General features: G+C 46.8%; 4 protein-coding genes and 1 non-coding gene across 7 annotated transcripts; 3 read left to right on the top strand and 2 right to left on the bottom strand.

The window, feature by feature from the left end:
* Positions 1 to 233: 233 nt before the first annotated feature.
* On the top strand, positions 234 to 5,298 carry Fam83c (family with sequence similarity 83 member C). The gene is made up of 4 exons (XM_027945136.2): positions 234 to 740; positions 2,883 to 3,050; positions 3,242 to 3,366; positions 3,864 to 5,298. The coding sequence occupies exons 1-4, from the start codon at positions 234 to 236 to the stop codon at positions 5,296 to 5,298; spliced, it is 2,235 nt and encodes a 744-aa protein (XP_027800937.2).
* Positions 5,299 to 7,746: 2,448 nt separating this feature from the next.
* On the top strand, positions 7,747 to 14,339 carry Eif6 (eukaryotic translation initiation factor 6). Of its 3 annotated transcripts, none has more exons than XM_027945234.2 (7): positions 7,747 to 7,852; positions 8,044 to 8,166; positions 8,263 to 8,348; positions 10,020 to 10,195; positions 10,709 to 10,885; positions 11,089 to 11,270; positions 14,062 to 14,339. In XM_027945234.2, exons 2-7 carry the CDS (start codon positions 8,060 to 8,062, stop codon positions 14,069 to 14,071), a joined length of 738 nt encoding a protein of 245 aa, XP_027801035.1. In that variant the 5' UTR covers positions 7,747 to 7,852; positions 8,044 to 8,059; the 3' UTR covers positions 14,072 to 14,339. The 3 variants fall into 3 exon arrangements, with proteins under 3 accessions (XP_027801035.1, XP_027801036.1, XP_027801034.1); XM_027945235.2 differs by having other exon boundaries at positions 7,769 to 7,875; XM_027945233.3 differs by having other exon boundaries at positions 7,772 to 7,881.
* A 540-nt stretch (positions 14,340 to 14,879) lies between these two features.
* Mmp24os (MMP24 opposite strand) lies at positions 14,880 to 16,366 on the top strand. Its single transcript, XM_027945275.2, has 2 exons — positions 14,880 to 14,950; positions 15,044 to 16,366. Exon 2 carries the CDS (start codon positions 15,049 to 15,051, stop codon positions 15,208 to 15,210), a length of 162 nt encoding a protein of 53 aa, XP_027801076.1. The 5' UTR covers positions 14,880 to 14,950; positions 15,044 to 15,048; the 3' UTR covers positions 15,211 to 16,366.
* A 1,717-nt stretch (positions 16,367 to 18,083) lies between these two features.
* Positions 18,084 to 56,603, bottom strand: Mmp24 (matrix metallopeptidase 24). The gene is made up of 9 exons (XM_027945274.2): positions 56,394 to 56,603; positions 38,020 to 38,168; positions 33,679 to 33,795; positions 31,818 to 32,122; positions 25,191 to 25,352; positions 22,946 to 23,160; positions 20,982 to 21,120; positions 20,521 to 20,787; positions 18,084 to 18,421 (listed from the first exon to the last, which is right to left on the bottom strand). Exons 1-9 carry the CDS (start codon positions 56,601 to 56,603, stop codon positions 18,084 to 18,086), a joined length of 1,902 nt encoding a protein of 633 aa, XP_027801075.2.
* On the bottom strand, positions 24,240 to 24,312 carry Trnaa-ugc (transfer RNA alanine (anticodon UGC)). Its single transcript has one exon. It is a non-coding gene; the product is annotated as a tRNA-Ala (tRNA).
* Positions 56,604 to 60,948: the final 4,345 nt, after the last annotated feature.

Here is a 60,948-nt window from a genome sequence, read left to right as displayed (position 1 = left end):
AGGCGAGTCCCAACAGTAGGCAGACAGGTGGGGCTGACCTGACAGGTTCCAGAGGCCAGGGGCAACAGGGCGGAGCGTGGCTCTGACTTAGTATGGAAACGGGCTGGGGGGCCCCCACCACACACACGGCAGGCAGGCAGGAGGTGGTTCTGCCAGTATCTTCTTCCTGCTGCAGCCAACCTAGGTGCAGACCATGGAGCCTGGTGCTGGGTGAGGCAACCAGCTGGATAGGCATGTTGGGAGGCCTAGGGCCTGGAGGGACCCAGGACATGGCGGGATACCTGCGGGGCCGGGTGGAGGAGCTGAAGCGGCCGTGGTGGCGGGAGAGCTCACCCTTGGTGCTGCAGCACAGTGAAGCAGCCCGGCTGGCAGCTGACGCTCTCCTGGAGCAGGGTGAGGCGGCCTACCTACGGGTCATCTCTGAGGAGCGGGAACTACCTTTCCTGAGCACCCTGGACATGGACTACATGACAAGCCATGTGCGTGGGAGCCCTGAGGTCAGCGAGGCTCAGGGTCCTGAGGCCTCAGGACCTGACCGCCTCAGCATGCTTTCTGAAGTCACTTCTGGCACCTACTTCCCCATGGCTTCTGACGTAGACCCCCCAGACCTGGACCTGGGTTGGCCTGAGGTTCCACAGGCCACAGGCTTCAGCCCCACCCAGGCCGTGGTCCACTTCCAGAGGGACAAGGCCAAGAACATCAAGGATTTGCTTCGTTTCCTCTTCAGCCAGGCCCGCACGGTAAGGAACACATCTCTTCATTCATTTCACAAATGTGGAAACTGAGGCCCAAGGAGGGAAGGGACCAGTACAAGCCCATACAGCAACTAAGGAGAGGACTGGGACTAGATCTCCTGACTTCTATTAGATCCCAATGTACCAGAAGGTGGGCATGTGTTTTATTTCCTTTGATAGCCCTTTGGCACTCAAGAACTTTATGGATAAGCATAGAACAGGGCATGGGCCTCTGGGACTCTCACCCACCCTGAAAATACAGGAGGTTGTACATATTGCAGGGCGGGGCCCTTATGGCATTTTTCTTGGGAGAGAGTCCAGGGCCTTCACCAGATTCTCAGAAAGTTTAATGATCCCCAAACTAAAAGCCCAACCTCAAAGAACATCTGAGACACTCCCTTGACTAACAGAGAAAGAGACTAAGGCCAGGGAAAAGCTGGGACTTGCCCAGGGACTTGTCAGGTTAAGGGAAAGAGAAGGGGTCTCTGACTCAGGCCCTTATCCCCGGCTACCTCTCACCCTCCTGTGCTCTTTCCAGCTGGGCCTGAAGCAAGGGAGGGGGCACTGCGTGAGGGCCTAAGCATGCACTAGAGGGCTGGGCATTTAGCTCCTCATCAAGGAGGAACAAGAAGTGGAGGCCTCTGGGCTCAGAGGAAAGACAATGGGAGAGCAGGTAGAGGTGATCATGCCTGGTAAGTCTCCAGCCACACAGCAGCATAGCTTTACTCCGCAGACCTGGCCTCTACTCAGGAGACAGGAGAATGGACACAATGACCCCTGGAAGGATTTGAGGTGGGGATAGACTCCCGCTGCAGAGATCAAAAGCCAGGATGCCAGGATCCTCCGGTATCTCCACAGCCCAACTGGCAAGCCTGTCTGTGCCCCAGGCAGGGGAGGGCCAGGCCTGATTGGCATCAGGAATGGGGTTATTAGTGAGGTTGTTGTCATCACTATCCCCCTTTGATCTTTCCTGCCTGTCCTTGTTCCCTACTTCTGGCCAGGTCTGTGATGTAGACTAGGGCAACCCCAGTGCTTTTCCTATTCACCCCCATTTATACCCTTCCACCCTGGGCTAGAAGCCAGGTTCCTGCACTGGGCTGTCACTGTCTCCCAGAGTGACCTTGGGAAGTACTTCCTTTTCCCAAGGCCTAACGTCCTCATTTGTTAAGAAGGCAGCAGGAAAGGCACATTTATTGAGCTTCTGTTGTGTGTCCATCATTTTCATATGTAATTTCCCATAACTCAGAATGCAGCTATCATTATCTCCCTTTAGCAGCTGAGGCTTTTGGAGGTGAAGTGATTCACCCAAGGCCCTATCTATCTCTAGGAAGTGGCAGAGTCCAGGTTTTTATCCAGTTCTTCTGGCTCCAGATTCATAATACTGGGATCTTGACTTCCTGCCTCTCAGCCAGCCTTGTACCTACTGTCTCTCAGCCCTGCCCAGAAAAGGAAAATCTCACAGTAAATACATGCAAAGGGAAGAAGGCATGGGAGACTTGGGAGTACCAGAGAGGTTTCAGGGCTTCTCGAGGTAGCCCTTTATATGGGAGAGGGGCACAAGCCCCAGCCCTCAACTAGGCAGAAACTCCATTCTACTTGGCATGAGTGGGCGTAAGGGAAACTGTGAGTATAAGGTGTTACATAAGACATATGTAGCTTCACAGAGAAACTGAGGCAGGTTTAGCAAAGGGCTTTGAGGAGCCCAGCAACTGGCTTATAGCTTTTAAGAGGGGAGCCTTAGCCTTCCAGCCCCTGAGCCAGAGACAGGGCTGGAGTTAGTAGGAAGAGTATGAGGAACTAGGCTGGGAATCAGGATTTGGGATCTGTTTCTGATTCCTGCCCTCTCTGGGCCTCAACACGGAGTGGGACTTTGGATTATTATAGTTGATCCACAAGCACCTTTGAGTATCTGATGAGAGATAAACACAAAGACCTTCCTACAACCAAGGTTCAAGACAGTCAATCTCCCTGTTGCCAAGTTAAAAACTCCACGTTAGGGATTGCTGAAAGCCCTTCCTATTCAGATATTCTCACAGGCTCTGGTGGCCTCTGAGTTTCCATACCATTATTCCTTCTTGGAACAGGGCTGGACTGGATAGGATGCAGGCAGTGCTCTGGGCAAGGCTGAGCTTCCCTTTCTTCTCCTAGGTGATAGCTGTGGTGATGGACATATTCACTGACATGGAGCTTCTGTGTGACCTCATGGAGGTTTCCAGCCGGCGTGGTGTCCCTGTTTACCTGCTCCTGGCCCAGGAGCACCTGAGGCACTTCCTGGAGATGTGCTATAAAATGGACCTCAATGGGGGGCACCTGCCGGTCAGTGTAAGCCAAGGATTGCAGTCAGGGGAGGCAGTGGGGAGTCAGGAGGATAGAAGATCTAGTGGGTGGTCAATGAACACGAGGGGAATCAATGGAAGTGGGGAACTGGGTTACCATAGCTGTTACCTTGGGACATAGATATGGCTTGAGTCCCACTCTCTTAAGGTCACCCTCTACCCTTGGTCCAGAAAATGCGTGTGCGGAGCACGTGTGGGGACACATACTGCAGCAAGGCAGGCCGCCGCTTCACAGGACAGGCCCTGGAGAAATTTGTCATTATCGACTGTGAGCAGGTGGTGGTGGGCAGCTACAGGTGAGCAAGTCAAGTGGGGAGGGGCCTGAAGCTTCGCCGTGCTGGAGAGGGCACCTCAGATGACCACTTTGAACTTCCCTCCATCCATGCATACACCCATCAATCCCTTCAGACTCATACTGAGCACCTGCTGTGTGGGAGGACTCAGGCCTGTGTGGGAGAGGCAGCCATGGAGGAGTCTCCCCTAAGGGAAGGATTACTTTAATGCCCTTGTAATAGAAAACAACTACTGCACAAGGGAGAGATTTCAAGGAAAACTTCACCTGATCCATTTTATATATGGGGAAGTTGAGGCCCTGGGGTGGACAGCCATGTGCCCAAGTCTTCCAGCCAGGGCTGAGATGAGCACAAATCTGGAGTCACAGCTCTGCCCCTTCACTATGAGCCCTCATGAGGATGGAGTCTTGGTCCCTTGCAAGGCATGCTCCCCTGATTATGACTCCTGCCAAGTCCTGGGCCCTGTACTTTGACAACTGACTTTGACCCTCTGTCCCCAGCTTTACCTGGCTCTGCAGCCAGGCCCATACCAGCATGGTGCTGCAGCTGAGGGGCCGCATTGTAGAAGACTTTGATCGGGAGTTCCGCTGTCTGTACGCTGAGTCACGGCCTGTGGAGGGCTTCTGTGGTGGTGAGGATCCACTGTCTCCCCGGGCACCACGTCCTCCCCCAGTGACCTTGGCCTTTGGGCCTGGTATCCCAAGCCCCACCTGCTCCTCACCCACCAGCACCAGTCTCAGCAGTATCAAGCACTCACCTCTCATGGGCCGTTCTTCCTACCTTGCTCTACCGGGAGGTGGTGGCTGCAGTGACACAGGCATGGGGTCTTCCTCCCCAAGTCTTGCCCACCACGAAGCCAATGGCCAACCTTCTCTGCATCGCCAGCTGTCAGACCCTAACCATGGCTGCCTTCCAGGGTCCTACAGGGTCAACCTGGGCAAGCTAGGGGCGGCCCCATGGTCCCAGTCTTCCCCTGCACTCAACCACAGTAGCAATGGTCCCTTGACCCCAACAGTGGGGTCACCCCTGCTCCCCTGCCCCCGCCCCCTCCTACACTTCCCCCGAGGGGTCCGAGCTCTGTCCCGGCTCCCAGAGAATGGGCCCCCAGGATGCCTAGAACCCAACCCTCCACGAGGTCGCTGGGTACCTGGGATAGCCCTGGAGACAGTGGAGGAGAAGAAGCCATCACTGAGTCAGAGCCATGGCCAGCTGGACCTCCTTGTCCCCTTCCCTAAAGCCCGAGAAGCAGGAGGCCCTGACTCTGGGGTTACACCAAACTCAGCCTCCCTTCGGCCAGGAGAACAGGCCCCAGAGGATAGGAGGTTGTCCCTCAGTCAGAGCTATAGCCAGTTGGATCTCCTGCCCCAGACCCAGAGTCCTGAGGGGGCTCCTGATTCGAGCTCCCTCAGACCTAGTGCCCCAGAGGATAGGAAGCTATCCCTAAACCATAGCTGTGGTCAACTGGACCTCCTGGTACAGTACCCCAAGGCCCAGGACTCCAGAGTGCCCCCTGAAACCAATTCCTTGGCCAGGCCTGGCAAACAGGGTCTAGATGAGCGACGGCAGACCCTGGGCCACAGTCAGCTGGACCTTATCACCAAGTTTGGCCCATTCCGAAGTGAGGGGCCTGGGCCCAATGTCCTCCCAGGACCAAGCTCTTCTTGTGTGGCTGGAGTGGGCTCTAGGGATGAGAAGCGGCTGACTCTGGGCCACAGCAATCTGGACCTTATCACCAAATATCATCAACTGCAGGGTGCCAGGCAGGGACCTGAGCCTGGCCTCCCTGGGGGCCCAGTAGGTGGCCATCATAATAGTAGTAGTAATGACCTGTTTGGGGAAGAGAAACGGCTAACACTGGGCCACAGCAAATTGGATCTCATCACTAAGTATAACAAGTCCAAGTTCAAGCTGCTTCGCAGTCGCTTTGAATCCTAGTCCTGCTCCCGGCAGGGACAGATCCTTCTTCTATCCTCTGAGCCTTGACTTGCTCAGATCCCAAACCCTGGGGTGGAAGAGCAAAGCCACAGCTTATGGGGAGGGTAGGCCTGGGTCAGAAACTCCCAGGGTTCAAGATTCTTGTGTGTACTTGTATGTGAAAGCGCATGCTCGTGCACACTTGTGCATGCACACACAAAACACAAACACACACACACACACACACACATACATATACACAGGGTTGCCTACTATATGCTAGAGTCCTGGGCATGTTATATCAGTGATTCTTCTTATCCTTCCACCTCACAACATCCTACAAGATGGACCTCTTGTTGTTAAATAGTTATTAATAGGTATTATTCCCCGTTTTTACAAATGTGGGAGCAGAGGGCCAGATTTTGGAAGATTTATTTGTGGTCAGGTCCAAGTAAATGGCAGAATATGGCCCTCTGCCAGATCTTATCCTCTCGGTCTAAAGCTTCTGTTTTCTTCTCAGACATGACATTCAATTCACATGTCTCCATGCGCACAAAATATAAACACTAAGAGTTGCCTCAAATGTCCATATAAGGGCTGGGGATGTGGCTCAAGCGGTAGTGCGCTCACCTGGCATGCGCGGGGCGCTGGGTTTGATCCTCAGCACCATATAAAAATAAAGATGTTGTGCCCACCGAAAACTAAAATATAAATATTAAAAAATTCTCTCTCTCTCTCTTTAAAAAAAATGTCCATATAATAGACTCAGCACACTGACTGGATACACACCCATAAGTTGCACACCCATAGATGCATAAAGTAAGTACACATAGGTCCATGTGATAAACCCACTCAGAACTTTAGAGATACTCAATAAATGTCATCTGGCTAAATGAATGGCTACACAAAAATATACACATTCAGCGCACACTGTAGAACTCCTCAAGATCCAAAACTATAAATATGCACACAACCCAAAACACAGACACACACACACACCCCAACTTGTATCTGCTTGCACCTAAGCTATATTCCCAGCCCTGCGCTGGGCATGGCATAGGGCTAACAGATAAATCAGACTCAGACCCTAGGGGATAAGAATTACTTGCAGAAGCCACTGGAGAACAAGACAGGGATGAACTGAACAAAAGATTAATTAGCAACAGAGAGCAAAAGGACATAGAGTCAGAGAAGTTTCTTGGAGCAGGTAGCCTTTAAGCCAGTCCTTGAAGTATGGGGAGGTTTGGGACAGAAAAGAGGAATTCTTGGTAGAGCGAGCCAAGTGAAGAGAGGCCCAAGAGAGGACTGAGTGAGTGGGTCTGAGGTGAAATGGAGAGGACAAATAGAGCATGTGGATACCCAGACACATACACATGCCATCTTGCTGAGTGTCTCTTGAAGTACTGATTGACAGTTTGTAGGCCTTTTTCCTGAGCTCACTACTTTCCTGGGACAGTGTATATGATACAAATCAATAAAGACAGATATGGCTAGACCCAGCAGCAGCCTGGTGTATGTATCCTGAGGAATGTCAAGCTATAGAATTGCAGGTTGGGGATGGGAAAGGGCACCATTCAGGAGGATTATGGGGTTGGCTCTGGAGGAAACCAGATGGACCTGTGAAGGCTTGAGGTGAGGGGTTCCAAGCCCCTTCTGCCTGCAGTGTAACTTTCTAAGAAATTCTGAGGCTTTTCTAGATTCTACAATATGTAAGCCAAGTTCATTTTGTCTATGAGAATAGGGCCCTTATCTGACCACTATCCCAGGAACAGGTGGTGCTGAGAGTGAGGGACAGGGGACCTGTGAGAGACACTTTGCTGAAGTCAGCCCCCACATGAATTGCCCACCCTGGACCTCTTCCCCTCTGACCTCTGCCTAAGACCCAGCTTCTTCCATCCTCCTCTCCAATACCTCCTTCAGCCTGTTTTCTTTGCTTCTCTGGCCACGCCTCCTTCTCCAGACTATATGGGTCTCGATTTTCCCCACTGGATACCCTCTCCCGGGTGACTTCATCTACTCCAGGCTTCAGCCCCAAACCTCATTCATCAGTCTTTCACTCTCGCCTAAGCTCCGAATCTGGATTTTCGTCCGTCTGGCCGAGGTAGATTCACCACCTTTCTCAAACCTGCCCTTCCTCCTTCGGCTTCATTTCAGCAAATACCTCCATCATCAACCTATCTTCTAGGGTTGGGGATGTAGCTCAGTAATAAAGCTCTTGCCCAGCACGTGCCAGGAGCTGGGTTCAATTCTTAGTACTGCATACAAACAAAAAAATCGGGGCATCTCTGGCTCCTCCTGTCCTTCAAGCCACACAAGCGACCTGCAGCAGGTTTTGATCGACGGTACTTCCCATAAAGCTTCAGAATGAACCAACGAGTAGGCGTGCTGGGGGCGGAGCCGCGGTCAGGTTGGGTCTTTTGCAACCATAGAGCCCGCCCAGAGGGTGGAGCTAGAGTGGCCGCATGCGTGGCGGGGGAGCGCGTGGCTCTCCCGGAAATCTGCCCGAGCCGAGGCGGAAACGGAGAGAAGGAGTTGTCGTGTGAAGGAGTTTTCTTGTGGAGGTTGCCGTCGCTTGGTGAGCTGGTGTGAAGGACAGCCGTAAGGGTCAGATCCGGGCCCCGAGTCGGGAGAAGTTGGGGCTGGAGACCCTGGCGTGACCCACTGGGCGGGACCCGAGGTTGAGAGGGGGCCGGGAGGGGGCGGGGTCGCGGCTGGGAGTGCCGGAGGCCGGGAGATCTGCCGGCCCTGAACTCTCCGATTATGTAGCCCCCAGGCCTCCCTCATGGCGGTCCGAGCGTCCTTCGAAAACAACTGTGAGATCGGTTGCTTTGCCAAACTTACCAACACATACTGCCTGGTGGCCATCGGAGGATCAGAGAACTTCTACAGGTGTGGCGGGAGCCCGGGGCCGATGGCGGCGGCAAGGGGGGGATACCGGGAGTTCCAGGCCCCCGGCCCGTGACCACCAAGTCCATGTCCCTACAGTGTGTTCGAGGGCGAGCTCGCCGATACCATCCCCGTGGTGCACGCGTCCATCGCCGGCTGCCGCATCATCGGGCGCATGTGTGTGGGTAAGGCAGGTGGAGGACGCCGAGGGAGAGAGTAGAGCCTCCAAACACGATTAATCACTAATCATATCCCTCAGGAGGACCTGGAATGACCTAGGAATTTTCAGGCTTCGTTCATTATCTGCATATACTATGTAATCTCCCAGGCTGAGTGGGACCTAGTCTGAGTGTCACCAGATCAAGGACAACCTGTGGCAAAGCCTTATCAAGAATAGTCATATAACAAATAGCAGTAAGTGCTTTCACTCATGTTCACACTCCATCTTCACAACGACACTGGGAAGTAGCAGTTACTGTCCTATTTGATGATGAAACTGAGGCTCAGAGAACCTGTTACTCACCAAGTTCCACACCTAGGGTGGAGGAGGATTTGAATCTCATCTTTTCTCCACCAATTACTATGGGAACGTTGTTTTCTCTTTCTGAGCATCCATTTCTGCCTCTGTAAAATGACTGGATCATCCTGTTCAGCTACATTTAAATCTTTATTTTCCTTTACCACATCTCTGAATGGGATTCCTTAATCTCTCAGCACTGTTGATGACTCTGTCCATCAGTCCTTTTTTTTTTTAAAGCAGGCTCTGTATCCCATTACTACCACCTCTTATGTTTTAGTTCTGCACATGTGGGTCATACAGTAGTCTATTCCTTGTATTTCTTTTCTTGTATTTTAATTTTTTAAAAATCTAAGTGCTTTCTGATTCAGTTAAAATACTCTGACCTCAAAATAATAAAACACTGATTTTTAATTATGGCAGTAGAACTTGAAGCAAATTTTGACATAACGAGAGAATTTAGCCCAGTCTTTGGTATTTTAATGAGAGTAACTTATTAAACTTTAGAATTTTGAAGTTTAGAGTTGTGGCCTTTCAGGGATAGGGAGAGGTTTAGCCATAGTTGTCACAGTGTAATTATATTTTATTAATTCTTCTTGTCCTATAATTACTTTTAGGATGTATTCCTCCATGTATTCTAATGACAGTGGTTATTTGATCAGTTTTTGGCTTGATCTATTAGGAATAGTGTTGTATGTAAATATTAACATGTACATATTTGTATTGGGTATATATTACCTAAGAGTAGAATGGCAGGGTTACAGGCTATGATTATTCAGCTTAGTAGGTGATGCCAGATAAATTTATGAAGCGGTTAACCAGTATATACTCCTGTCAGAGGATGTGAGTATTTGAGTTGAAATTCCACACATATTTGACAACTCTTGGTACTGATGGTGTTTTACATTTTTTAGCTATTCTGATAGGTGTGTAGTGTTAGCTGAATTTTTCTCCCCCTGATGCTTCAGATCAAACCCAGAGGCACACTCATGCTAGGTGAGAGCTCCACCACTGAATTACATCTCTGGGCCAGCAAAATGAACAACTCATGCCCATGGCCTTTCCTACTAGTCCTGCTTCCCCTACTAGATGATGATGATGAAGTGGGCAGGGTTTGTTGGGATAGATTTCTGGGCCATCTTGGGACTGCCCAGGGGACCATGGATCCCCTTGAGTGACATATAGATTATTGGGTTGGAGGGCTGGAGTCTGAGACTCCAATCATCCTTGGAAAGCTAATCAGACTGGGCTTGGTTGTATCCCGAGCCCTCAGGGTACAAGAAACATCTCCTATATTCATGGTTCATCTTTGCCCTACCCTTCATTTGGGGTCTTCCAGGGAACAGGCATGGGCTCCTGGTGCCCAACAACACTACTGATCAGGAGCTGCAACACATTCGCAACTGCCTCCCAGACTCAGTGCAGATCCGTCGGGTAGAGGAGCGGCTCTCAGCCCTGGGCAATGTTACTACCTGCAATGACTATGTAGCCTTGGTCCACCCAGACCTGGATAGGGTAAGTCAGCCCAGCTTGGCCCAAGAATCACAGAACCAGCCTTCTCTGGTTAGGCACTGTTCTTGTCCCACAGGTTAGAGGTATCATAAATGATATCTCTTTATATCTGGGCTCTCAAATTTTAGGCATTCAGGAATAGTGACACAGCTCATACATGGTGTGCTCAATGTCAGAAGCTTTGGAAGGCATTAATCCTTCAGGATCACAAAGATTGGCCCATTGATTTATCCTGAATCAAGATAAATGATTGACAGTTGAAATTGAGTGTGGTTTAGAGGAAAAAAGGTGATATGGAGACTGGCCTTTAGCAGTTCAGGGCATGCATGGGTATTAAGTGCTCGGCAGCTGGCCTAGACTCTGCTGTAAGCTCTACTTTCTCTTTTCTCTGAGTGAGGCTTCCAAAGCAGAGAAATGAGGGAGTCAAAGCTGAACCCAGAATAGTTCTGGCTTGGAGAACCCCTGGTTCTTGAGCCTTAAGTTCTGGGCCCTAATCACAGTACCTTTGGCTAATAGGAAACAGAAGAAATCTTGGCTGATGTGCTCAAGGTGGAAGTCTTCAGACAGACAGTGGCTGACCAAGTGCTAGTAGGAAGCTACTGTGTCTTTAGCAATCAGGGAGGGCTGGTGCATCCCAAGACTTCAATTGAAGACCAGGATGAGCTGTCTTCTCTTCTTCAGGTCCCCCTTGTGGTAAGGAATCCTGCTCTCTGACCTCTGTCTCCTGCTGAGGCAGATCCCTCCCAGTGTTTGGGAACCTGAATCATTACCTGCACTAGTTTGGAATTGGGACTGTGGTCTAGGGGAGTGTGGTTTGGGGGGGATTGTCCTCAATAGGGAAGGGAGAGGCTTTGACTGTTGGTACCATGACTCAAACCAAGCCCATCCCACGGCAGGCAGGCACCGTGAACCGCGGCAGTGAGGTGATAGCTGCTGGGATGGTGGTGAACGACTGGTGTGCCTTCTGTGGCCTGGATACAACCAGCACAGAGCTGTCGGTAGTGGAGAGTGTTTTCAAACTGAATGAAGCCCAGCCTAGCACCATCGCCACCAGCATGCGGGATTCCCTCATTGACAGGTATTTGGAGCCAGGGGAGGAGCATACTTTTTGCCTTTTGAGGGAAGGGGAAAAAAGATGCCAGTTAGAGTGGGAGCCCTATTGTGTTTGTACTAGTAGGTTCTCCTCAAATGAGACTGTGTCTACGTGCTGCTGTATAGTCACAGAATATGGAATACAGCCAGTAAACATTTCTTGAGCATCCACTAATCCTCATCTTTGAAGACTGAGCTCTGTAGGCAGACCTGTGGTCCTTCTTATTTGCTTACTGACCATGTTTTTTTGTTTGTTTGTTTTGTTTTTTGTTGTTGTTTTTGGTACCAGGGATTGAACTCAGAGGCACTTAACCACTGGTATTTAATTCTTAGAGACAGGGTCTCTCTGAGTTGCTTAGGACTTCCCTAAATTGCTGAGGCTGGCTTTGAACTTACGATCCTTCTGTTTCAACCTCCCAAGCCACTGGGATTACAGAGGTGTGCCACTGCACCCAGCTCACGATTGTGTTTTGTTTGCAGTTTGTATTTGCCCATGTGTCAGCATCTTAGCCAGTAGCCCAGGACCTGAAGTAGAAAAGAGCTTTTGGCTAGGGAAGGTGGGAAAGCTACTCTTAATTACTGAAGAGACCCCAGATACCTGATACCTGAGGCACTGGTTGGAGCTGCTTAGTGCATCAAAATTCCAATCTGGACTTCTGTGGGTTAAAAAACAAAGCAAAACTGGAAGCCCTAACTCTGGAGATAGAAAACTTAATTAAATTGTTTGTGGTCTCTATTTAGGATAGAAACACCAAAAGAGAGCAAATGTCAAATAACTGAACAACTATTTTCCATGGGTAAAACTTCCCTTCATTCTTCTTCCTTAATTGGTTTGCCTGGTGTTCGTTGATCCCTAAGGAACAGACTCCATAGGGGATAGCCAGGCAATTGAGTTCTACATTCTGCCTGGAGGGGCTTACAATATAGCAGGGGCGGGGGGGGGGGGGGGAAGATACAGTGACCACAGATAACTTTTTTCTCCTGTCTTCAGAGGAGAAATAAAAAATACTGTAATTGTCCTCAGAAGTTGACTTGGGTATCTCTGATGAGAAGCCTTTCATATGGCAGTTTCATAAAGGACAGGTTATTTATTCTGGTTTCAAGGAATGAGTAGGTATTTGTGCAGGGACGAGTGAGGAAAACCCTCAGACACAGAGATGAGAAATTATGGAGAGAGAATATGAAGGAGAGAGTGTTCTCAGAGAACTTTGAACACCCATATGACCACATCAGGAAATTTTGTCAGCCTGCAGTTTTGAGCTTTTGTGTGCTGAAATAGGGCCTTGTTTTGGTCTGTTTTTTTTAGTTGGACACATACCTTTATTTTATTTATTTATTTTTATGTGGTGCTGAGGATCGAACCCAGGGCCTCACAGGTGCTAGGAGAGCACTCTACCACTGAGCCACAACCCCAGCCCTTTGGTCTGTTTTTTAAAAAGCTACCCTTGGGTAATTTTGATGGGATCACTTTGGGAACCATATTAATTTTGCTGTTAGTACAGGTGAACAACTGAAAGTTTGTTTTGTTTTGTTTTTCTCTGTGGTGCTGAGGATCAAACCCAGGACCCTCTTGTGTGCTAGGCAAACATTCTGCCACTGAGATATAGTGTGCAGCAACTTTTTATATGCCAGACAATAGTGATGTGATAATGAGTAAAATAGACCCCCTGTCCTTTTGGAACATAGAATCTTGTAAGGAAGGCAGTACTTATACAATTAATCATTTATTTGAAGAACAAAAATGCTTTTAGCAACCCGAGAACAGAAAAGGAATTTCTATAACATGATAATTGATACCTACCAAAAATAATACAGCAAATGTTGCATTTAACAGTAAAACTTTAGAAGCTGCCATTAAAGTCATGCAGAATTGCTACACTAGTCAGTGTTTTTCTGGTAGTTCTTGCCTATGCAGTTAGATAATGTAAAGAAAATGGGTATTGGAGCCCGGTGCAGTGGTGCACGTCTGTAATCCCAGTGGCTCAGGAGGCTGAGACAGGTGGATCATGAGTTCAAAGCCATCTCAGCAACTTAGTGAAGCACTAAGCAACACAATGAGACTCTGTCTAAATAAAATACAAAATAGGGCTGGGGATGTGGCTTAGTGGTGGGATGCCCTGACTTTGATCCCCAGTAACACCCCCCTCCCCCCAAAAAAATGGGTATTGGAGAGCAAGGTAGATCACTCACTTGTCTTTGGTTTTGGGACACATTTTGTTTGAGGCACCCATTAGACCTCATGATGAAGATGCCAGGTAGGCAATTAGAAATACATACTTAAGTTTTAAAATCCTATAATGATTATCACTTTCAGTAAGAATGTTTTCACCCCAATCCTTACAGAGCAGAACTATTTTCCAGCCTAGTATTTGTGACGTTTTGTATTTACTTAGTGCTAATAAGGCAGAATTCTGGAAAAGGAGGCCAAAAGTTCTGGTCCCAGCCCTACCACTGGGGACTTGTGATCTGGCATATATTTTCCTCTAAACTGAGCCCCCTTGCTTCCTTCTCTAATATTCTGAGACTGCTTTATGATCAATAGCTGAATAAATTGTTGAGCAAATTGGCCCACTTGAGTTGGGAAAGAGTTACTTTTAGTCTTTAAGCACTGAGAATTCTAAACTAGATTGTGACATGGGATGCAGTTGGAACTTGGATGGACCAGGTCGTTCTCTGAAAGTGGCTCTTCAAGACTGAGCTCAAACAAAAGTCCAGGAGTGGTGGTGAGGTGTGCCCTGTGAAAAGTCTATTGATAGTGTTCCTTCTTCTCTTTACAGCCTCACCTGAGTCATCCTCCATGCTGTTCCATGGGCTTCGGCCTCTGGACTTTGGCTCCCTCTCACACCTCACCTAGTCTGTACTGGATGCTGGCACGGTGTGGCAGGGAGCTCACCGGAACTGAGTGGATGGGCACCCAGCTCCCTCACTTGTGCCATCTCCTGAATCTGTTGTTACTCTAAAAACCTGCAATGTCATGCTGATTGTTAATGCTGGTTGGCTCCTGGATGAGGGTTCTGCTGTCCTGGGCCACCCCATTAAAGAGCAGCTGCCTCTGGCCCTTGTTGTGTGTGTATTTTTTGGGGATGGAACCCAGGACTTGGTGCATGCTAGGCAAGCATTATTCACTGAGCCCCTTGCCTTCTGGCCATTGCGAATGTGCTGTTGGGAGGACCTCTGCCTGAGTGGCCCTCTCCCAGTTGTTCTAGGGTCCTGTGAAGGTTGGGTGGGATGGACATACACAGCCCTATCCGTTGTCATCAGGATGGAAGACTATCCCAGAGCAAAAGAAGCACTCTTCACTCTAGTTCTTGTATTTTTCACCCAACTTATGCCTCTTGTCTTCTCTGGCCTTCAGAGGGTATGAATCTGTTCTACCTCTCCCAGGCCAGTGTGGGGACCCTCTGAAGGGTCTCGGGCACCCAGCCATAGGGCATTCTTGCCCTCTGACCTGAAATACTTGGAGGTGACCCCTCAGGTACTTGGAGCTTAAGTGGTATAGGCAGCGGTCTCGGTTCCCAGGCTGCGGGGCGGGGCCTCAGGGTGCTGGGGCGGGATTGGCTGGGCGTGACCACGGGGTCCCGCCCCCGGGTGCAAATCTCTCATTTCCGCTCTGGCGGCTGGCGGGAGAGTGAGGTCAGAGTGACTTCAGTCGCAGCTCCTCCCAAGGTCTGTGAGGGACCCGGCTCCCCGAGGTGAGGGCGGGGCGGGCCGCGGGGGTGGGGCTGCTGACCCAGCACCTGGGGGTTTCTTGTCCTGTAGAGATCATGGGCACTCAACTGAGCGGCGGCCAGGGCGGCCCGGAGCCGGCGCAGCCCCAGCCCGCGGCCCCAGAGGGCCCGGAGCGGCCGCAGCCGCAGCCCGAGCCCAGCCCGTGGGGGCCGCTGGATGACGTGCGCTTCCTCATCGCCTGCACCTCCTGGTACTGACGGCAGCCTCCGTCCTCAGCCCTGTTCGGCCTGGCTCTCAACGCCCGGGGCCTCCTACACCCCGGCGCCAGGAGCCAGCAAGGAATCCAGAAAGGTCCCGCGGGGCTGGAGGAAATCTCCGCACGATCGCCTCGAGGGCACCCCCTCTCCCTAACCCCGAACTTTTCGCCTCCAGCCTGCACCCAAACCCAGCTCAGACCTCCGTGCTCACCCCTGTCCTCTCTCCAGCATCCTGGGGCAGGCTTCCCTGAACCAGAACCAGAACTGGGCCGGGCCTAGTAAGAACCTGAGGCTTTTGACCTTCCGGCGTGTCTGTCCGTCCCATATTACTAGAACTGAACTTGTGCCTTGTGCCTTCATTTCATTCATAGCGATCCTCCCCATCCTCCTATGGGTTGCTCCCCAGCCTGAGATGGGCCAGCTGCACTACACCGCGAAGCACCCTGTTCTCTCCCAAGCTTCTTAAGGCCACTCAGACCCTGATGTTTATTCCCACACCCCAGGAAAATGACACACTCTGTATTTCTGTTTTATTTATAAATGATTTAAAAAACATTATACAAAGGCTGATCAGTTTAAAATGTGACCGACACTGAAATGCTGTGATATTCCCCCAGGCTGAGGAGAAGCTGGGCTCTGGGGCCATCAGCACTTTGCCCCTCTGTCTGACTGCCCTGTCCTGGGGTGATGGACACACAGATGACCACAGGCAGGAGAATCCCAGATTGGAAGCCTCTAGGCTGAGCCCTCTCTGGGCCTGGCTTCACATCCCTCACTTCTGCAGCCTGGGCTGCCTGCCTCCATCCCCTGCTCTTTGACAGCTGGCCTTGTTCCAGGAGCCAGCAAGGAGCCTGGGGGGTGGGCACGGCTAGAGCTTTCAATAAGCGAGAGCACCAACCTGAGGAGTGGAGAGGGATTGGGGTGGGAGATGGGCAGGAAGAGATGGACAAAGGAGACACTTATCTCAGACCCTAAAGGGGTCCACAGATGGGGAACACAAGACCCAGCCAGCTCATAGGATGACTTGGTCAAGTAACAGCCTCTCTGTGCTTCATCTGAGGGCATGATGAGGGTTACCCTTGGCCTCCCAGGGCCTACACGAGTTTCATGTGAGTGGACAGGTGTGAGCTAATAAAGTGCTTTGCAAAGTATAAAACACTGTACAAACCTATGAATCACTAATATCTCTGCAGTTGTTCCCCGCCTGCCCCAGGGAGCCTGCCCTTGGCCAAAATGAGAAAAAACAGGATGATGATGACTGGGGACACAGTGGACCCACAAAAGTGCCTCTGGGACAAGAGATTTTACTCAAGACACTTCCCAGGGCAGCAGGAGTCCCTGTCAGTGCTACAGGATAAGCCGAACCAAAGCCCAGAGGTCACAGGGTGGGGGCAAGGCCCATGCAGGCTCAGAGGACAGGAGTGGCATCTTGGACCCTGCCAGCACCCTGAAGACTGCCTAACACCTCTTTTTGGCTTTGGCAGAGAGCCACTGCACCCATTGGTCTTGCCTAGGGTTCCTCAGTGACAAGCAGGGCTGCTTCTGCCAGATTGTAGCAAGGCTAGCAGAGCCTGGAAACTCCTGCCAGACATGAAGGGTAGGTCTAAGAAGGTCAGAAAGGGAGGCCCCTAGGCTTGGGGCTGCTACCATTTGGGGGTGCCCTTTTCCTAAGAGCAATGCAGAAGATGGGCCCAGTGAGCTGGGTTTCCAGGGCCAAGTTCAAGGCCTAAATACCGCTTCTGGACTGACAGTTTGAGTTGCCTTAATATAGCTGGGGGTATGGGCACTGAGTGCTTCAGAAGGCTGCCTGGGGCCCCTTACTCCAAGGCCATGACAGCAGTGACCCTGAAGTCATCTCTGCCTCACCTGACTTGTCAGGCTGAGCCTCTAGGCCACAAGCAACAGGATGGAGCAGGACTAGGGACAGAGTTAATAGAAGGGGGAGTAGAGGACATCACAAACTCAAATCTGCCTCTGGAAATGTGGTCAGCTCCTGCCCCAACTCTTGAGCCTCATGAGCAGGGCCACAGCTAGTGTTGGGATGCTAGAGTGGCCTTAACAGCACCTTGGTCCTTATCACCTGGGGGAGGGCCACCAAGCTGGCTTCATCACCAAAACAGTCACTTCTAATTCACCTAAAGCCTCAAGCAGCCTTTGCAAAATGGGACTTTAAATAATAGTGACAGGACATTTAAATATTCACGATGTGACATCTGGGTCCTTGTCAGACCCAGCTGGGCCACAGCCCTGCCTGCAGCATGTGACCCTAAACCTAGGTCTCCAAGGAGACCTGACAAACAGAGCAGGTTTCCTGAGGGATCTGCTGTTTGCCAGCAGGGGAAACCCAGTCTTGTGGCCCACTGTGTTGGCAGCAGGGGTCCTATAGCCTTCAAGGACAGTGGGCTGGGTGTAGGGGGACATCTGACCAGCAGGTGTTGGCAGAAGAGGACTGGGATTAGTGGCATCTCCCAGACAGGGGATGAGAGCTAGTGCTGGCTTCCCATGGAGGGTACCGGGTCCCAGCCAGGACGAGCTGTGGTGCCTCATGGACACCACAGGATGCAGTGGCCACAGGGATTCTTCTGGCATGGTCCCTGCTCCTGACAGGGCCTGGCCTATTCCCTTGAGTAAAGAGTAGTTTACCGAGGACAGAAGGCTGGCAGCGGGGTGCCAGACACCTATCCTGGGGCATAACCCCCATCACTCCCCTCCCCCATGCTCAGCCTAGGCCAATGCACTCACCACTTCAGCTGTACGACCCTGGCCTAGGGCCCTGCTGGCCCCTGTGGGCAGTGGCCAGAACTGCCCCTCAGACCCTGGTGAGGAAGGGCCTGGCTGGCCAGACTGAGTGGATAGAGAGGGCTCTGGGCTGCTCACACCCACTCCTGGACTGGCCGCTTATAGTAAGTGACAGGCTGAGGGCCTGCCTTGTTCTTGAACTGGAAGATGGTGTAGACCAGCACCAGGATGCAGAGGGACAGGATGCAGGGGATGACCACGGCCACAGCATTCACAGAGCCTGGCATATCATTGATGGTCACCATGATGTCCACATCATCCTGAGGCAGCCGCCGCTCCTTACGCCGCTCCACCTCCTTCTGGTTACAGCCCATCCAGTCACGCAGAATGTTGCGTGGGTAGCCTGGCTCCACACTCAGTTTCTGGTTGTCAAACTTCCAGTAGTCCCGGCCCTTGTAGAAGTAGGTGTAATCTGTAGAAATAGGGCCCAGCATCACTACTCCCGGACACTTCCCAGTACCTGCTCTGGGGCAATGTGAGGACACAGGATACTGTGGCAGTGTTCAGAGGGGAGCTCTGAGGGAGGGGTGGCATGTTAGGCGGAAGGAGCAGAATCATGGAGCTGATGGGATGCAGTGTTTGGTGGGTTGTAGAATAAACAACACATCTGCAGAGAGGGGCACCCAGGACCTGGAACAGCCCTCCTGTAAGCTCAAAGTTATTGAGAAACAACTGAAGGGCTTCAAGTAGAACTGGGATGGGGATCAATAACCCAGAGAAGACCATTCTAAGCCTGGGAACACAGCTCTTTCATACTCCCCACGAGGGTCAGATCAAGCCCTCAATTTAAGGCTTTGATAGTACTGTCTCCAGAGCTCTAGGGCCTCAGGCCAGCTCCTGCCTGAGCCATGGGAGATGGAGCAAGATTTCTTCTGATGACAAGAGACAATTAAGGGACTTCCACAATTAAGGGACTTCTCTTTTCTTTTCTTTCTTTTTTTTTTACTTAGCATTTTTCATTTTTCAAAAGATGTGCAAAAAAAAAAAGTGCCGTCTTTGGACCCTTGTAGGGGAAAGGCTGAAAGGAAAGGAGGAGGGCAGGCTGGGAGCTCTGCTAATCACTCCCTAGGCAGCCATCAGCAGCAACCACCCTACTAGCCCAACAACTCCACAGACAGCAAAGCAACTGACTCAGACTCTCCTCATTGGCTGGCTCCCCACCCTGGCTCAGACTGTCATTGGTCAAAGTCCTTGATGTCACCTGTCTCTGAGACTCCCCTGAAAGGAGACCACATTTGTAAAGCGCCCAGTACATAAGACAGCCAGCAAATAGCAGCTCTGCCCCTGTGGCCATTGGCTTTCTAAGCTGTGATGTGTCCTTAGAAAGCCCTAATGGTCCCTAATATGCTGTCCTCTGCCTGGTTACTCTCTCACAGCATTTATTTCTCTTCTAGCTTTTGTTGCCACCTCATTTGTTTTCTGCCACTAGACTAGGAGCTAGGCAAGTGATGTTCACTGCTCTATCGCCAGCCCCTCCCACACACCTGGCTTTCTACTGTGGAGGGAATGAATGAATTCTGTCATTCTGAATAAACGGAAACACACCAAGATGATGATGATGATAGCAGCTAAATTTGTATAGTATACGCCATGTGGTGGGTATTCTGCTAATGCTTTGTGTGATGTTTTTAATCATCACAAAGCTATTACATAAGCGTAAGTGCCATTATTATCCCCATTTTGAGGATGAGGAGACAGAGAAAACTTAAATGATTTGCCCAAACATACAAAGTAAAGGGGGTGGTATATGAACCTACTCAACCTGGCTTAAGTCTATGTTTGTGTTTGTGTGTGTGTGTGTGTGTGTGTGTGTGTTGTTGTTTGTTTGTTTCTTATACTGGGGTCTGAACTCAGGGCCACATTTTCACTGAGCTACATTCCAAACCTGGTCTTGAACTTGTGATCCTCCTGCCTCAGCCTCCAGAGTTGTTGGGATTACAGACTTGTGCCACTGTACCCAGCTAGTCTGTGCTTTTGACCAGATCATCAGATAATTATGGATGCCCACTCTGCACCTGGCAAAACTTGACCTGTCCGAGAAGCTTTTAGATTGATGGAGAGACAGGTTGTGAGCACCTGATGACAGCCATGGTGGCTGGTTGCCAGCCTGACCTCTGGGAAAAGCTTAGGAAATGTCTCATAGACTGAAAAAGTACTCCCCTTTCTAGCTTCCTGCCCTCAATCCCTGTGAAAAAGTTCCTTTGAACCACCCCTATATATCAGCTTTTCAGATCTGACCATCAGAGGAGCCCTGTAGAAACTTGAGTACCACTGAGGAGTGCTGTCTGAAGAAAGCCTCCCAGCTGTGAATCATCCTGCAGGTGGGAACGTGGCTCTGGTACCTGGTAAGCAGGCGAATGCACTATGAGTTAGACAGGGCGATTGTCTGCTACCAGACAATCAAACCTGGGCATTTATCAAACCTGGGGATCCTAAGAATATGTTCAGGGCCCCCAGGAGAACCACATAAAATCAGCCCCCCATCCCTGTGTGGCCCTGGCCCTTACGTACACCCTTCCTTGCTGATGAAGGCCCCTTGGGGAGCTTGAGGGATGCCCTTCCACACGGTGATGGGCTTGGGATAGCCAGGGTCTGTGGCCCGCCGCTCCTCGCTGTAGCGCCAGTACCGCTCGCCTTTGAAAAAGTAGGTCTTGCCCACAGGTTCCCACCGCAGAGCCGTGTCAATGCCTTCACGAGGCAGGCAGCTGCCCAGCTCTCCCAGGCTGTGGGGGTACCCAGGTTCCACTGTCACCTCCTTAAACACCCAGTATTTGTCGCCTGTGGGCAAGAGATCAGGATTAGTCTTCCCTAGCTACTTGGTGGCAGAGGTTGTAGCTAGTGCCACTTGCTTATCTTCTGCCCATAGAGCCAGAGTGTCAATTCCTTTGGTTCCTTGGCCCCAGCAGAGCTTGGGGGCAAGAAGCCAGAAGTGCAGGAAATTGTCCCAGGTCCTGTAGCATAGGTTACATTACCTTTGAAGAACACAAATCTCCCATCAGCTCTTTCGTAGGCTGCATCTATGCGGGCAGGTAGGCCCTTCCAGAACTGCTCGATCTGCATGGGGTAGCCCTCCTGTACCCGGTTATTGCGCAGGCGCCAAAACCAGCGGTCCTGGGGAAACAGAGGAGTAAGGCCCTGCCTCTGAACCAATGATCTCAGCTCTGGGACTCAGGTCCAACAACCCCACATTATCTTTTGGGCCAAGCCTCACAACCCTCCATGCAGTCTGTCATCTTCTGCTTCCAACTCTCAGAAGAAAACAGGATGCTCATGTAACTCTTCACTTAAACCTCCTGATGGTTCTTGCTGCTCCAGGGACCATGAGACAGACAGCAGACAGGCCCGGTCTTCGTGAGGAAGTTTGGAAAAGCTGGAAAGGAAGTGCTGGGGCCTGTAGTGACCACAGGAGGGCATTGGAGAGTCACTGACAACACCCAGGCCAGGCCTCAGGCTGGTGGGAAACCCAACACTGGTAAATGGGGGGTGTTTAAATCTGAATTTGACCTTGAATATTTTGAGAGGATTAAAATTAAAAAAAAAAAAGAAAAAACAAGTAAAGAAGGAATATAATTCATAGAAGATGGTACAAAAGCCAGTATTTTTAAAGGTATTTTACAAAGCACTTCCAGGTACAGTTTTCAAACTTTATTTTGACCTCCACAACTCTAAGTCAATCTGAGATATAAAAACAGTCTTAAAGAAGGTCAAGTGACATGGAGCCATTCAGTGAGAGGTAGATCACGAGCTGACCCACATTGCCCCATTCTTGCTTAGTGCTTGAAGCTTTCTGGGTAGAACTCCAGAAAGTGTGGAGAAGTATTCTATCCAGATTTCCATGGGTGGCTGGAAGTACTACCAGCAGGTAGTTTTCAACTACCAGTCCCTTTGGAGTTGGTCTCGGCTTCAGAGAGCATCCCCGAGGTCATACCCTTTCTCTCCAAATGACTGAATGAGGCAGAGGGTATAAAGTTCTGACGGCATTGGATCCAACATGGGATGACTCCAGTGGGCCATTCTGGCTCCAGAGCTCCCTGTGGGAGTGGTCAAGTCTGCAACAGGCTAATGCTGCTGCTCAACTTGCTGCTTTGTCCTGTCCTGCTTCCTGTTCTTCCTGCCCACAGATGTTGATCCTGGAGTTATTCCCTAATCAGAATCCTTCATTCTGTAAACTCCACCTCAGAGTCTGCTCTGCTGAGGACCCAGCCTGCAACACACCAAGCAGGCTAATGTCCAGTCAGATCTTGGCTAAAGTGGCAGGCAAAGGACAGTTGACAAGATGTAGTCTGATCGGTACCAGGCTCTCAGGCGCTGGCAGGCTCTGCAATCAGGCTGGATGTGGTGGCTCACTCCTGTAATTCCAGCAACTCTGAGGCTGAGGCAGGAGGATTGCAAGCTTAAGGCCACTCTCTGCAACTAAGACCTTGTCTCAAAATTTAAAAAATAAAAATAAAAAAGGCTAGGATGTAGCTCAGTGGTAGAGTGCCCATGGGGTCAATCCCCAGTGGAGCAAACAAAGAAAAAACAAGAATCTGCAATCAGATTCAGTCACTCTGGCTCAGCCCCCACTCCAAACTAGCTGTCTGCAGAGCCTGTCACTCATTTGCTATTCATATACTCCTTGTTAGAGTAATGACATGCTACCCAGGTTTCAGATGAACAACTGAGGCCCAGAGAAGGGAAGTGACTTGCTCAAGGTCACAGACTAGAAACCATCTCCAGCCTTTCCCCTAGCGTTAACCCCTGGAAAGGTACAAGATCACCAATCTTCCCTGCTCACCTATTGGAAACAAGTTGTTTTACCCCGCAGCACCAGAAAGAGACCCTGGACACTAGGCCAGCTCCTGTCCAGTCTCCATAGCAGCTTATTCCAGGGCAGGAGTGATGGAAGAAGGAATAGGAGGGGACCACCTGGGTGGTGCCAATCCATTAGCCCTACCTTAAACACAAACATCTCTCCACGGAAGAGGGCCACTGTGTTGAAATTGCCATCACAGATGTTGGGTTTGGTGCCTGGAGTGGATGGTCGGTCCCCAAGAGGTGGCCGAGGAGGTCTGGGCTGGCGCTCATGCTTCCTTTCAGACGGTGAGTGGATCCTGCGGACTGGGAGCGTGGGAAGGGGTCTTGTGGGCTCCAGAGGCTCAGCTGGGGGTCCTAGAGAGAGGAGCCACATCTGAGAGAGGGAGCCAGCTGTTCCCTGCCTCCCTCTGCCATTGCCTCATCATCACCCAGGCAGCTCCAGGTTTATTCTGTCACCTTTTGGCCTCCTGTCCCCTCTCCTATTTAACTTTGAGGAAATACATAAAAACAGCCACTAGATGGAGACCTCATCTTTCTACCCTCAAATCTAACATCATGGGTTTTTTGTTTTGTTTTGTTTCTTTTTTATAACAGGCTTTTGCTCTCCTGTTAAAAGAGCAAATTTGTCCTTCTTTAGGATGTCTTTTTTTCTCTGCTCCCCTTCACACAGGCCTCACATTCTCATCCATTTCCATTCCTTCAGTCCACTTAATACCACTCTGCCCCATTCTCCACCCAAACCACTCACCAATGACCTTTATGTTGTTGAATCCAACAGTTATTGACTCAAACTCTATTGAGCATATGAATCATGCAGGTATCTTGATAAAATTCAGATTATGACTCAAAGGGCCTAGGGTGGGGCCTGAAATTCTGCATGTCTTTGAGGTCTCAAGTGATACTGATGTTTCTGGTCTGAGGCTCACATTTGAGCAGCAAGATCCTGTAAACACTTGCCCTTGGAACACTTTCCTCCTTTTCCAGGCTTTGCATCCTCATGTTTTTCCTGCTACCTCATGAGCTGTTACCTCTCAGCCTCTTTGGGGGCTGTCAGATGTCCTGAGGTTTCTCTTATTCTTTCTCAACATTTTCTTTCATCCCTGCCTCTCAACTTGGGCTGCATATGAGAATCACCTGGGAGATTTAAAACTTTTCCTGCTCAGGAAGCACCCCAGACCACGTAACCCTCATCTTTGGGGTAAGGGCTGGGTGTCAGTGTTTTTTGTTGGAATCCCAAGGTGATTCCATTGGGCAACCAAGTTGCTAATCATTGTCTTAGGTGGCTCATCCAGGCTCATGGTTTTAAAGCTGTCAGGACATTTTTGTGATGATGGAAAAATTGTTCTTTGTCTATACTGTCTCTAGCCACATGCACTAATTCTTAGTGACTAATTCTTAGTGTGATTGAGGGACTAAATTTTTTTTTTTTTTTTAGGTGGTGCTGGGGATTGAACCCAGGGCCTTGTGCATGCAAGGCAAGCACTCTACCAACTGAGCTATATCCCCAGACCTCTGAAACTTAACTTCATTTAATTTTAATTAATATACATTTCAATTTCAGTAGCCATTTGTCACTAGTATCTGTTGTATTGGACATTAAAGATCCCAAGCCAGTGTCCCAGCCTAGGTCTTTGGTTGCACCCTGGTAAATCTCATTGTCCCACAATTACAAATGCCAGAACCCTTGGTGTTATCCTTGCCTCTCTCCTCCTCCCGCTCATCCCCACACCTGATCTGTTAGCAGATCCTGTCCATTCTACTTTGAAACACCTTCCTGTGCTTGCCACCCGCATCTGGCCCTCTGCTGCTTCATCTATTACAGTCTGGAACTCTAGTGGGGGCTCTTCCTTCAGAGGGAGTCTTGTTCCTGAGCTCCACTGCCTGAGGGCTGGGCTCTGTTGACAAGCATTTGCTTCCATATGGTCTTCCCATCTCAGTTAACTTGACCAGAATAAGAACTTCGCTTGCCAGAGTGACTTGAGCTGGGAGAGAGGCCTGGTGGAAGGCTTCTTAAGATCTCTGGTTATGATACTCATCACACTATATCATTGTTTTTCAGGCAGATGTGTGACTCTCCTTGGCTGGAGGTGAGACCCAGGAGAGTGCCCAGTGGGAAGGCATGGAGTACAGGAGATGAGAGGAAGATGTTTAGAAGAGGGGAGGGTGAAGAAGAGGAAATGGGTGGGCCACTCTTCACTTTCGTCCCTCCCTGTCACAGCAAGGACCCTTTTCTAGGTTTCCCGAGTATGCCAAGGGGAAGCCTTGTGAAGGGTGGCACATGATTGGAGACAAAGCTCTCTACCCCATGCCTGCTTCCCACATAGGCAGGCAGCCACAGCCCAGCCCTATAGAAAAAGCCGTGGCCCCTCTCCCCTACCACACACCATAGATCTTCTGGATGCCTTGGAGATCATCCTGGGGCAGCTTGAAGTTGTGCGTCTCCATGTACTGGTAGAAGGGTGCCATGATGGCGCTGGGGTCATTGGAGTGCTCCAGTCCCAGGGCATGGCCCAGTTCATGCACAGCCACCAAGAAGAGGTCATTCCCTGTGCAAAGAAACATGGAAGGTGCCCAGGGCACCCACGTATATATCAGTCAGTCAATCCATTACTTGAGCAAACACTGAGCATATGCCTTGTACCAGGCCCTCTGCTGGACATCGGGGATATACAGAGAAATCAGCCACAATCTTTGCCCTCCAGACTTCTTGATATAGAGAGTAACATGGAGTAAGAAACAATGTAAGCAGTGCAGGGTTCCAGGTGCTTTAACAGAGTTCTATGAGGGTCAAAAGGAATTCCGAGGAGGAAGGGGTCATTTAAACATGGAGGAAGATGCTTAGGGAAAGTTTCATAAAGGTGAGTCTTGAAAAGTAGGAAGTTGGTCAGAAGAATGGATTCAAGGGAGGAAGTGGGTGGGGTGGCATTCCTGGCAGAGAGAATGATATGAGCCAGGTCCAGGGACAAGCAGTTTCATTCCACTTGGCTCTAGAACAAAGCATGAAGGGAGGGCCAGAGAGAGAGATGAGGTCAGCCAGGCTGGCAAGCAGGGCTCTGTAATGCCCTACAAAGGAATTTGGATCAGCTTCTTGGCTGGTGGGGGGTGTGAGCAGGAGTGGAGGTGGGAGTGTGATGAAATCAGCCAGGCTGCAGTTGGAAGGAGGATTAAAGCAGAATGAGACCTGAGGCAGGGGGACCAGGGGCATCAATTCTGAAGCTGGTACCAGAGTCCAAGTGGAAGGTGAAAAGGGCCTGAGCCAAGGCAGCAGCAGTGGGGATAAGTGGAGGAAGTCCTGGGGGTGGCCGGCTGGCAGTCAACTTCAGGAATCCTCAGGAATAGGGCCCTAGGTGTGGGGCAATTCTCAGCAAAACCCCAGTCCTGGAAGAAACGAACTACTGGTCAAGATCAAAGAGAGGATTCAAGTATGGGTAGAAACACAATCCAGGTGCTGAAAGTGGGACACAGTATCCCGGTGTGAAACTGAGGCGGCAGCATGACGCGGTGATGATGAGCATCTCCGGGGTAGAGAGATCACCTTCATTTCCAGCTCTCCTCTTCCCAGCTTTGGGAACTTGGCCAGCAGGGCTACCCCCTGAGCCTCCATGTCCCCATTTGTAAAGTGGCAGAATCAAACCTACTTCATGGACTGAGTGAGGGGTGAATAAGGTGACATATGTGAAGTTCATGGTACAGACCTGAAGGTTGTTGCTGTTGTTATTGTACATAAGACAGAAGCTCAGTTAACGGAACAAGTTCATCAACCAGAAAGGAAGTGCAAGGCCTGTGAGGCTCCAGCAACCAGACACTCTGAGAGCCAGCTCCCCTGAGCTTCTGTATTAGTCCTAGGACAGAGCAAGGCCTGAATTTGGGGGATATTAAGTAACCTCAGCTTTGGGAAAGAAATGCCAGAACCAGAGATCCATAGTATCCATAGTCCTGGCTCTCTTCTGCCCTGTTGCAGACCCCTGCTTGCCTTGACCTCAGGCATTTGTATGTCCCTTGAGCCCCGCCTCTTATTTCCCAGCCCCAGTCATATTTCAGCCTCTTCTAGCTATCTCTACGTCCAGGGAGGCTACCAGGGCCTGGGAAGTAGTCAGAAATCCTGATGCCCGCTCTGGTCCCAGCACCCCCCTGGCTAAGCCCTTTAGCCCTATCCCAGTCCAGCCAGTTCCTATGAGGGTCAGATGGGGGTGGGAATTGTTTGACTTTTCTGGTTAAGGTCTTGGGAAAAGAGAAGAACCCCCCCTGGGGCAGACCCAGGCCATGGGAAGCACAAGCCTGCCACTCCATTGGCATCACCAGTGTCTTCAGCATTTTGATTTTGAGCACCAGAGAGGAAGGAGGATGGGCAAGATCAACACAAGGTTGGCCAAAAGCCTGGGGCTGGCCTTCTGCTGGGAAGGGCAGGCTGGCAGGAGAAGGCCAGGCCGCCCCCAGCTCCTTCCTTAGGTCCTGGTCCCTCTGGCAGCAGGGAGGCATGAGCTCATCTTTGAGCTTCATCCCAAACAGAGGCGGCTGCTAGAGCCAGCGGAAGGCAGCTCTGCTTCCTGGGGTCCAGTACTGGCTCTGCTCCTGGCCTGTTCCTCGCCCTGGGACAAGCTGTTCACTGCCTGTCTCCTGACCAGGTTTCTCCCTGGGGGCCATCCACAGGGATCTCAGCCCGGAGCAGGGCTCTGAGCACATGGGCAGACTCAGCCTCTGTCCTCTGCCTGAGCCTGCGTCTGCAGAGAAGAGGAAGAACCCCTTGAAGGAAGGGGGGTCTACAGAATTTTTCCAGGGATCAAGGGAGAGAGAAGAAGTGGGGAGCCAGTACCTTACTGCACAAAAATCCAAGAGAATTCTAGGGAAGAAAGGGAAGGAGAGGGGCAGGAGGACTACTTGAATCTGTGAGCAAAGCAAAGGTACTAGCCCAGGTCTACTACGGAGAAGACTCTAGGTAGAAGGCTCTTCAGGGTCTTCTCTCCCCAAGAGGTTGGAGGCAAGAGGCAGAGTGGTCAGGAGTGTGGTCTCTGGCAGCCAGATAGCCTGGCTGTGAATCCCAGTTCTGCCATGTCCTAGCAGTGTGACATTTTAAATCTCTTCCTCTGTTAAATGAAGGGAATAATGGTACCATCTTCCTAAGAATGGGGTGAAGATGAGGCAAGGTATGTCAAGTGCTTATACTGGCTCCTTGCACAGAGGTATCACCATTAATTAGGAGAGCTGTGCTGAGCTGTGTGAGGACCAGCTTCCTCAATAGCAAGTGCTCCCAAAGTCCCTGAGCCTCCTGGAATATCCCTAACAGTTCACCAGCTACTTGTTCACTTCCCTCAGGACTTCCCTATTTGGCGATCTCTGTCTCATTGACTCCCCCAACTCTCCAAAGGAATCCCCTTCACCTGTATTCTCTTGCCAGTGCTGTTCCCTGCACCTGGAATACCCTCTCTTCTTCAACAATGAGCTCAACGCCTATCTTCCAGGAAGTCTGCCTGGAGTTCCCAGCTGGCTGTGAACTCCTCCGCACTCTGGCAGCATTCTCTCTGAAGCATCTTTAGCCGCTGGCTGCTCTCCAGCCTGCATTAATTATACCACTAGTGCACACTCTCACTGCCCCAGGACTGCGAGCTCCATGGGGCAAGCTCTGGCTCGGCAGGCCAATCCTTCAGACCGAGGAAGCATCAGTGCCAAAATCTCAGTATTTTCCTAGGAGTGACCTTTGGGCTACCTGCAGCAGAAGCCCCTGCATGGGGAAGGATGTTAAAGACATACAGAGTCCCAGATTCACACCTGGCTCTGCCACTTCCTTACAGTTGGGGAATTTCTGAACCCCTCAGCAAAACTTCACTTTTCTCATCTGTAAAATGAAGATTATAATCTCTGCTGCCCTGCCTCCGCCTCCTCCCCACTGTGGGGAAAAAGTTAGTGACCTAAGTGTGGAAGTGTGGTAGAGCTCTATCCTGTGAAGTAGGGTTTAGTCATGATGGCTCTTCCTGTCTTGTCACCTTTCCCAATGCAGGAGCAGCACAGGGCTGGGCTCCCTCTCCAGCAGAGCTTAGTGAGTGTCTGCTGACCTCACTAGTTGACTCATTTGAAAGAAATGAGGACACAGTAAGCTTCTGGAACTAGCACCAGAAACAGGCTTAAAGGTGTTGTGGGTAGCTTTTGCCCCTTCACAGACTCCAATGAGGTGGGGAATTAGATAGAACCAGTATCAGAATTCAGTGGTTCCACAGAGAGCCTTTAAATACCCTGGGACTGGGGGATTCTGACAGTACAGCCATGTGTGATGTGTGAATCTTGATTGAATCCTGATTCAAGCAAACAAATGTAAAAGAAGTTTTTGAGGTAATTTGGAAAGGTGAAAACATACTAGATTTAATTTTGTTTGGTTTGATAATGGTTATATTAAAAGAAAGTCTCTGTTAGAGGCATATACTAAAGTATATACAGGTGAAATGATATTACACCTGGGATTTTCTTTAAAACACAACAGCCAAAAAATAAAAGTGGGAGGGGATAGGTAAAATGAAGTTTTACAGAGCTGATCATTGAAGCAGGTGGTGGGTACCTGGGGATCATAATCATTCTTCGTCCTTGTATGAGTATGAAATATTCCATAATGACATTTTAGGAAAAAAGAAAACCAATAATCAGAAATTTCCCAGGAGACCCTATTCCCCACCTTCCCTTGCTGAGTCTCTGTGGAAATTATATGAGACAATACACAGGTACTCAAACAATCTTGATTTCTTTCCTCTCATTCCAAAACCCATCTTGGGGCAGTGTTACCAGCTCACCAGCCAGGGATCTACTGCTATATTATGATCTGCATCTGGTTCATGCCTGGATTTCAAGAGCAAAGTCCTGACTCTTGTCCAAAGAAGATGTTAGCTGTTCTTGGAATGAGGTGGGTGAAGTTCTGTGATGGTACCCATCCACAGGTTCCAGGACCTTCCCACACATGCCATGAGTTCTTGGGATCTGGGGTCTGGGGCCAATAAATTGTCCAATATCAGGGAGTAAGTATGGGAGTGCAACCCCCAGAACTGGGCAGAAGGGGAGCCAAAGGAGTAGGATATCTTCCCAGCACTTCCTTTGGACAACAACCCTTTGAAAATTCATTTGTCTCTATCAGGGCTATAACTAAAACCTTATCAGCTAACAGTGCCTGGCACATAAAAGGGGATCAGAATATTATTTTTCTTCTCTTCACATCTTATCAGTTAACACAGATAGCCATTTGTTGACACCAGTCAAAATATAAGAATATAAGAATGAGATAAAAAATAGGTATGCAGAAAGCCAGGAAACTTTGGGGAGAGATACCAGGGCAGAGGAAACAGTGCTTCATGGGAAAGAGTTCAAAAATCTGAAGAGAAAAAAGGATGAAGAAAAATTTAACAGTTTCATAACTCTGTTTAGGCTGAGCTCTGGCTAAACCAATTTCTGACAGATTACCTGAGTGGCCAGCCCCTGACCCACACAATAACTTGGAATGTTCTCAAGCAGGCAGTCCCTACCTATGGCATGGCCTCTGAGAAAATGAGCCTTGGAAGAGTCTGCTTGAAGCCTGAAGCAGCACCAAGGGCAGAAAACAATGCCCACTGTTTCCCAAACTTGCTTGAGCTTTAAAATCAGGATCTCCAGGGAAAGGGCCTAGAACCCATGTTTCTACAAGATCCTCAGTTGGTTCTTTATGATTGGACTGGTTAGGGAAACGCCAGGGATGATGATGGTATTTCTCAAGGTGGCAGAACACCTGCATCAGAAGCACTAGGGGAATTAACTGATCAGGCCATGTGCAGACTCTGGACCCAGAGAATCAGAATGGCAAAAGGGTAGGGACCTGGAGCTTAGAATCTGCATTCTTAAAAGTGGTCTCTAGGTAATTTTGATGTGCCCTGCAGTTTGAGATCCATGAAAACTTAGCATGGTGGCTTAGAGTATGGACTCCAGGGTAATAATGCTCAGGTTTAAAGCCTTTATTTCACCACTCTCCATCTATGGGAACTTAATGGTTCTCTATGCCTCAGTTTACCTATCTATAAAATGGAGATGATAATGTCTACTTACAATATGAAAAATACTTGGTATGGGCCTTAAAACGTTAACATATCCACTGATTGTTATCTACTATAATTTAAAAGGTGAACCATCTCTCTTTCCTCCAGACTCCCACTGCATTTTCTTGGTATATCTGCCTCAGCCTTCAGGAGAGTCTGCCTTGTGGCTGTCATTATTTCTCTGGACATATTGTCTTGACTTCAACAGAACAGAGACCATGTCTATTTTTATTATTATTTTTTTAACATTCAGATCCTCCTGTGGTCTTTTGTATAACTTTGTATCCTGTCACATTAGAGTAAAAGATCACCTACTGCACTCTTGCTTTACACACAAGAATTCTAAAGGTGAATTTTTTGTCCCTATAACATCATCAGGTAGTTGAACTAGTGTTTGATCTCCAGTGCTTCCACCTACCACTTATGCCATTTGAGCCCTGAATTCTTCATCTTAAAATTGGGTATAATCAGGTATCCTTGCCTATGTACTAAGCAAGTGCCTTGTGAATAAATATGTATAAGGAACACTAAAGGGTATTTTTAGTGTTACTGCACAATTTTGATTCCAGCTTAATGAATATTTATTGAATCATAGTGGTGCTGGGCAAGTTGTTCAAGGATCTGGAGTAATTATGGCGCCTGTTAGAGTAACTGGGGCCAGAGCTGGCTGCTTTCAGCATCAGTGCCTTTTTATCTTGTTCTTCAGCTTCTGAAACATTTTATCTTATTCTTGACTTAACCCTGCCTGAGCTCAATTAGACCATCTCCTAAGCAATCTGACCAATCTCTGTGGCTCTGGCCCTAGCAGTTGAATATCATCAGAGATCACAGTTCCCACCCATTCGAGTTCTTGGTTCTTGGACAGGAAGCTCTAGAAAGCAGGAATTTCATCTGTGGTGGTCACTGAGCTCTTCTTTGGAGCTTCTTTCTCTGACAACCAAGCAACCACCCATCCCCTCATGGCCTTACCATCATGGTTGGCATTTCCTAGCGTCCACGGCTCATCTGAATCAAAGTGAGTGTCTCCTCCAATCCCAGGGCCAGGGAAGTAGGCATGGGCCAGGAATCCTCCTTCCCCATCAAATGGGGAGCTATCACCATGGAATCCAGAAGCAAAGAAGATCATGATGTCTGCCTCCTTCCGGTCACTTTTGATCTCATGGTATGGCACCTCTTCAAAGGTCAGTGGGGTCACCTTCTGCCACACATCAAAAGCCTGGCGAATAGCTTTCCGAGTGTCTAGCTCACCCACCTTTGGGGTATAGTTGTGAATGCTGGCAAGAAAGGGGAAGATTATTAGGGGGGAACAGAGAACCAGAGACAGGAGAGCTAAAAGAGATGTTAGAGACAATAAAGCCTAGTGATCCTCACCATTTGTGTCCTAGAGTACTGATAGCTGCCCCAGAGGTCAAAGAAGGGCCTAAGTAGATAGAACTCTGAATACCCACCACATGCATCAGTCAGAATAGCTTTGTTTTAATCATTATTTTCATTTTATCTCTGACAAAATTTGTGATGAATAAAGGATTTCACTCCACTTTGTAGGAAAAAAAAATAGGTTGGTTGATAGCATTTTCTAAAGTTTAAATTTTCCTCCCAACACATAACATAGCTACATTTATAATAGTTATAAAAATATTTCAACAGTAGAGAGGAGTTTGAGAGAAAAGTCTCTCTAAAAAAATCTTGGGCACCAACTACAGCTTGTCTACCTAGAAACTGGTATAGGGCGGTATCTAATTTAATCCATTATAGATTTAGCTATTTAAAGTTACTCTATCCATATTGCATGATTCTCCTCAAAGGAACATCGCTACTTATGAATACTCTGCCTCATGAAAGTCTGGGGCACCAATTACCATACCCTTTTTATAAGTAAGGAAAGAGAGGCCCAGAGAGGTGGGGTAATAAAAGTTAAAGTCAGAGTTGGGTTAGAACGCAACTTCTTTCTCTTGATCCACTTAATCTCTTCAGGAGACCCAAGAACCTAGCCACTTTCTAACCCAGATTCTTCTTAAATTTATTTTTCTTGTCAGATTTCTTGGAAAAAGTCCTATTCTCAACAGCTTGTCAGTAGGAGAGCCCTTAGTTTAACTCTAAGGATTGCTGTCTTAGGTCCTTCCCCTGTATCCAGGGAATCCACCCAAATGGATCAGCACTTTGAGAGATGCCAGTGAGAGCCCACCTGAGCCTGCCCTATGCCTGGTCCTTGCCCCAGTCCCACTTGAATTCTGGTTTCTGAATTTGCTGTGATGAGCTCCATCATCTCTGCTCTCAGTCCACTTGGTCTGACTTGGATACTGATCCTGCTCTGCCTTGACCCTCCCAGACAGTTAAGGAGTGACACTGTTGTGATTCAGGTTCTTATTTTTTTATATTCCTTAAGAAACAACTGGGATTCTGGGTTGGCAATCTCGAGTGAAAACTATCAGGCTAATTTGGGGTGGGGAAGGGATCTAGTTCAGAGGAAGTGGAGTTTGACAAGCACTCACAGGGAGAATGAGTTCTGCCATGGGTCCTCATATAGCTGAGAGTTACTGAACAGTCCAGACTCCACTTTCTGTAACTAAATATTACAGGTGTCTGAACAGAATACAATTAATGAGCCCCCAAAGGACGAGGTCAATTTGAAAACCTAAAGTTGGAGTCAGCATCCTCTAGAAGCCACAAGGAAGGAAAAGTCACAGGCTCTCAACATCTGGTCCTAATGCCCATGCAAATGGACCCTGTCCAAACTCCGAACATCTACTGTGTAAGCTTCTGATATTCAGACAGGAAAAACAGAGTGGGCATGGCACCATGGCCAGGGATGGAGAGGGAGTCAAGGCACCTGTAGGTGATGTGTTTTTGCCTCCACTTCTGTCCAGTCAGGGCATAGCGCTTGTTTCTCCGCCTTCGGCTCAAGTGGGGGTGATCGGGGACACCGCATCGGGGTTTCTTCATCCACCTGGGCAGAGAGAGGACATACACACAAATATATTGTGGTCATTTTACTCTTGAGGAAGGTACTGCATAGTCCCCAGTCCCAGTCTGAAAGGCAGTGTGCATCCCCATCCTCTGGGATCCTGGCTCAGAATGACCCCCAACAGGAATTTGATTGATAGATTGATTCATTCATTCATTTGCAGCAAAATATGAAGAAACATTGCTGAATAAGAGATTGGGAATAAGGAGAACTGGCTTAAGTTCCAGAACCGATAAGTTCCAGCTCCACCCCTAATCTAGGACTAGGCAAGTGACTGGATCAATGAGAACTTCAGTTTTCTCATCTGCAATTGAGAATTATAGTTCTTGCTGTTTGTAGGTTGCAGAGAGTTTCAAAGGGAGGAGTGTATGTGAAAAGTCTCCCTAAATGCAATTAGATCACGGCCCTCCATGGGGTAAAGCCTTCAGTGACTTCCCAAAACATCTAGAACAAAATCCAAACACACTGGCCAACAGGTCTGGCCCAATCTAGCCCTGCCTACCTGTTCAACAGCCATCATCCTTTGCCCCTCATACACTGTGCTCAGTCATCAATCTTCTTGCCGTTCCTTGGACTTGCTAAGCCTATTCCCACTCCAAGGTCTTTGCATTTGCCATTTCTTCCAGTTGCAACACTTCTTCTTCATTAGGCCTCTGCCCTTCAAGAGGACTTTCCTGCCCCTCTCATCAGAAATAACCTCCCCATCTCACCCTATCCACTTATCTTGCTTAATTTTCCTTCATAGCATTCATCACTCCCTGAAATTATATATTTGCATCCTTTTTTATTCTTTTTCTCTCCCATCAGATTCTGAGCTCCATGAGGATGGGAACAGTTTTTGTATCCCCAGGGCTGGCACAGTGCCTAACACAGAAGGGGCTGAGTAATGGTTTGTTAAGTGACTGACTGACAAAATGAATGAATCAGAACTCTCCACCAGGAGGATGGCAATCCGCTAAACTACACCTCAGCATTGCTGGAAGGAAAAACAGTCTGACCTCATTTCCAGCTGTTAAAAGCAGTTGCCATTGGCAATGTGAAGACAAGAAAACAGGCTATTTTGATCAAATATTAAAAGACCCTTGATGGAATTAACCAGGTTTTACTCATCTTTGTGTGCTTTACATTGCTTAGAGAGTGACCCATACTCATAAACCAATGATAATAGATACAATGATAGCAATACCATTCCTTGTTCTAGACATTTATAATTTTCACAGTATTAATATTCTTTGAGAATTTTATTTTTATGAGACAAAGGTCTCACTATATTGCCCAGGCCGACCTCAAACAATGCTAGAACTTCTTTAAATTTTTATTTTCCACCAGGTGAGGTGGCATGTGCCTGTAATCCCAGCAGCTCAGGAGGTTGAGGCAGGAGGATCCCAAGTTCAAAGCCAGCCTCAGCAACTTAGTGAGGCCCTAAGCAGCACAGAGAGACCCTGTCTCTAGCACCAAAAAAAAAAAAAAAAAAAAAAAATTTTTTTTTTTTTTCCTATACTGGGGATTGAACCCAGGAGCTCTCTATCACTGAGCTACATCCCCAGAACTTTTTATTTTAGTTCAAAATTTGAGAGAGGGCTTTGCTAAATTTCCCAGGCTTGTTTCAATCTGCAATCCTCCTGCCTTGGCTTGCAAAGTAGCTGTTATTACAGGGTATATACCACTGTGCCTGGCTTGGAAGTTTTGATTCTTAAAACAATCCTGTGAGGCAATGAGAAATTATTATCCCCATTTTCAGGCAAAGATACAAAGATAAATCAAGTAACTTGTAAAACATTGAAAACAGTAAGGCAGGACTGGAACTTAGCTGAATGAATAAGCTATTAATTAATTAATGTAATTTATCAAACAAAGACTGGGGTTTTTATTTTTTTCTCTTAAAACCTAGCACAAGGTTGAGCTAGATGAACTTTGCTGTTGACAGAATGAATGAGTGATTGAATAAATGTGTGACATTTCCCAAGGTAGACATTCAAAAATAGTACTTGAAATTGCTAATCTAGCTTCCTTTTACCAACAGTCCCTGGGAAGAGAACCAAGAGCCACCTCTACTGCTGAAAGGCAGGGCCAGACTGGAAAGACCCCAGGGAAGAAAACAGGCCCAGAGAAAGGCAGCAATTGCCCAAGGTCACAGAGTTGGAGCTAAAATTCAGGTCTCTGAATTCTACCCCAAACACCCATCCCACTCTGGTGTGGAGGGTGAGCAGCCTCCTCCTTCACATGCTTCCAGAACACTGCTCCCTGCCTTTCTACAAAGAGTCGCAGGAAGAACTGCGAATGGGAAATGCCATCCTCTTCCCTCAGATACTTCCCTCTGCCTCCCCCTTTCCCTGTCCACCTGCTACTCTCTGAACCTCATCCAACAGGCCTAGGGTGTTCTGGAACATAGCAAAATCTAAGGCCAGGTGGTGCCTCAGCAGAGATACCAGTGCTCCTGGCCCAGGATGCACTGCCATGAGGCCTGTGCAAAGCCCTCAAAATAACCTCTGCCTGGAAAGACTGTCAGGTTCTCTAACCAGCTCACTCGTGAGACCACAGGGCCAAAGGAGTCCACACACATCATAGGAGTCTTCAAACATACTATCTCAGAACTTCACAGTCTCACAATCAAAAATCCTAGGAATAGTAAGTGTTTGAACAGAATTTTAGGATCATAAAATCCCAGACTCACCAAGTTTTTAAAGCTTAGAAGCTTAGAATAATGGAATCTAGAATTTGAGAGCCATAATCCAACACTCCCCTTTGCAAATGAACATGCTGAGATCAGAGAGATGATTCGGTCACAGAGTGACTTTCCAAAGGGATGAACTGATCCTTGCTCCACAATTGGGTGCATTGCCTATTTTGATCCTTGCTAACTCTCTTGTCATCTGCTTCCACCTGAGCTTGGGCTCCGATCCTTTACCACCACCTTTGGAACTTCACTCCAGTTCTTTCCAATGGAGTGAATGGCTTGTTGTCTTCTATACTTTTTTTTTTCTCCTTCCCAGTATTGAGAATTGAAGCCAGGGGCACTTTACTACTGAGCCAGATTCCCCCCGATCTTTTTATTTTTTATTTTCAAACAGGATCTTGCTAAGTCGTAGAGTCTAGTTTCAAGCTTGTGATCCTCCTGCCTCAGCCTTCCAAGTTGCAGGAATAACAGGCGTGTACCACCACGCTGGGGGTGAACTGGTCTCTCAAATAGCTTGAATAGCTTCTGTAGATATTTCTCAAACAAAGAGAAACATACTCAACTCTCTCCCATCTGCAACAAAACTTCATTCCTCTCTGGCTATCACCCATTTCTCCTTCCCTTCACTCTTGGGCTTCTCAAAAACTTCCCCTCCAGTTGCCGTCTCTGCTCCTCACCTTCTTCTCACTGCCATCTGACTTTGTCTCCAGCATTCTGCTGATCTTATTGATAATCTCTTTATTATTAAATCCAGCAGGTGCCTTTCAGTCACTGTCCTCTTGGAGCATTCTGTAGCAGCTGACCCTGCTGACTGTGTCTTCTTCACTGCTACACCATCATGTCACTGAGGGCTTCCTCCACCTCTCTAGCTGTCCATCCCCACATCTCTTCTCTCTCCTCTTTGTGCCTTCCCTAAGTGATGGCAACCATCCTCATGGCTTGATTGATTTGCTCCCACCTCCTAAGTATCTCCCTGAGACTGTCCCCTAGGACAGGTGTGGCCAGATGACTATGCTTTTCACTACACATTAAGCCTCTGGAGGGCAGGATGCCAGGGCTAAGCATACTGCGTGGCACACACAGGCACTCAGCATAGGTTTGGTAAATGGGAAAAGTGGAACAAGAGTTGCTAACCCATTATCATCCAAGACTTTTCTGTATCAAGTGAGATAGGTACATCTCAGGGAAGTCCAGTAGAACCATGAGTTATTGAAACCAGAGGAGATTTAAGAGACCTTCTATAGCACAGCCCTTCAGTGTACTGACAAAGAAACCCAGTCCTAGAAGGATCAAGCAACTTGTCTCCGAGGCCACACAGCAAGTTAATGGCAGAGCTGGGACTTCCATTCCAGAAAACCCCCAGCTTACACAGGAAAGGGCACTTTGGGGTATTCCCTCCCAGGATGGCACTGCAGGAGTAAAAGATAAGAAGGCAGGATGGGAATGGTGTGTGCAAAAGGCCGTGACAAACGGGAACCCAAATATAAGTCCAGAAAGTTCAAAGGCACAATGTCCTACGCAAGTCTTACTCGATCGTTGTCTGATCCAACACACCGGTGACTGGGATCCCGTAAAACTGCTGCATAGTGGAGACTGCTGACTGTAAGGCCTTCCCTGAGTGCAACGCAGATGCCCGTGAATCATAGGGAAGCAGATAGCCATATGACTTTAACCAGTTCTGAAAGACATGTGAGAGAAAAGGATGCATTATGGGGAGAAGGCTCTGTTCTACCTGGGCAGAGTTTCGCCCTTAAAACTAGGGATCATTTTACCCAAGCCACTTATGGACTCCTGTTTTGATTTCTTCCTCCTTCCTCCTCCTATCCTGGAGACAATGTCAAATTAATCTCCAGAAAACACAGCTTTTGTTGGCTCACTCCCCTGCCGTCAACTTTTCAATAAATCTCTACTGGCTACAGAACAAATTTGCATTCAAAGCTTTCCCCTGCCCTGCCTCTTCAATGATTCACTCCTTTCTACTGATACAAGATTCACATGCAGGAGTACAAGAACAGTTCATTTTCTGAAGTAGAGTAGTCTGGGGAAATTTTTGCACCAGAAATCCTTCCTGTCTCAAGTCAGAGTCTGATGAAGAATTACATTGGTAGAGTATCTATTGGCAGGAAATTATATAATTTTTTATTGCCAAACCACCTCCCCTCTAAAGCAAGTCATTATAAATATAAATAAATAAAACAAAGCCTTCTTTGGTTTAAGTATAAATAAATAATAGATGCATAGGAAAAAAAACTATTATGTAAGAGAATTTCTTGTTTTTAGAAACTATACACTGAAGTATTTAGGCTTATATAAGGGTGCATGATGTCTGCAACTTGTTCTTAAATGTGTTCAGAAATAAATACATTCAGAGAGATAGCTAGATAAAACAAATATAGTAAAATGTTAACAGCTGGGGAATCCAGGTGAAGGAAATTTAGGATTTTTTTCCCCATTCTTGAAAACTTTTCTGAAAGTCTGAAATGATGTCAATGATATTTCTTATTTTTATTTTTGCAGTGCCAGGAATTGAACCAAGGGCCTTACACATGCTAAGTGCACTCCTATCACTGAGCTACACTCCCAACCCCCTTTGAAAGAAAAAAAAAAAAAAAAGAGAGAGAAAGAAAGAAAGAAAAAAATTCAGACGGCAGGAACAGAGGAGGGAAAGAGGAAGTAGTAGGGATTGAAATGGATGAAACCATGTCATATGCATTTATGAATGTCAAAATGAACCCCATTATTATGTATAGATATAATGCACTAAAAAATTAAATTAGCTGTGAATATCTTTGGTTAGAGTATCACGGGGAACTGGGAGTGTAGCTCAGCAGTACAGCATTTGCATAGCACGTGTGAGGCCATGGGTTTGAACTGCAATACCGCAAAATTTTTTTAAAAGTTTTTCAATGGTAGAGTATCAAGAAACTTCTGACTTTTGTTCTTTTTGTTTTTTTTTTCTGTTTTCTAAGTTTTATGCATAGAGTCATATTTTTTTAAAGGAGAAAAACTTTAAGAAGGCAAGAGAATCTAAAAGAAGTTACGGTGAAGAAGCTTAAGCAAGCAATGATTCTGAAAGATACCAGAGTAAAGATGGTTATTCCCATCAAAAAGATAAAGGAGCAAAAACCTGAAGAAATGGGAGCATTAGGAAATATTTGTGGTATCCATTAGAAAATGAGGAAAATATCCATATGTTTACAGAATCCACAAGCATTTTCAGGAGCATTTTTAAAGCCAGACTTTCAGCCAGAAAACCTTATTCTCTGCCCATCTTCAGAGGAACATCTCCATACTAAGTGAGTGAATAAAGGGAACGCCCCCTGGGAAATGGTATCATTCCCTTTCTATCTATGATTTTTGTTTCTTGTTTCTATATGAACAAGCTTATTGTGGCTATGTCTTTTATTATAAGTCAAATCAAATTATTTTTGGAAGAAGGCATACCGGAAACTAGAAATAAGTTATTCTTTATTTCACCAAAGGTGACTATAATATCTTCACTGCCTTGTGATAAAATTCATCTGACTGATTAGAAATAAAATTGTCAGAATAATAAAGTCAGAGTGACAACCTGACTTCTCTCGCATTTGGAATTGGAACATGTTTTTCATTCTGAGTGATGACACAGAATTGCAATACTTCTTGCATTTCACCAAACATTGATTCTTTTTTCATGTCTTTGTACATGTTTTTCTCTCTGCCTAGTATTCTTAATTTGGTCAGATTTTAATGTTCAGCTCATAAATTACTACCTCTGGAAGACTTCCCGGGCTAAGTTATTTTTCCTCTCCTCTGTGCTACCCAAATTCTCTATTACAGATTTTATGGATCTTATAATGCTAGGCTCCAATCATTACATATCAATCTCCACCAGACTGTGACTAAGCGCCTCAAAGAAAGGGTCTATGTCTTATTCATCTCAGTATATCCAGTGCCCAGGACAGTGCTTGGCACACAGTAGCTGTTTAGTATGTCCATTCAACAAATATTATTGAGCATTTATTACATGATAGGCACTGTACAAGGTTCCTTGGATACAATGATGAATAAGGGAAACTCACGGACTGACAAATAAACCCATACATATAGTGCTACAAAGCAGGTGTGTTCTATGGAAGAAAAGAGAGGAGTGTCTTATTGTAGGGGCAGAGGGGTAAGGAGAGCTCAGGGAAGTCATGCAGATGGAGGTGAGATTTGAGCTAAGTTTTTACAGCATGTGCAACTCCCTGGAGGTTGGGGAGAGTGTGGCATTTAAATTCTGAGCAGTATTTAAATTGGCTAGGACTTTGGGGTGGTGGTGGCAATGAGTGAAGAGGTTGTCAAGGAGGAAGTAGCAAGAGATGACATACAATTACCTGTTCACAAAGTAGACACATTACAGAAAGTCCTGCTGTGCTTTGTGTTCATATTACAGAGAATTGCTTCTGACTTGAGTATGACCCAGGACCAGCCAAAAAGCTCAAGTGAAATATCAAAAAAAAATGGAAGTATGGGAGCTGGGGTTGTGGCTCAGCGGTAGAGCACTCACCTAGTACAGGCCGGGCGCTAGCTTCGATCTTCAGCACCACATAAAAATAAAATAAAGGTATTCTGTCCAACTACAACTAAAACAAAAATTTTTTAAAAATGGAAGTAGCAGGGAAACTGACAAGTTATCCGTTCATTCACCTGCATTCTCCAGCTTCCATCCCTAGATTAAGTCATATCATCAAAGCATTAAATCCTTGCACCAGATTCTCTCTGCCCCTCCCACTCAGAATGTCACATCATATTCCCTTTTCTATGTAAACTTTAAGAATTTTCAGAACAAAAAAACAGGGTAGTACAGTTAGAAAGACACACAGACCTGAGATGGAATCCTGACTTCCCCACTTCCTGGCTGTGGCCCTGGGCAAACTGAGCTCCAATATCCTTATTTGGAAAACTCCTCCTTCCCAGAGTTGTTGTTAAGATAAAATGAGTGAATGTACTTGCTACCTAATAACCACCCGACATGTATTTGTTATCCCTTCAGATGGTGTTTCTGGTATATTTTGTAAATTTGAATGGAAAACATGGTTTGGACTCCTTCTCTGTCTTTTGAAATCTAGTCATCCTGCTCTGGACCTGGACCAAGAGTCCTTGTGGGTCAAATGGAGGTTAGTACATCCATCATGGTCAAGACTGTTTTCTATTGGGCAACTTATGGACATTGTTAGGTCAGTGGTGGCAACTTGGTGGTGACTTAGAACAAAGCAGCTCCCATGGGGAAAAGAGCATCAATCAGATGCCGGCAACAACGCCTGTCAATCAGCCAGATTTCCTGACTAACGCCTGTCAATCAAGAGGACCCCCTGGCCAATCCTGGAGTTCAGCCAACTCCCCTGACCAACTCCAAAGGGACAAGGGACCCTAAAAACACCTTTTCCTGTCCCAAGCCCTTCCCTTCCTGCTGTAAGCCCCACAAAAGTCCAGTCAGGTAGAGCTTCCACGCGGTTTCTCCTCAGACCCTTCCCCTGTCCACTCTGTGGGTATGATCGAGTTCAGCTGGGGAGTGACATCTCAATAAAGCCTCGATCAGCAGCCCTTTTAAATCTGCCTCCTTTGGTCGCTGCCCACCTGATCTGACAGACATCACTATCTCACAAAGACCTGCAGCCTTGCAGAGGGTCTGGTACTTGGTGGCTGAAATGACAGCTAACTTGGATTACATACTCTTCACCCTGTCACTAGACTTTCTTAGGACTAAGCTTTAGCTCAAGGAAAATGTCTTCCCTGAGGAGATTCTGGAAGCTTTAAGGTGTAAGAAAGGGAATACCGGGTAAACCAATGGATTTTCCTTTTGGCTTTTCTGCCAGGAAACTTTCAGTCAGATTTATAGCTCCACATTTATGGCTTAAATGTTGAGCATGGTGGTGCTTGAAAGTAATGATTACTTTTTTCATCCTTCAGATTACCAAGTTATGTTTTTTCCTTGAAAATTAAGGCACACATCTGAGCCAGGACCAAAAGCTGGAATGACTCAGACACACAGTGGTCATGGGGGCAGTACCAGTGCCTTCTTTGGATTTTGTTGCCCTCCCAAGGTTACCAGGAACAATCTTTAGAGTTTGGGGCAGACCTCTTAAGAGGGGAAATGGGAGAGGGAAGGGCTGGTCAAATGACAGAATGGAAGCCAAGGAACAGGGCACTGACAGAGCTGGTGAGGTGTGGGGAGAAAAAGAGTGTGTGTGTGTGTGTGTGTGTGTGTGTGTGTGTGTGTGTGTGAGAGAGAGAGAGAGAGAGAGAGAGAGAGAGAGAGAGAGAGAGAGAGAGAGAGTGTTTATTAGAGGGTAGGAAGCCAAGAAATATGATCGGGGACCAAACAATTCTAGTTTCCTCTGCTTACCTGTTTCTGCCACTCACTTGCTCTGTGCCCTAGCAATTCTCTGACTTCTCTGGACAGAAACCCCCGAGGTTGAGGCAAGTGTTCTACACCCCATTCATACCAGTTCCCAAACATTCCTTGCCCTTTCACATTCTCAGACTCTTCCTGCTGTCTCTTTTTGGTACTGGCAATTTAACCCAGGGGTGTTTTACCACTGAGCTACATCCCCAGTCCTTTTTATTTATTTGTTTATTATTTTGAGAAAGGGTCTTGCTAAATTGTTGAGGCTGGCCTCAACCTTGCAATCCTCCTGCTTCAGCCTCCCAAATTGATGGGATTACAGGGGTGCACCATCAAAGTCAATTCTCTTTATCCATGTTAGCAAATTCCTCCTTATCCTTTAAGTCCTAGCTTGGTCAACTCCTGTGTTAAACTCTCCTTAATTCTCCCTTACAGAGGTAGTGGGTAACGTTCCCTCATTCTGCTTTGCTTTGTGTATATCACTGTTAACACAACAATTACATATCTCATACCTATTTGTTGATGTCTATTTTCCCCTGCTAGATTAAGTTATAGGAGAACACAGAATGTGTTATATATGTGTGTGTGTGTGTGTATATATATATATATATATATATATACATATATATATATATATTTTTTTATTTTTTTATTTTTTTATTTTTTTTTGTATTTGCTACAACATTTAGTGCAGTGTCTGGCCCAATAAATAATCGCTGAGTTCATGAATGAATAAATGAATGAATGAACAGTTGGGCTGGGAGGCACTGTTGGGTATCAAGGAAGGATTTCATCTTGGGAAGGCTTAATGAGTAACACACATGAAAGCACCACACATAATTCCTCATGTCTATTAGAGGTTGAAAAATCATTTGCTGAGTTTCAACCTATTGTGGTTGCTTGATGATGCAATAGGCTCCATTGTCCCATTTGAAAAAAGATAAAAATCTACTAAAGGAAGAAAGTCTTATTCAGTTTCAAACAGAATGACCTACCATTTGTCTTTTTACACCTGGATCCATTAATCAATCACCGGCTGCACAAGTCTAACCTTGACAGCTCAGTTAACCAACTCTAAGATGTCTGTCACCCTCTAAGTGCTGAAAGAGGTGTAAACCCAGAGGAAAGTGAGAAGAATCTCAGAGTGCAAGCAGGGACCAAAAATAGCTGGGCTGAAGAGATGGAAGGCTAAACTCTGATTGGCTGGCTAGCCAGAAGGCAGGATTTTGGTCCCTGAGAAGTCAAAGCTAAGACATTCTGAAGTAGTGGCAGGAAAGGGGAGAGCAGACAATAACAAAGAGAAGGAAAAAATAAATAAAAAGAAAGAAAGAAAGAAACTCAGACAGAAGAGGAAAGAGTGGCAGACAGCAGAGGCGGTGGTGAGATTAGAAGTGGCAGTGGGGGTGGCAAGAAGCAGATCCCTGGCAGTGCCAAGGAGTGCACTTGGAAAACAGAGATGCCCAGGCGAGGCGGGTGGGGGGCAGTTGGATTACTTAATGCAGGTGGTCTCCAGGAGCATTAGAGCAACACCTGGGTGACAACAGAGCCTAGAGATAGAGCGGGGAGAGTGATTGGGATCAGATGTTTGTAGTTGGTGGGATTAGCAGAAAGGCCAGAGGTGAAGTCCACGAAGGAGTAGGCAATAGGGTGTTGAATTTGGAAGCACGGGCTGGAAGGAAGAAGTATAAAAGGCTCTGAGAAAAGAGACTGGGCAACCAAGATCATAGTCTAAGGTGATAATGTGAGAAACAGGGATAAGGAACTGGCCTCAGCACACACAGGGGTTTCAAGTCCTGTTCCAGAGGTTTACCTGTAGTGGACAGTCACAACTGGAACTTGACTAAGAGAGGACAGCCAGGAGAGCAAGGAAACCAGGCACCCTGTCCCGCAAAGACAGATGGGGATATTTAGGCTGGAAGAGGGAGGACTGCATGAAAAAGAATACGAACATGAAGGAGATCTATCTGTTCTGCTGGTACAGAGAGCAAAACTTAGACCCGAATGAGAAACTGCAGGACATAGATCTTGAGTCATTGCAAGAAACAACTTTTTAGAAGTCAGAGATGTTCTAATTATATTAACAATAATAATAGCTATGATTATTAGAGTGACCACTGTGTACTTGGCATTGTTCTAGACACACAAGAATGCAACAACCCCATGAGGTAGAAATGATGGTCCCCAATTTGCAGATGAGGAAACTGAGGTTTAGACAGATTAAGTGATTACCCAGAGCCATGAAATTCATCAGTGGAAGGATTGAGGCATTCCCCACTGTCAGACTGCTGGGACTTCTTTACTCTTAAAGTCATAAATCTTATCTTAGATCACAGTGATCCAAATACCCTTATGCTTTGGTTTCTACATCAGAGTATGGCACCATTGCCTACCCAGTTATCCAAACCAGAAGCCTCATAAGACCCATGACTTCTCCCTTTCCTTCACTGCCCACATTCAGTGTTTTATCAAAGAACTGTTGATTCCACCTCCTAAACATCAAATTGGCTTATTCCTGTACATTGATTCATTTAATAAGTATTTCTTGAGGACCTACTATATGCCAGTTATTGTGTGCTAGGGCTACAACAGTGAACAAAATATTTAATTAAGCCGGGTGTGGTGGTGCATGCCTGTAATTCCAGTAGCTCAGGAGTCTGAGGCAAGAGGATTGTGAGTTCAAAGCCAGCCTCAGCAACAACAAGGCATGAAGCAACTCAGAAATTAGAAATTATTTAGAAATAATATAAAATAAAATAATATAAAATAAAATAATAATAAAATAAAATAGTGAGAAATTATTTAGAAACCCACCCTGTTTCTAAATAACATACAAAATAGGGCTGGAGATGTGGCGCAGGGGTCAAGTGTCCCTGAGTTCCATCCCTAGGACCTGCCTACTCCCCCCAAAAATTACTTTCTAGTTGCATTTAGTGGAAGAAACTTATGATAATAAGTTCTATGAAGAATAAAGAGATAGTGATGGGACAGCTATTTTATAGAAGGTGGTCAAGGAAGGTTTCTTTGACATTTAAGCAAGAGACCTGTAGGAGGTGAGGGAGTGGGCTATGCAGCTACTAGGAAAAGAGTTTTCCAGGAAGAGGGAACAGTAACTGTAAATATCCTCCAAGGGAATTCAAGGGCATCAAAGGTTTTTCATCTATTTTGTCAAGAGCCTTAGATATTTGGTCCCTGACTCTCTGCAGCCTCTTTTACCATTCTCCACGGAATGTCCTGTGTATTTTAGTTCTTTCAGACCCTTCCAGATCTTTCTGGCTAGATCACTCTCCCTCTCTCTGGGGAAGCCTGCCTTGACCCCTTAAATCTACACCAGGAATTCCTCCTCCATCCCTTGTCTGCCCCCCATCCTTCTTCTTATGACAATCCTTACAACACTATGTTGTAATCACGTGGGAATTACTTGCCTCCTCTTGACTGTAAATGCATGAGGACAGGGATCATTCCTGTCCTCCTTATCATTGTAACCCCAACATCTAGCACAGGCCCTGGCAGAGCCACAAAGAAATGGATGCATTATGTTCATTATCACCCATAATTTCCTAAGGCAGGAAGTACAGTATTCATTTAGAAAGTCTTCTGTTAACCTTGGCTCCATGTCCAGCCCCTGTCCTCTGTGCCTCAGCTCTGCTGTCATCTCTAAGTCCCTCACCTGTCCATCTCCTTGGCCAATCCTCACTTTGGCAAATGGCCCATTAGCAGCTTCAACTCCAACATTAAGAGTCTACTGTGTTGCTGTGTACTGGCAAGACCATCCTTTCCCATCCATTGCTTTATTAGCTTAGTCCTTACAATTGGGTTTTGGCCTCAGTATATCCGGTGCTCAAGTCCAAAACTGAGATTGCTGTGACACTAATCTGTTTCTCAGGGTCTCAAATTGCCTGCCCAATTCTCCAGAGAGTGAGACAGAATTCCCTATGCATCTGGGAGCTGGAGGGGGTCCTATATGAAGAGTCAGTTCACTTGAGACCAAGATACTACCACATTTCAAAATTGCCTAACTTTTCCAGTGGTGTTCCCTTGGGCAAATGACCTAACTTCTCTCAGCAATGAATTCCTCATCTGTTAAGCAGGATGATGAAAGCAGTGTTGTCAGGATTCAGTGAGAGGATGCACTGTGGTAGGTAAAATAAAGGCCCTTCAAAGATGTTCACATTCTAATCCCACAAACCTGTGAATATGTCACTTTACATGGCAAAAGAAACTTTACAGATGTGATTAAGTTAAGATCTTTAGATGGGGGATTATCCCAGATTATCCAGGTGGGTCTAATGGAATCACAAGTCTTTATAAGAGGGAGACAGAGGGTCAGAGTAAGAGAAGGAGATGTGATAATAGGAACAGAGATTGGAGTAATGCCACTGATGGAAAAGGGTTCCAATCCAAGGAATGTGGATAGCTTCTGGAAACCAGAAAAGAAAGGATTCTCCCCAGAGCCTCCAGAAGCAACGGCTTTGCCAACACCTTGATTTTAGTCCTTTAACACCCATTTTGGATTTATGACTTTATTTGTGTTTCTTTTGTTGTTGTCTGCAGTGCTGGGGATGGAGCCAGAGCCTTGTGCATGCTAGGCAAGTGCCCTACACTGAGCTGCGCTCCCCGCTTGGGGTTTTGTTGTCGTTGTTGTTTTGTTTTGTTTGTACTGGGGATTGAGTCCAAGGCACTTTACCACTGAGCTCCATCACCAGCCCTTTTTAATTTTTATGTTGAGACAGGGTCCAACTAAATTGTTTAGGGCTTTGATAAAGTTGCTGAGGCTGAGTTTGAATTAGCAATCCTCCTGCCTCGGCCTCCCTCATACTTGGAAGTGTGTGCCACTGCAGCTGGCCCAGTTTTGTGGTTTTAAGACACTAAATTTGGGGTAATTTATATAGCAACAATAGGAAACTAATACAGGCACATAAAGCATTGAGCTGATTCTGGCACACAGAAATGTTCTTGTTCCTACAGTCCTCACAATAACATCTTTGGTCATTGCTTCCAGACCAAATCACTGGTCTCTCTGGGACTCCTTAGAAATTGGCACTGTTTCTGGGTCCTTCTGACTGCTGTCCCACTAAAATCCTGGTTTCTCCTCTACCCTGACAACCAAGGTCCCAATCTTGCTGCTGAGCCCAACCTGAGTTATGGCTCTTTCAAAAATTGCATCCTGAAGGCATAACCATTCAGGGATCTAGGAAATGCACTGGTCAATAATACTTAGAAATCATGTAATTTAACATGCTTATTTTGCAGAAGAGTAAAATAAAGCTCAGGAAGGGGAAATGACTTGTTCAAAATTGCAGATCAAGTTGGCAGGGGAGCCAGAAATGGAGCCCAGTGTCCCTGCCTCCCAGAGAGGGTTCTTTCTGTCATGCTACACCCCCCACACTAGCTCTGGTTTGCTTCCAAATGCTGTTTCTTTCTTTCTTTTTTTTTTTTCTTCTTCTTCTTCTTCACTTCCAGCCAGTCTAAAAAGGGCCCTCAGGATCGCCCACAATGCCCAGCTTAGCTTCTTGACAAACACCTTAATGGCGCAGCATTGCCTGTTGGCTGCCATCGGCTCTTGAGTGGGTGGTAAGTGCACTAGCGGGAATTCCCTGGCGCTCCGCATGATGTCCTTGGCCCAATACCAGGAGGCCACCACAAGCCAGACAATCACCAGGACCGGGAAGGTGGCACATTTGGGGTTTTGGGTCAGCAATGGGATGTCCGAGTTTTCCAATTCTGGGGAGGCCTCTGCCCAAGGCCAGGAGTGTGGCTGTGCTCTCATTCACTCTGAGAAATCTTCCTTCTAATCGTCTTCCTTGCTTTTTCCAATACCCTTCTGTCTCTTGGGCTTAACTTAGTGATGAATTAAGAAAGGGGAAAAAGACAAAGCCCAGCAGTCAGGCCTCAGCCCCCCCCCCATCCTTTTCCCCCAGCTCCAATATAGGGATTGAACTCAAGGGTGCTCTACCACTGAGCTACATCCCCAGCCTTTTTATTTTTTATTTTGAGATGGGGTCTTCATTAGTTGTCCAGGCTGGTCTCAAACTTGGGATTCTCCTGTTTCAGTCTTCTGAGTAACTGTGATTACAGGCATGCACCCCTGGACCCAATTAGGCCTCAGTTTCTTAACCATAATAAGATAGCTGACTAGATGACCTCTAATTAATTACAGAAGTTTCATTATTTTAGCTTAGGTGGACTGAGTATGAAGCTGATCTTCTAATTCTTCACTGGTAGTTGCAAAGGCCAAGTTCATGAGCACAGCCCTCACTTTTTTCCCCACCCCAAGTTTCCCATATTTGGTATATAACATCTATTGTGTTGCCCGGACACATCCTTCATGTGTACTTCTGTAGGTCTTTATTCCATTCTCTCCCTTCAGAATGCCTTTCTCACATGTATTCTGGCCTAATCCTGATGAACTCTTAGATACCCTCACATGTACTTCAAATGCCACTTCATGGGGAAGGGCTCTCTGTCCCAGGTTAAATGGAATTTCTCTGTGCTTCCAATGGCATTCTCACATCCCTCATTTATGGCACATGTCAGATTACATTATGAATAATGCTTTTTATGCCTGCTGTCCCCATTGAACTCTTCCTCATGGAACTTACAGCCTGGTGGGCAGATGGATATGAAAATATTAAGCATTTCATTGCCACTGTGATAAGTGGAATGAAAGAAAAGGACAAGATACAGGATGTGATGTCAGAGGTGGCCTCCCTGAGGACATGACATCTCAGTCGAGACCTGTGAATGAACAGAAGAGGCTAAGTGAAAGCCAAAGAATGAGCATTTTAGGAAAGAGCATCTTATTCAATTCCTGAAAGGGAAGGAGCCTGCATATTAGAAAAAGAGAAATAAGGCCAGGGTGATTAGAGTCTAGTGACCAGCAGGGAGAGTGGGTGGAATAAAAGGAAGCCAGAGAGTGGGAAGGACTTTCATAGGGCGCCTCGTAGGCCATATGTAACAGCCTGGTGGGCACTGGCTTCAAGGGCGTCTGTAATACTGTTCTTTCTACTTTCATGTGCATTTGAAATTTTCCCATAATAAAAATCACTAGACTACTACTACAGCTGGTACTTTAGCCTTTGTCCTAAAAGCCATTTTAAGTAAGATAAGGGTGGGGTAACATAGAATTTTTGATATGTTTTAAATTTTTGTTATTATTGGAGATTTCAAGCTTTCAGAAAAACAAAAATAATAAAACAAACACCAGATAATCAATAGCCAGCGTTGTCAGATACTAGTTTTACGATATTAGCTTTAGATATAACAGACCCCCGTGCAAGACTTATTTTTAAAAGGTCCCTCTAGATCCTGCATAAAGAGGGATTACAGGAGGGCAAGAGATCTGATCAGGTGGGAAGTTTTTGAAGTCCAGATGACAGATGACCTAAGTTTAGTCTAAAGAAGGCAGTGGAGGTGGAGAGAAGTGAACATAGTAAAGATCCACTCTGCAGGTGGAATTGCTGGGGTGTGGCAATGGCTCTGAGGCAGAGGAGGAGACAAAGAGGTGCAAGATGATTCCTGTTTTGGGGGTATCTAAGTGTGGCATAGAATCAAATATTTAAATTGTTGCTAACAAAAGTTTAATAATGCCTTGCTTTTTCTACTTACTTTGTTATAACAACATGTATAATCTTTGGGAAAATATTATTTTTCCATCTACACACACACACACAACACACATAGATATACACATATGTGTATTTACACAAACAGATGATTTGCTATTAGCCTTTGTATCACTAAAGCCTAAATCAAAGTTAGCTTTTTCTTCCTTTTTTGTTTTGTTTTTGGTAGTGCTAGGATTGAACCCAAGGCCTCACACCTGCTCACAAGCACTCTACCACTATGCTACACCCTCAACTCCCTTTTTATTTTATTTTATTTTGAATCAAGGATCGCCAAGTTGCTGAGACTGGCCTCAAACTTGCAATACTTCTGCCTCAGGCTTATGAGCAGCTGGGATTACAGAAGTGCACCACTACACCTGGCTCAGAGTCGCCTTTGAAAGCAAAAGCATGCTGTAATGAGGAGGTAAAACTAGTGAAGAACTTGAATGAATATATCCAGAAGTCCAAAGAAACAAAGTGATTGATTCCAAAACCTTTAAACAAGAACTGGGGATGTAGTTCAGTGGTAGAACATTTGCCTAGCATGCATGAGGCCCTGGGTTGAACCCCTGTACTATAAAACAAACAAAATTTCTCAAGGAGGAGAGCCAGAGCCAGAACTCACACCTTCATTCACATACCATTCCCTAAAATGGGTACTCAGATCTCAGTTGTGCTAAGAAAACCTAAAACACATAGAGCAGGAATAAGCACTCAGAACAAGTCTAGTCCTGCCCTTCCTCAGCACTTTCTGAGCAGGTTGCTTCTCTGCTCAGAAACCTTTAATGACTCCCCTCAGCCTTTGGACAAAAGCCAATTTTACAATCTGCTCTCAGCCTCTCCTTCCAGCCTCTTCTCCTACATGCTCTTACTGGAAATGGCAAGCAAGTCAATTCTCCAGGCACATCCAATTACCCACTGTTCCCTAAACATGCCATGAACTTGTATGGAGACATGCTTCATGCTTTTCCTTCTGTTTGGACAGCTCGCTCACCATTCTTCATCTTTCTCCTCCCTCAACAGTTCATCTTAGATGCCACTTCCTTTCTGAAGCATTGACTGCCTCAATCTCAGCTGGAGAATCTCACCCCTCCCTTTTTAGTGTTTCCCTATACCTTATTTATATCATTAGCGTGCATTAATTTATTCTTCAAAAAAGCTACTGACTCTTGTGCACCAAGCACTATTCAGAGAAGTTGGTAAGGGATACAGACAATAAAATTAATTTAAAAATACTTATCACACATCCTGAAGGTGTCAGGCACAGAGAAGACAATGGACACAGAGTGTCCCTCCTTTTTGGAGTTCAAATGATACCATAATAAAAGGTTAGGCATTTCCTAAGATTAGTCTCTGTGATACAATTATACTTCTTTCAAGAACTAGAAAATGCTGGTTAAAAGGCCATGCCAATAATTCTGGACTACACAGTTTAGTATAAAGGGGAAAGCACTGAGCCCAAGGACAGAAAATCAGCTTCTGGTGTTCAGTTTACTGTTTATTAGCCACATGTAGGTCCCTGGACAAGCTGATGGGAAAGGCACATCATCTCTCCACCTCTGTTTATCACAGGTTGTTGTTGCAAACACACACACACACACACACACACACACAAGCATTTGGGAAGTGCAGAGCACTTTACAGACACAAGGGGCTATTCATGGAACAGGAAAACCCCACCATAATAAGAAAAAATAAATTAAAAGCACAGCAGACTAGGTTCAGCTTATATAAAATGAACTTCCAAACAGATTTTTCCCCCCAGATATAATGGGGGCTATGATCACACTGAAAGAATTTTGGGGCTTAGAAATATGTCAGTGCTTCTTAGTAGGTCTACTGCACTCTCTAATCATTGGACTTTACCTCCTTGGCTATACGTGCAAACCAAAGAATGGTCTCCATTTGCCCAGAGCCAATCATTCAAAACCAATCTTAATGGCTAGACTCCATTATGCCCTGGGCCTTGGCACCTCACTGTCTTACTCATGTGGCTGGGACTCTTTCTGCCTGTTCTGACCCTCGTTAGAATCAGATTGGAACCTAGGAAGGCCAAACAAACACACACACACAAGCAACAACAAAAATTTGAGTGGCATTCTCCCCAACTAAAAATAAGAAAAGGGGTGATTTAAATAAATCAAAGGCACAATGCCAATTGAGAGAATTGGTAGGACCCCACAATGTACAAAATACAAAAGAAACACTCAAGAAAACATACTGAATCACCTTTTTTAGTATTTGTAATGAAAGATTCAAGTTATGAAATCAACAAAGATAATGAAAAATTCTTTCAATTTAGAAGGCAGGAGACCAGGGAAAAGTTCAGGTTCCAAATCACCTACTATAAAGGTTTGTGCCCTTAGGTGCCTCATTTAAGGCAATTCAAGAAGTATCTATTAAGTGCTACTGTGTGCTTACTTGGTGATCTCTAGGGTAATGGCTATCTCTCAAATCCTCTCTATTGCGTGTCCCTATCATTAGAAGACATCCTACCTAAAGAGTTATGAAAGAACTCAAGGGTTAAATTGTGGAATTACTGCCTGAAAGAATAACCTCTATTTCCACTGAAAGAAGGTCAAGCAATGAGTCTCATCTTAGGAAGGATTTTAGAAGGGACCTTGAGACCTGCATGCCCATGAGTGCATATTTCAGATCCGTGAAATTTCCGGACATAAAGACTAAAGAGTAGGCTGGGTGCAGTGGCGCATGCCTGTAATCCCAGCAGTTTGGGAGGCTGAGGCAGGAGGATCGAGAGTTCAAAGCCAGCCTCAGCGATGGCAAGGTGCTAAGCAACTCAGTGAGACCCTGTCTCTAAATAAAATACAAAATAGGGCTGGGGATGTGGCTCAGTGGTCAAGTGCCCCTGAGTTCAATCCCTGGTACCCCCAAATAAATAAATAAATAAAAGACTAAAGAGTAGAATCACTGAATGTTCACTGAATGTTCAGTGGTGAGCCTTGGGGGTTGGGGACTATGTTAGATCCATAAACAAAAAGTGTCTTTTTTTTTGGCGGGGGAGGCCTTGCCAAAGAATCATAACTCATCTCTCTCAAATAATGTTTAAATATTTAAAAAAATAAATGACACAATGGCTGGAACTGCCTCAAAGTGTTCCCCTGAGAAGAAAGAAATAAAGGATGCCTAGAGACATGAAAGAGAGTTTCCTGGAAAGGCAGGGCGTGAGCTGGAACTTTTACGGTTTGTTGGGTGGGAGTGCAGCAGTGAACATGTGATTATGTCCAGAGAAACGTGGGTAGCTTTCTTAGGATAAAGAAGAGAAAAGCTAAGCTGGGGCAGGGATGCATATTGATATGCAGTGGGAAGGATAGCCTGCTAATGGGGAAGTAGGGTGCAGTCAGACTTCAGGGGCCTTAAAGACAGAAAGAGGAATAAGCAACTTTATTTGCTGGCTGAAAAGCAACAATATTTCTATAAGGTTTCAAACACATGACCTGCTAGTCTTCAAGGAAGGGATAGTTAGGCACAAATTGTTGAAAGAAACAGTGGATATAGTGTGTCTGTCTTTCAGAAAGTTTTGAACAATACATTAGACAATTTAAAAGGAATGGTATGAAAAGAAGGGTAGTGTTTTCATCATGGCTTAAGAACTCAGACATAGGAAACAACAGATGGAAATAAATGGCCACTTCTCTAAGTGGAAGAGTGAAGGTGGTCCCAAGAGACCATGCCAGGACCTGTCTGATTTAAATTTTTTATAAGTAATCCAGAAGAAGTAGAGCCAAGTGAAAATTTCAGGAGTGCAGATCATATGAAGTCCTTTCAGATAGGAAAATGCTATGCTGAAGGAGAGGGGAGGGAGAAAAGAGAGTGAGTGGGCTGCAAAATGGCAGCTGAACATCAAGGTGGGGAAATGTAAGGCGATGCACTCTGATAAAAATAATCCACATATATGGTGTCGTGTTCCAGGCTATCAGCTTTGACCCAGGAAAGGGATCAGGGAGCTATTGCACAATGTTTCCTAAAGGCAGTGGCCTAATATGTTAAGGTCAGGGCAGTGCAGAGACGGGCAGAAGCAGGACAGACCTGGAAACCAAAGGAAAAAAAATCATTCTTTCTTTAGGCAAAACCATAGGGTCCTACAATGGTCAGGTTGAAAATTAAGGCCCCAAAACATCCAGAAAGGGAAACTAAAATGACCCAGAGGATAAAGATGGCTATTCTGGGGAATGGTCTGTCATAATGGGGAAACTTAAGTTTGAAAATGAAAAGGCTAAGAGAGGTGGAATAATCAAAGCTTGTAAAATTGGTAAGGATAAGTACCAAGTAAACATAACCTTCTCTCCAAATCCTGAAATATTTAAATGAATTGCCTCCTCCTAATGCTTAAAATGCCATGGGAATAAAAAGGTTTCAGAGTTGAGATCAACCAATCCTATCTCTTTGTGTGAAAATCAAGCCTAGAGAGAGCAGGGAAATGGCTCAAGGTCACAGAAATCACCAGGGGCCAAGGTCCTGATTAGAGCCCAGGGCTCTTAAATCCTGGGTCAGTGTCTTTCTACTTCATCCTGTGCATTCAGGGAGTCTAAGGGAGCCTTACTTTTTCTATGTTAACTCATTACTTTGATGTGTGATAAAGCTAATACCCAAACAAACTAGGGAAAGTTTTCACCAAAAGTCAGCCAGGAATTATAAAATCTTTGGAAGCTGTCATCTGGGGCTTTCTTTCTTTTTTCTTTTTTTGAGAATCTGAAGAAATCTAGGGATTCTCTCCTAGAAAAACACATACTTGCACACACAAAAACAAATTTGCACAGAATTTCAGGGAATGTATCCCTTTGGGTCCCATGCCCAATTTACTGCTGTTTCAGCAGATTGTCCTGAACAAGCAGACTGCCTGCTTCAACACAGACTCTCTTTCTCTTGGGATAATTCAGATAATCACTGATTTTCCCTAGCAAAATTCCCAAGTCTCAACATTGTCTTTAGGATTGCAGACCTCCAGGTTGGAAGAGATCAGAGAAATAACAATCCAACTGCCCCTCTACCCATGTGATACAGAATAATGTCAGGGTTAAATATAAGGAGACTAGAGTCAGCCAACTCCTTCACCCACTAGCTGTGTGACCTTGGGCAAATTACTTAAGCTCTCTGGGTCTATATTCTCAGCTGTAAAATGGGGATAATAATTGCAACTATCTCATAGAGTAGTTATGAGGACTAAATGAGCTAATTAATATAAAACAGTACCAATCTTGGCCCATAATGAGTATTCAGTAAATGCTAGCTGGCATTATTGTTATTATTATGCATGTATCCATGCAGGTATTATGCATGCATCCATCCAATCCCTCTCGGAGCTTCTGCTTGCACATGCCAGTGATGAGCAGCTCACCGCCTCCTATGTTGGCTGAGCAGCTCCAATTGTTAAAAACTTCTTCCCATATTAAGCCGAAATTTGCCTTCTTGCAACCCCACCCCCACCCCTATTTGCCTTAGTTCTGTCCTGTGTGGCCACGCAGAGCAAGTCCATCCTGCCTCCACCTGACAGCCCTTCAAATATGAAGACAGCGAAGAGTCCTTCTTCCGCCCTCCCCCTCCCCCTTCTCCAGCTTGAACATCCTCGGTTTCTTCTCCCAACCCACAACAGACTGGCTGCGCTTACTATTTACTCCGAGGCGTTGTACGGTTTCCCTCACACACAGTCATGCAGGCCACACACCCCACCGCCACCAAAACAATCCCGACCCTCCTGCTCCGCCCCCGCCCGCTGCCCCTGTCCGCGGTGCTGAACAACTCCCAGCCCGGGCGGCCCTCGGCGCGGCCCTCCCCGGCTCCCGCCTGGGCCGCGGGCCCGGCCCCCAGGCGCTGACCCCCGGCGGCCAGCGCGGCCCAGACCCGGCCCGGCGACGCCCCCTGCCCTGCCCAAAGGCCCCCGAGCCCGCGCCCCGGCCCGGCGCGCCAGCCCCACCTGCCCAGCGAAGGGCGCCTCCGCCTTGGCCGCACGCGCCGCCGCCACCGCCGCCCGGTCCCTGGCCCCAGCCGCCGCCCGCGCGGCACCCGGGAGGCAGCAGAGCGCGGGCAGCAGCAGCAGCAGCCGCCCGGGCGCCCGCCAGCAGCTCCAGCGCGGGGCCTGGCCGGGCGGCGGCGGCGGCCCCGGCGCGCCCCGGCTCCTCGGCATCCCGGCGGCGGGGCCCGGCCGCCCGGCTGCGATGGCGGCGGCGGCGGCGGCTCCGGCCGGGTCCTCCCGCTGCAGCCGCTGCGGAGCCGCCGAGTCACGGCGCCGCGGACACGCGCCCGGCCCGCCTGCCTTCGCCGCCGCCGCCGCCTCGGCCGCCAGCGCGCCCCCGCCTCCGCGCGCCCCGCCCCGGCGGGGGGCGGCCGGGGGCGCGGGGGCAGCACCCGAGCCGGACCTGCCGCGGAGCCGCTCCGGGCAGCCCTGGGGCAGGGACCGAGCAGCCGCGCGGGGGAGGAGGTCGCCGAAGCTACCGGAGCAGCTCTAGGACCGGGGTCCAAAGCGGAGAAGTGGAGGAGGGGGCCTGGGGGCAGCCCGAAGGAAGGGCGGAGAGGCTAAATAAATAATCCTGGAGACAACCATGGAATGGCCTGGGAGGACAGCCGGGGTTGGGGGTTTGAGCCCAAGGTTACCCCTGGGGGAGAAAGTCTGGGGGGCAGCCCTGGAGGAGAGGGGCGTCTGAGATACAGCTTGGGGGAGGGGACTGAGGCGAGGCCCTGGGTAAGGGCTGGCTAGGAGGAAAACGAAGTAAAGAAACAGCCCTGGGTCTGGCAGGATGGCACCAGCGAAGGGGGTCTCTGGGACTGTCCTGGGAGTGGGCGGGTGAGAAGCTAATAGACCTGAGCAGCGTTTGACCGGGTGCGGTCCTGGGAGGCGTTAGGTAAAGTTTAGGTGAGGCTCACTCCCTCATCCCCTAGAGGGAGAGCGCTCATCCAGTTGGGAGGATCTTTCATACAAAACAAGCCACATTTATTGAGCGCGTTCTATAAGTAGGGCTCAGGGCTACTCGGGATACTAAAAATCAAATAAAAAAGAGGGCCCGTTCCCTGAAGTATAGAGCTTTACACCTTGGCGAGAAAACATTAAGTGCGAAGAAAAACAGGACAGCAAACATCAAGTGTCAAAAAGGATTCGGGCAAGTACTTAGAAGCCAGGGAGTGTCTGTGTCAGGAAGGAGGTAGGACTCCAGATCCTGCCTTGAAGGAAAGGTTAAATCAGGGAAGGGGAGTGGAGAGGAAGAAGTTGAGGGTGCATAGAATGTGGCTGGGGCAGTAGTTTGGTTTCTCAGGAACACATACAGAGTACCTATAGGAAAGTGCTAACAAGATAGTGAATGTAGGATAATGAATCTGGGTTGTATTTCGAAGGGGGTGGTGATTGAAGGTTTTGTTAAGCAGGATGATGTGTGAAAAATGGTATTTTGTGGTTATCTGATAATTTGGATGTAGAAAGGGCACAGGCTTTAGAGTCAGACCTATGTTAAAATCTTGGCTTGTTACACTTTTATACAATGATGCCAATATTACTGTATAAGATTGCAGCAAGGATGAAGTGCTTGGCACTTAATAGATACTCAATGTTAGTTCCCCTGTCAGGATGGAGCACAGTGACCAGAGGATTCAAAGACATGAGTTGAGATACTACTGTAATAGTTTCAGATTAAGGAAATAATTATCACAATAATAATTGATGCTTATTGAATGCTTACTACATACCAGGCACTGGGCTAAGCACTTTACTGAATTATAAAGTATTTAGTCCTCATAGATAAACCTGATGAAACAAGATCTATGATTACTCCCAATTTAGGATAAGGAGTGTAGATTCTCAGTAATTTGCCAAACTCACATGATTCATAAGTAGTAGAGTTGGAGCAGTCTGATCTCAGAACTCATTTTTTTTCCACTAAGATGACAGGAGAGGCAGGTGACAATGGACATAAAAGAAGAGGGAAAGGAGTTTGGGTTAATAAGGAATTTGTCCAGAAAGATGAATGGTGTTATCTTTACAGAACTGGAGTCATCATGAGGAGGATCTAGCTTAGGGAACATGACCAGGATTTTGGTTTTAAACTTGCTGAGAGTGAGGTGACCACAAGGTTGGTGAAATGGGTATGGGAATGAGTTTAGAAGGGGATGGGGAATGGTTATTTTGGAGCCCTTCAGGTGAGCTAAGAGTTGAAGCTGAAAGAGAAGAGTAGAAAAGAGCAAAAAGAGCCGGATGCAATGTCATCGACCTATAATCCCAGCAACTCCATAGGCTGAGGCAGGGGGATCACAAATTCAAGGCCAACCTGGGCAACTTAGCAAGACTCTGTCTCAGAGTAAACAAATAACTTTAAAAAGGTTTGGGCATGTGGCTCAGTGGTAGAGTGCTTGCCTAGTTGCATGAGTTCCTGGGTTCAATCCCCAGTGCTGAGAAAGAAAGGCATGGGTGGAGGGTTGTGGAGAAGGAGAAGGGAAAAGAAAGGAAAGAAAAAAAGAAAGACTAAGGGCCCCATCTTAAAGACATCTGAGAAGGAAAGCCAACAAAGTCTAAAGGGTGGTCAAAAAGACTGGAGAACCAGAATTGAGGAGCATCATGGGAAAGGGGTGGAGAGTTCCTTAGAGAGAGGAGGTATTGACAAACTCAGGAGAGCTAAGAGATGGAAGGCTGGTAAACAGCATCAAACAACTCAATGTAAGAAGGAGATAGAGAAAAATAATTGTGATGACATCCCAGGCTGGCCTTGAACTTGCCTGCCTCAGCCTCCCCAGTAGCTGGGATTACAAGTGTGCACCACCATGCCCTGCTTCTCTAACTCATGGGAAGGACCACGCGAATGATTGGGATTCACTTTGTAAACAACATGGCCACCTCACCAGACATCAGGAAAGTCTTTGATACTGATAATCTTATCAAGATGTACCAGTGCCAAAACTCAGGGTAGGGAGCAGGCAGTCCTCAACTCCACCTCCTCTCTTCTTTCTTCACTTGACACATGTTAATTGCATATCTTTTGGGTGCTAGATACTGTGGGAGGGCCTGGGGATATAAAGAAGATTCAATTATAATCACCCTGTAGGAAGACAGTCAACTGGGGAAATGGCCACTAATATAGATAACAAGAAGATAATACAATATGAGAGAGAACAATAGATTGTGAGAGTAGAGAGGCAAAAACAATGAATTATCTAGAGATGGCAAGAGATGAGATGGGCCATGACTGATCAACAGAAATCTGCCATGTAAAGTGGGAGGGAAATCTATATATAAAGGCATAGACATAAATAACAAAACTGTTTTCATGACAATACCAAGACATTAGATTCCTTTTAAATTCTTATTTTCTCATGAGAATACTATGTAGTTTTCTAGATGCTTTTTTTGACTTACCACCACAGATTTAATACAGAAGCAGATATGAAAATACAATTGTCTTCTATTAAGCCAGAATTTAGACTTGGTGGAGCACTTGCCTTAGCATGCATGAGGCCCTGGGTTCAATCCCTAGTACCACCAAAAAAGAAAAAAAAAGAAAAAAGAAAAAATCCAAACTTTTAACAGATTTTCAAAAATGTAAAGCAATACCATTCTTCTTATTAAATATTTTTTTTTGTTTTGGAAAACATGGTTATTTTCATAAAATGTTATATATGTTAATACTTATATATAATGTTATATGTGATAGCTCATTATTGTTATTTTCATTTCATTTATTTTTTGTGAGGTTGGGGATTGAACCTAGGGTCTTGCTCATGCTAGGCAAGTATTCTACTACTGAGCTACAACCCCAGCCCTATTTTATTATTGTAAATGAATTAGTATGTACATATTTTTAAATGTATCAGTTTTTATTTCTACTCTGGTAATTATCAATAAATCTAACCCACATAACAAAAGCTTTTTGGGGTCCTCAATAATTTTTGAGAGTATAAAGTGAGTCCTGAGATCAACAAGTTTGAGAACCCTGTTCTAAGTGGGAGGGCATCACTGAAGGGTCTTAAATAGAGAGGCAATATGACAACATTTCATTTGCTTCGGTAAATAAGTTCAACAAATGGTAATTAAATACCTACTATTCTAAGGGTCTAGGATAGAGCAGTAAACAAATAAAATAAAACTTCTCTTTTTTCACAGAAGTTACATTATAATGGGGATGACAGACAACAAACAATATATATATATAAATTATATATAAATAAATGCTGGGCATGGTGGTGCACTCCTGTAATCCCAGCAACTTGGGAGGCTGAGGTAGGAGGATTGTAAGTTCAAGGCCAGCCTCAACAAATAAAAGGACTGGGGATGTAGCTCAATGGTAAAGGGCCCCTGTGTTCAATTCCCAGTAACACACACACATACGCACACACACACAGACTAATAATTGTTAAGAACAGCAGAGAACCAGGACATAAAACCTTAGAGGGGTGTGTGTTTGTGGGAAATTTTGGATAAAGTGGCTAGGGAAGACCTCAGTAAGGTGAGTTTTTGGGTAAAGATCTGAAGGAATGAGGGAGAAGACTGTGCA

The sequence above is a fragment of the Marmota flaviventris genome, chromosome 2 (assembly GCF_047511675.1).
Source record: "Marmota flaviventris isolate mMarFla1 chromosome 2, mMarFla1.hap1, whole genome shotgun sequence".
Lineage (NCBI taxonomy): Eukaryota > Metazoa > Chordata > Mammalia > Rodentia > Sciuridae > Marmota > Marmota flaviventris.
This window is presented reverse-complemented; position numbering and strand designations above follow the sequence as displayed.

Bases quoted from the DNA above. Each gene is read 5' to 3' on its own strand.
- Fam83c (XM_027945136.2), top strand. From the start codon at position 234: ATGTTGGGAGGCCTAGGGCCTGGAGGGACCCAGGACATGGCGGGATAC. The intron at 741-2,882 runs GTAAGGAACACA...TTCTTCTCCTAG, and splicing joins TCTTCAGCCAGGCCCGCACG to GTGATAGCTGTGGTGATGGA. The intron at 3,367-3,863 runs GTGAGCAAGTCA...CTCTGTCCCCAG, and splicing joins GTGGTGGTGGGCAGCTACAG to CTTTACCTGGCTCTGCAGCC.
- Mmp24os (XM_027945275.2), top strand. From the start codon at position 15,049: ATGGGCACTCAACTGAGCGGCGGCCAGGGCGGCCCGGAGCCGGCGCAG.
- Mmp24 (XM_027945274.2), bottom strand. From the start codon at position 56,603: ATGCCGAGGAGCCGGGGCGCGCCGGGGCCGCCGCCGCCGCCCGGCCAG. The intron at 25,353-31,817 runs GTAAGGCCATGA...TTCTTTGCACAG, and splicing joins AGGAAATGCCAACCATGATG to GGAATGACCTCTTCTTGGTG. The intron at 21,121-22,945 runs GTAGGGCTAATG...CTGTTTCCCCAG, and splicing joins GAGAGATGTTTGTGTTTAAG to GACCGCTGGTTTTGGCGCCT.
- Eif6 (XM_027945234.2), top strand. From the start codon at position 8,060: ATGGCGGTCCGAGCGTCCTTCGAAAACAACTGTGAGATCGGTTGCTTT. The intron at 8,167-8,262 runs GTGTGGCGGGAG...ATGTCCCTACAG, and splicing joins GGATCAGAGAACTTCTACAG to TGTGTTCGAGGGCGAGCTCG. The intron at 8,349-10,019 runs GTAAGGCAGGTG...GGGGTCTTCCAG, and splicing joins CATCGGGCGCATGTGTGTGG to GGAACAGGCATGGGCTCCTG.